Source organism: Lolium perenne, chromosome 6 (assembly GCF_019359855.2).
Source record: "Lolium perenne isolate Kyuss_39 chromosome 6, Kyuss_2.0, whole genome shotgun sequence".
Classification (NCBI taxonomy): domain Eukaryota; kingdom Viridiplantae; phylum Streptophyta; class Magnoliopsida; order Poales; family Poaceae; genus Lolium; species Lolium perenne.
The window spans coordinates 74,957,820-75,029,460 of record NC_067249.2 but is presented as its reverse complement, the minus strand read 5'-3'; the positions used below and the strand labels follow the sequence as shown (position 1 = coordinate 75,029,460).

Below are 71,641 nucleotides of genomic sequence, written 5' to 3'. Positions count from 1 at the left end.
CACCAAGTCATTCACCAGTCATATTCACCTTCAAAATCTTTCAATAGAATGACTCATCATTCCAAGGTTTTCAAAGTCATTTCAAAACACAAGTTCCCATCTAGAGTAGCCACTTTTGATATTGAGCACTAGCAACTAGTCATGAGGGGTGCTAACTAGCTTATAGCCTTCTAGGCTAAGTTTGATACTCTTGTAGTATTCTATCTCTAGACCAAAGTTAACTATAAAAGCAAGTTATAAATAATCAAAAACAAAAGCTTGTAAGAGTAAAACTGGGAAATAGGCTCATAAGCATAAAGTAAAAAGGAGAGGGTGCCTTGCTCTAGTAGAGCTTTGCACTTTGCAAGAATATTAGCTTGCAAGAAGATTAGCTTGCACTGGTAATAACATGCAAGAAAACTAGCTTGCCTTGGTTGTTGAGGTGATCAGAGTGATCTTCTTCTCCTTGAAAGTAGACCCCCTCCTCCTCTTGATACTCCTCGGTACTAGCGTCTAAAATACGAATACGAGGATACAATCACCAAACAATTCATTGGCTATTCCAAACATCACATATATTCACACAAACTATTCTAATCACACCATTAATACAATTTGGTGCATTGGTGTTATTGCTTTGAGGAAGAATAATTTCCTCTTATTTTATATGTAAAAGATAGTTTCCATATAGTTTCTTGAGGAATAATTTCCTCTCATTGAATCTTCTTTAAGATTTAATTTCTCAAACCCTCACACATGAATTTATGTTGACCTAAGTCAACCATTCATCATCATCATTTGAGAAAATGATTTAAATGAGGTAGGGATACCTCATACCATTTAATAAAGCATATTATGATTTAAAATCTCCAAGTATTTCATGTGAGAGTATTTGACCAGAGGTTCAAACTTCATATGAAAGTACTTGGGACAAGATTTAAATGAAGTGAAACACCTCATACAATTTACACAAGTAAACTAGCATCACTCATTACTATTAAGTGGGTAAATGTGTTGTTTTCTTATTTAGGAAAATAATTTCCTCTCATTCTAAATAAGGTGTTACTTTTAATTATTCAGAGAAATAATTTCCTCTCATTACCTTATTAAAATTTAATTTCTCTTATGAACAATATATGACCTAGGTTGACCAAAGTCAACCTCTTCATACTTATCCTTGGAGAAAAAGATTTAAATGAGGTGAACACCTCATACCTTTTAATCCTAACATGGTAAAGATTTAATATCATCAACAATTCATATGAGACCTAAATGACCAGAGTCTCTACCTCATTTTGAATTGTTCATGACAAGAGTTAAATGAGAGAAACACTCCCATAAGATTTAATAATTTGTTGGAACAATTTAAAAAGCTACTATGAGAAGATTTAAATTTTCAAACAAGAACCTATGGGTCATTAATACATGTGTCAATCAACTCTCATTGAATCACTTGGATCAAAGATTTAAATGAGATGCTACTCTCATACTATTTAAATACTATTTTTGAAAAAGTTTAAATGAGCTAGAAATGGCCAGATAGCCATTATTTGAGTTTAGCTCATGATCATATGAAACAACTATAGTATTTTATTACATAATAAATTAGACAACATCAAATGTGATTTTTGAGAGGTGGAACCACCTCAAAATATTTTATGGTTGATTTTTAATAATTGTTTGAAGTTGGAAAAGTTACTGCTTTGTTATTTTTACTATTCAAATTCTACAACATATTTTGATTTGAATCCAATGTGGTTGGATGGGGCCTTTCATGAGCTTTCTAAATATATAAAATTTATCAAAATTGACCGAGCAGATTTGGAAAGATTAAAGATTTGGCAAAGCATGTGAGAGCAAAAACACAGAAAATAATTAAACGAAGTTTGAATTTCAAACGCGGGCGGGAAGGAAGTGGGCCGGCCCAGTTGCTGCCCCGGCCGTGCGTGCATGGCGCATGCACGTAGCCGGCGCGCGGGGCGCACAGGGCGTCGGATCAAGATCCAACGGCCCTGGGCCATCGTCTTCCTCCCGTCGCCAGCAAGCTTCCGACGGCTCTCCTGCTCACCTCCGGGCACGGTTCGCGGCGAGGTTGGGTGCGTTGGACGGGGATTTCTCAGGGCTTCAAAATGGTATAGGGGTTGGAGGCTATGGCGACAAGTTGTTGGGTGGTTTTGAGAGTGGCCGCCGGCGAGCTTCGGGCGTTGGTGAGTGGCGAAGAGAGGAGAGAAGCTGCGCTAGGTGGGAAGGGAGTATGCTGTGGGATGGTGTGGTGAAATCCAGAGGCGCGGGGGGGTTTATATAGCGGCTGGAGGAGCGGGGCGCGACGGGACCGGCATGGTGGCGACGTCACGGTGCACGGCGGGCATGGGCTTCTCCGGCACTGCTGCTGCGTCAGGCGGTGAGCTCAAGGGTAGGTGATGACGCGTGAGGAGTGGCGAGGCTGTTGGCGTCAGGTGCAGGGCGTACCGGGTCAATGCCGACGTCGGCGTCCTCTCGGGGCGTCGCGTCATGGCGTCGTCCAGGGGCGCGCGCGGGCCAATGGCCGTGTCTGGCAGTAGTGCGGGATCAAGGGAGAGCTGGTGGCGCAAGGTGACGCGATGGAACGCAGTGTGCACGCGGGAATGGGGTCGTGTCCATGGGTGGTGATCAGGGGACGTGACACGGGTAGTGGCGGTCGACCTCGTGCTCTCCCCGTCAAATGTTCATGTCTGGTAGGTGTAGGAGGTCTATGTCACGCGTGGTGACACGGTGAGAGAGAGAGAAAGAGAGGAGGCAAGTGGTGGCATGGTGGTGACTAGGGTGGCCGGCATGTGTGTCATTGGGTGTGTGTGATGCATCAAGTCGTCGAGCATCACGTCTGGCACGTTCAGAGGGGTGAGTGGAGGGGCCAGGACATGGTCTTGCATGCTGAAATAGACTAGAGAGGGAGGTGACATGGGTGTGTGTCATGAGGGCCGGCATGGTGGCGTTCTGGGCAAAACTGGTCCAAGGCAAGTGGTGGCTCTGGGTGCTGCAGGGTAGGGAGGGTCTCCAGATGTGCAGGGGTGGCCAGGGTTGGACCAAGTCCAACCAAAAATCAGTATGGGCTTCAAATTTAGCTTGGGCACACAAGGTGTTTGCTTAAATGCCCGCAAGAGAAAAGTTTTCAAATTTTGGAAAATCCTTTGGTGGATCTCAATCATATATTCATAGAGATGGAATGGGGGTGGTGGGGTTCAATTTGGAGAAGTTTTGGTGAGATTTCAAAATGTGGTTCATCTTCTCTTTAATTGAAAGTCTCCACTTGGCAATCTTATTCTGGTCAACCCAGTCAACATGAGGTATGGTGGTCAACATGGAAGTTGTTGACCTTGACATGGTCTTGGATGACATGGTCATAGTTGACCAAGGTTGGTTGAAGAAAAGTCAAAAGCAGGGGTGTAAAGTGAGGAAGAAAATATAAAAGTGACATATGACCATTATCATATGTGAGATAGTTTTGAGATTTCCTTTGATTTGATTCTTGTTTCTTTGATGCAATTGTGTTTGTTTATCAAATATAAGTATTCTACAAGCAAAGGATCAAGCAATGGTGGCCTTGGTTGAAGATTTGCAAATTGGGCTAAGTGTATGTGAGGGAATTTTGGGGATTTTCTCCCAATTTGATTTCTCTCCATTTGAGTTGACCTTTGTTGACTCTAATGTGATTCTTATGGGTTTAGAAACATTTTCCAACCATTGAAACCAATTCAAATGGTCTTGCTCAAGGATTTGCGAAAATGGCCATAACACATAAGAGGTGATGTGTTAAGTTTTATTATTTTTGAAAAGGGTTCACCTTGCTTCACTTGGACATGGGTTAGGGTCAATTTAGGGTTATCATAGGTTGAGAGATGGTTTCCCATCATTTGGTCAAGGTTTAAAGCCAAAGGTCAAAGTTTGGTGAAAAGGCTATGTGTCTCATATGCCTCTATGCATATATGGCATTTGATTTTTGATTTGAGTGTTCTTGGCCCAAAGGGGTTGTTGAGGGTTGAAATGGTATATGGAAGTGATCCATCCATTCACAACAAGTCCTAGGGTCAATCTTCTCAAATTCACAAATTTGCACTTTTCTCACATATGCCTCTATGGCATTTTTAGTTTCTTTTTATTTTCTTTGGAAACCACTTGGAATTGGTTTGGTAGGTACTAGGTAAGGTGTACGAAGGTTTTCCAAACCTCTAAGCAAAGTAGAAATGCTTAGGGTAAAGTTTTATAAAAATAGCCATAGGCACATATACCTTTTTCTTATTTAAATTCTTTTTATTTCATTTTAACTAGTAGTGGTGAAAAGAGGGGTGAGGTCTAGGGTTTAGTGGGGTTCACAAAGGTTCACCACCATTTAGCAAAATTAAAAAAGGTAGGGTTCAAGATTTACCTATTAGGGTTATAAGTTCCCATAGGTCTTTTATTTTATTTTGGGTTTCTCAAAATATATCCAAAAATGAATTTTGGAGAAGATTAGGGTTTAAGGTTTTTCTTATTTGAATTATTTCTCTTGTATTTTATTTGATTGGTGATCTTCACTTGATCACTTTAGGGTTTTAGGGTTTAGCATAAAAGCATAATCACACTCATCATGGCAAAACACAAGTATCAAGCAGGATCACTATGTATCACACTTAGTTTAATAAAAGTTTTTGTTGGTTCCAAAATTTGGAACTAGGGAAAATCATTTTGTTTGTTTTGAAATTTTTGGGTTGTTACAAACCCTTCCCCCTTAAACAAATCTTGTCCCGAGATTTTAAGAAAAGTTAGGTTCCTAAGAGAGATTGAGTATTTTCTTAATAGGAAGACATACTTGGCATGGTCTGGGGTGCTTCCTGAGCTTCAGTGGCGGTCATGTGGTAGAAACGTCCGTTGTTGTTGTTCTGGTTCCTTCTTTCGGCAAAGCGGCGCTGTTGTTGAGCAGGTGCTGCGGTATTGGCGGCAATCCTGGCAAGCTTCTTGGGGCACTCCTTGGAGAAGTGACCCACAACTCCACATTCATAGCAGTTGACGGTGGACTTGTCTTTGGGGTTGACGGGAATAGCGTTACTTCCAGTCCTCGGGGCAGTATTGGGGTTGTTATTGTTTCCATTGTTGTTGCTGTTGTTGTTGCTGTTGTTGGGGTGGTGGTTGTTGTTGTTGTTGTTCTCTCCGGGCTTTGGGGGTCCTCCGTTGTTGTTGGTGTAGTTGGGGCGATAATTCTGGGCAGGGGGCTTGTTGTATCTTGGGGTGAATCCTCCAGAGGAGTTATTGCGGTACTTCTGGTTATGGTGGGGTCCACTCTGGTTCATCATTCTGCGCTTGCGGTTCTCGTTGGCTTGGTGCAGCTTTCCTTCCATCTGTATGGCTGAGTCTACCAGGGCTTCTAAGTCAGCGAACGGAATGTTCACTAACACAGTCTGCATCTCGTCATGCAGTCCGTTCAGAAATCTTTCCTTCCGCTTCTCATTGGTGTCGGTCTCATCCGGGGCGTACCTTGACAGAGTAAGAAACCTGTCGCGGTATTCCACCACGGACATTCTTCCTTGCTTGAGTTCACGGAACTCGTCTCTCTTTTTCTTGATCAGTCCTTGGGGCACATGGTATTTGCTAAACTTTAGCTTGAAGTCTTCCCAGGTCATCATCTGTCCTGCATTCATGGCTCGGGTGCTGGTCCACCAAGCTCTGGCTGGTCCTGCTAAGTAGTGCGTGGCAAACAGCACTTTCTCTGCGGCTTCAACTCCCGCAACTTCGAGGTTGTTCTCCATGGTCTGGAGCCAGTCATCAGCATCGAGGGGCTCTTCAGTCTTGTTGAACACCGGAGGGTTGGTGTGCTGAAAGTTCTTCAGTTTCGATCCAGGGTGATCGTGGTTTCCGTGGCCTTGATTGTTCTGAGCTATCTGTTGCAGTGCGGCAATGTTGGCTTGGCGCTCAGCTCTTTCGACTTCTCGGTCTGCCAGCAGGGTTTGCAGCAGTTGCATCATGGCATCTGGGGTGGTGTTGCGGTTTGGTGGGGCCCTCTGAACATTGAGGTAGATGATAAGATAAGAGGGAAATTTCTATGGTTGGTTTTGTTAAATTTTTAAAAGTTCACAAATTGAAATTTTGAGTAGTGTTGCAGGGGTAACACCGACAACACTTTTTCATTCATACCAAGCATCACATATTACAAATCTAACACACCGTTGGTTTGAAGAACCATTCATTGCTCTACGATACAAGGGGATCCTGATACAACTCACACATACGAAAGTGCTTAAATGATACTACTCTTCAGGGGGGGGATTCTTCTTCACGGGTGAGGTGCTTGGCGAGAGGCGAGGGCGTTGTCCAAATCTCTGCGGGTTTTGTACTGCCTGAAGTCCTGCGGTGCTTCATAGGGGTTCATCTTGGGTTGTGGTGGGGGCATGGTCATCGGTCTTCCCAAGGAGTCATGTCTTGGGTAGTAGATGAAGCGAGTGTTCTTGATTTTGTCCTCATTTTGTCCACACAGACGGGAAATTGCTTCTTGCATAGCTTTGTCTAGTCCTTCCTTCCAAGTGTTTCCCGTTACAGAAAACCATATGGTTTCCCATACCGGGGCATCAAGCTTCCTTCGTAGATCAGTAGAGACGTCCCACAGGGGTGGTTCTCCTAACTGAGCCTTGAGGGTTATTCCGAAGAACTCGGGGTACGGGTGTCCTAGATAGTCCACTAGTTGCTTCAATTCCTTTTCGAACCTTGGGTCGCCTCCGGAACCAAGCTTATAGGACTCCCATTGGTACTTCATCTGTGAGCAAGTAGGATAAGTAAGTTAAAGAAGTAGTCAAGTGTGCAAAATTTTAGATAGTGCTACAAAGAAAAAGTAGAGCATGAATTTCTCATTTTGAAAAAGATTTCAAGGTTAAGAGTGAGAATAAGTTTTTCACAAATATTCACTTCTTTGGTTTTGAAACTAAGTTTTACAGACGTCCATTCTAACTAGGGTCTCCCAACTTGTCAACACCCGGATTTTTAAGTCCAGATGCCTATTATGCCATTCATCGCAATCCCAGGAATATTGTTTTTGCGAGACATAATAGATTAATATCACAACACATCATTTATTACAACGCATAATTGTCTTACAACAAGGGATCACATGATCCAGTCTCATTACAATACTAGTTGATCTATTGATCAATTACAAAACACATAGCGGAAGCGAAGTAGCGTAGTAGTAGTCCATCTATTCCACAGGCAACTGTTGACGTCAGGAGTGATCCTAGTTGTCGTAGACGTCCTGCTGTCCTTCTCCCGGGTTCTGGTACTCCTCTTCATAGTCTGGCCATTTGAATAGCCAGGGACAAAGCCATGAGTACTTTAAAGTACTCGCAAACTAATACTAGGTAAACACTATCAACTATAGTAAGGGGTTCTAAGCTCTAGTTTCATTTGCATAAAGCCAGTTTTATTTCATAAACACTTTAACAATCAAAAACCTTCATTAGCTCGACTAACTCAAGTGGGAACATTAGTGTCATTCCCACAACTCAGTTGTGATTCAAAGTCAAAGTCACCTTTCAATTTAAAATCACAAGTCACCCTTCACATGTCACATTTTTGAAAATGGTCTGATGACGGAACAGTATGGCCTTTCCAACCGTCCATAACCGTGGACGCGGCTATTCGAATAGATCTACACTCTGCAGAGGTCGTACACTTGTGCCACAACATTTGCAATAATCCGTCGTGGTTAATCGGCCCTGATTTACCACACTCCGTGTGCGGACTACCAACCATAACCTTTCACTTACATATCCTAGTATAGGCATCTCTCCCCATGAGCTTGGCCTCCCAGTGAAGACAAACTGTCAGCCTGGGAACTGCACAGGGCTTGGGCCGGACATTCACCTCAATTCACGTCATATCACATCATTTCACTTTTGTAGAGGCAGCCTCCAGCATAACCCCGATGACGCTTGTTTAGAGGGAACCCATACTAAGATACATAAACTTCTAGTTAAGCCTTACCCATTTCAGGTATTGTGGGGGTACTTGTAAAATTGGAAAAGGTATCGCATCCAAACCCAACCATCAGTTTTTGGTAAAATTCACCAAGTCATTCACCAGTCATATTCACCTTCAAAATCTTTCAATAGAATGACTCATCATTCCAAGGTTTTCAAAGTCATTTCAAAACACAAGTTCCCATCTAGAGTAGCCACTTTTGATATTGAGCACTAGCAACTAGTCATGAGGGGTGCTAACTAGCTTATAGCCTTCTAGGCTAAGTTTGATACTCTTGTAGTATTCTATCTCTAGACCAAAGTTAACTATAAAAGCAAGTTATAAATAATCAAAAACAAAAGCTTGTAAGAGTAAAACTGGGAAATAGGCTCATAAGCATAAAGTAAAAAGGAGAGGGTGCCTTGCTCTAGTAGAGCTTTGCACTTTGCAAGAATATTAGCTTGCAAGAAGATTAGCTTGCACTGGTAATAACATGCAAGAAAACTAGCTTGCCTTGGTTGTTGAGGTGATCGTAGTGATCTTCTTCTCCTTGAAAGTAGACCCCTCCTCCTCTTGATACTCCTCGGTACTAGCGTCTAAAATACGAATACGAGGATACAATCACCAAACAATTCATTGGCTATTCCAAACATCACATATATTCACACAAACTATTCTAATCACACCATTAATACAATTTGGTGCATTGGTGTTATTGCTTTGAGGAAGAATAATTTCCTCTTATTTTATATGTAAAAGATAGTTTCCATATAGTTTCTTGAGGAATAATTTCCTCTCATTGAATCTTCTTTAAGATTTAATTTCTCAAACCCTCACACATGAATTTATGTTGACCTAAGTCAACCATTCATCATCATCATTTGAGAAAATGATTTAAATGAGGTAGGGATACCTCATACCATTTAATAAAGCATATTATGATTTAAAATCTCCAAGTATTTCATGTGAGAGTATTTGACCAGAGGTTCAAACTTCATATGAAAGTACTTGGGACAAGATTTAAATGAAGTGAAACACCTCATACAATTTACACAAGTAAACTAGCATCACTCATTACTATTAAGTGGGTAAATGTGTTGTTTTCTTATTTAGGAAAATAATTTCCTCTCATTCTAAATAAGGTGTTACTTTTAATTATTCAGAGAAATAATTTCCTCTCATTACCTTATTAAAATTTAATTTCTCTTATGAACAATATATGACCTAGGTTGACCAAAGTCAACCTCTTCATACTTATCCTTGGAGAAAAAGATTTAAATGAGGTGAACACCTCATACCTTTTAATCCTAACATGGTAAAGATTTAATATCATCAACAATTCATATGAGACCTAAATGACCAGAGTCTCTACCTCATTTTGAATTGTTCATGACAAGAGTTAAATGAGAGAAACACTCCCATAAGATTTAATAATTTGTTGGAACAATTTAAAAAGCTACTATGAGAAGATTTAAATTTTCAAACAAGAACCTATGGGTCATTAATACATGTGTCAATCAACTCTCATTGAATCACTTGGATCAAAGATTTAAATGAGATGCTACTCTCATACTATTTAAATACTATTTTTGAAAAAGTTTAAATGAGCTAGAAATGGCCAGATAGCCATTATTTGAGTTTAGCTCATGATCATATGAAACAACTATAGTATTTTATTACATAATAAATTAGACAACATCAAATGTGATTTTTGAGAGGTGGAACCACCTCAAAATATTTTATGGTTGATTTTTAATAATTGTTTGAAGTTGGAAAAGTTACTGCTTTGTTATTTTTACTATTCAAATTCTACAACATATTTTGATTTGAATCCAATGTGGTTGGATGGGGCCTTTCATGAGCTTTCTAAATATATAAAATTTATCAAAATTGACCGAGCAGATTTGGAAAGATTAAAGATTTGGCAAAGCATGTGAGAGCAAAAACACAGAAAATAATTAAACGAAGTTTGAATTTCAAACGCGGGCGGGAAGGAAGTGGGCCGGCCCAGTTGCTGCCCCGGCCGTGCGTGCATGGCGCATGCACGTAGCCGGCGCGCGGGGCGCACAGGGCGTCGGATCAAGATCCAACGGCCCTGGGCCATCGTCTTCCTCCCGTCGCCAGCAAGCTTCCGACGGCTCTCCTGCTCACCTCCGGGCACGGTTCGCGGCGAGGTTGGGTGCGTTGGACGGGGATTTCTCAGGGCTTCAAAATGGTATAGGGGTTGGAGGCTATGGCGACAAGTTGTTGGGCGGTTTTGAGAGTGGCCGCCGGCGAGCTTCGGGCGTTGGTGAGCGGCGAAGAGAGGAGAGAAGCTGCGCTAGGTGGGAAGGGAGTATGCTGTGGGATGGTGTGGTGAAATCCAGAGGCGCGGGGGGGTTTATATAGCGGCTGGAGGAGCGGGGCGCGACGGGACCGGCATGGTGGCGACGTCACGGTGCACGGCGGGCATGGGCTTCTCCGGCACTGCTGCTGCGTCAGGCGGTGAGCTCAAGGGTAGGTGATGACGCGTGAGGAGTGGCGAGGCTGTTGGCGTCAGGTGCAGGGCGTACCGGGTCAATGCCGACGTCGGCGTCCTCTCGGGGCGTCGCGTCATGGCGTCGTCCAGGGGCGCGCGCGGGCCAATGGCCGTGTCTGGCAGTAGTGCGGGATCAAGGGAGAGCTGGTGGCGCAAGGTGACGCGATGGAACGCAGTGTGCACGCGGGAACGGGGTCGTGTCCATGGGTGGTGATCAGGGGACGTGACACGGGTAGTGGCGGTCGACCTCGTGCTCTCCCCGTCAAATGTTCATGTCTGGTAGGTGTAGGAGGTCTATGTCACGCGTGGTGACACGGTGAGAGAGAGAGAGAAAGAGAGGAGGCAAGTGGTGGCATGGTGGTGACTAGGGTGGCCGGCATGTGTGTCATTGGGTGTGTGTGATGCATCAAGTCGTCGAGCATCACGTCTGGCACGTTCAGAGGGGTGAGTGGAGGGGCCAGGACATGGTCTTGCATGCTGAAATAGACTAGAGAGGGAGGTGACATGGGTGTGTGTCATGAGGGCCGGCATGGTGGCGTTCTGGGCAAAACTGGTCCAAGGCAAGTGGTGGCTCTGGTGCTGCAGGGTAGGGAGGGTCTCCAGATGTGCAGGGGTGGCCAGGGTTGGACCAAGTCCAACCAAAAATCAGTATGGGCTTCAAATTTAGCTTGGGCACACAAGGTGTTTGCTTAAATGCCCGCAAGAGAAAAGTTTTCAAATTTTGGAAAATCCTTTGGTGGATCTCAATCATATATTCATAGAGATGGAATGGGGGTGGTGGGGTTCAATTTGGAGAAGTTTTGGTGAGATTTCAAAATGTGGTTCATCTTCTCTTTAATTGAAAGTCTCCACTTGGCAATCTTATTCTGGTCAACCCAGTCAACATGAGGTATGGTGGTCAACATGGAAGTTGTTGACCTTGACATGGTCTTGGATGACATGGTCATAGTTGACCAAGGTTGGTTGAAGAAAAGTCAAAAGCAGGGGTGTAAAGTGAGGAAGAAAATATAAAAGTGACATATGACCATTATCATATGTGAGATAGTTTTGAGATTTCCTTTGATTTGATTCTTGTTTCTTTGATGCAATTGTGTTTGTTTATCAAATATAAGTATTCTACAAGCAAAGGATCAAGCAATGGTGGCCTTGGTTGAAGATTTGCAAATTGGGCTAAGTGTATGTGAGGGAATTTTGGGGATTTTCTCCCAATTTGATTTCTCTCCATTTGAGTTGACCTTTGTTGACTCTAATGTGATTCTTATGGGTTTAGAAACATTTTCCAACCATTGAAACCAATTCAAATGGTCTTGCTCAAGGATTTGCGAAAATGGCCATAACACATAAGAGGTGATGTGTTAAGTTTTATTATTTTTGAAAAGGGTTCACCTTGCTTCACTTGGACATGGGTTAGGGTCAATTTAGGGTTATCATAGGTTGAGAGATGGTTTCCCATCATTTGGTCAAGGTTTAAAGCCAAAGGTCAAAGTTTGGTGAAAAGGCTATGTGTCTCATATGCCTCTATGCATATATGGCATTTGATTTTTGATTTGAGTGTTCTTGGCCCAAAGGGGTTGTTGAGGGTTGAAATGGTATATGGAAGTGATCCATCCATTCACAACAAGTCCTAGGGTCAATCTTCTCAAATTCACAAATTTGCACTTTTCTCACATATGCCTCTATGGCATTTTTAGTTTCTTTTTATTTTCTTTGGAAACCACTTGGAATTGGTTTGGTAGGTACTAGGTAAGGTGTACGAAGGTTTTCCAAACCTCTAAGCAAAGTAGAAATGCTTAGGGTAAAGTTTTATAAAAATAGCCATAGGCACATATACCTTTTTCTTATTTAAATTCTTTTTATTTCATTTTAACTAGTAGTGGTGAAAAGAGGGGTGAGGTCTAGGGTTTAGTGGGGTTCACAAAGGTTCACCACCATTTAGCAAAATTAAAAAAGGTAGGGTTCAAGATTTACCTATTAGGGTTATAAGTTCCCATAGGTCTTTTATTTTATTTTGGGTTTCTCAAAATATATCCAAAAATGAATTTTGGAGAAGATTAGGGTTTAAGGTTTTTCTTATTTGAATTATTTCTCTTGTATTTTATTTGATTGGTGATCTTCACTTGATCACTTTAGGGTTTTAGGGTTTAGCATAAAAGCATAATCACACTCATCATGGCAAAACACAAGTATCAAGCAGGATCACTATGTATCACACTTAGTTTAATAAAAGTTTTTGTTGGTTCCAAAATTTGGAACTAGGGAAAATCATTTTGTTTGTTTTGAAATTTTTGGGTTGTTACAGCGCGGGCCAAGGCCTGGTCGCGTCGCCTTGTGGGGAGGGGGCCCACAGCCCCCTCTGGCCTCCTCTCCTTCGCGTATTTCTTCGTCCCGAAAACCTAAGCTCCAGGGGGATAGTCGCGAAGAGTCACAGCCGCCTCTGCGGTGCGCAGAACACCAGAGAGAAAAGAGCTCTCCGGCAGGCTGAGATCCGCCGGGGAAATTCCCTCCCGGAGGGGGAAATCGACGCCATCGTCACCGTCATCGAGCTGGACATCATCTCCATCACCATCATCATCATCTCCATCATCATCACCGCCGTCTCCACCGCTGCACATCGTCACCGCTGTAACAATTTGGGTTTGATCTTGATTGTTTGATAGGGGAAACTCTCCCGGTGTTGATTTCTACTTGTTATTGATGCTATTGAGTGAAACCATTGAACCAAGGTTTATGTTCAGATTGTTATTCACCATCATATCACCTCTGATCATGTTCCATATGATGTCTCGTGAGTAGTTCGTTTAGTTCTTGAGGACATGGGTGAAGTCTAAATGTTAGTAGTGAAGTATGAGTAATATTCAATGTTATGATATTTAAGTTGTGGTGTTATTCTTCTAGTGGTGTCGTGTGAACGTCGACTACACGACACTTCACCTTTATGGGCCTAGGGGAATGCATCTTGTACTCGTTTGCCAATTGCGGGGTTGCCGGAGTGACAGAAACCTGAACCCCCGTTGGTATATCGATGCAGGAGGGATAGCAGGATCTCAGAGTTTAAGGCTGTGGTTAGATTTATCTTAATTACTTTTTTGTAGTTGCGGATGCTTGCAAGGGGTATAATCACAAGTATGTATTAGTCCTAGGAAGGGCGGTACATTAGCATAGGTTCACCCACACAACACTTATCAAAACAATGAAGATTAATTAGCCGTATGTAGCGAAAGCACTAGACTAAAATCACGTGTGTCCTCAAGAACGTTTGGTCATTATAAGTAAACAAATCGGCTTGTCCTTTGTGCTAAAAAGGATTTGGCCACTCACTGCAATTGATACTCTCGCACTTTACTTACTCGTACTTTATTCAACTGCTACATCAAAACCCCCTGAATACTTGTCTGTGAGCATTTACAGTGAATCCTTCATCGAAACTGCTTGTCAACACCTTCTGCTCCTCATTGGGATCGACATTCTTACTTATCGAAAATACTACGATACACCCCCTATACTTGTGGGTCATCATGCACTTGCAAATCTAACAATGATACTCAAGGCACACGGTGAGATTACTCAAGTGTTGTCATCTAACACACAAAACTTGGGGTTTAAACTTTGCTCTTACACCTGTGCACTTTGTCCTCACTCGTGCGCACCCGGGAACTACTTCCCGGTCGGTCACCCATCCTCAAATTACTCCGGGCCAAGCACGCTTAACCTCGGAGTTCTTTGCTGATGAGCTTCCGGAAAAGAAGTTGCAACTTGTTGGTATGAGTAACCTATCAATCCTATTAAGCCCTGGGCCAGGATATCACACTTCACCCCCACTCTAAGTAAATTTCCATGTGCGCCAAAAAAAATTAGAATTTATTTTTATTTTGTCTTTGCTCATAGCATGACGAAGGAGAATGTGGGTTGACCATGAACAAGAGGAACAACCACCCTTTAGGTTTAAGAATAACAAGAGAGATCTCTCACTTTAAAATATGCTTATTTGCGGGTCACACTTCTCTCGTGGGAAACACGATTTTGGGCACCCGAGGATTTGGGGATTCGGCTACCATGAACTGGTGATTCACGAAGGTTGGGGAAGTGTTACCTTGTAAAAACTACTTTAAACTGAACGAAAGTCATAAGAAAAGGAAAGAATCCTAGACTATGAAGGGTGGTAAGAACAAGAAAAGCGACATGGTATTCATATATAAGTATCTTTCTCCATCACATCCTTGTTGATCTCCACCGTGAATTGAGAGTAAGAAGTAGCACTAGATGATCATATCTCTATATGTACTCACATTTCTTAAGAATGCATGAGATGCTCTATATGACTGCGCCATTGTTTATGTAACTTAATGGTGGATCCTTATCTTATGAGATGATTTATTCAGATGCAATATTGATTTATTTTTGTCATTGATGTATATATATATATTATCTATATAGATCTGTTTTTCTTTGTTATTTTAGGATTGTCCACCTTGTGGATAAAATTATTGTGTTGCACTTGAACATATGCGAGCTTACTCTTAGAAGCCTACATGCGGAAGGGTAGTAACAATTAAGTAGTAACATACTTATCAATTCTGGGGCTACTATGAATAAATATCGGCCATGTGGATATCAGGATCCCAATGAACACGGGAAATGTGGGCCGCAATAGTCTTCGCTTAAAGAAGAAGAGTGTGGAAACATACAGGATCTACATCTTCAATATGCATGCTCAAAAAAGAGTACCATAAAAGTGTCGGAGAGTTCCCTATCAATGTGTTGGCATGTCCCGTTATGAGAGTATGCACTACCCCGCCAAGACCATTGAACCGGAAAGGAAAGCGTTAGTAGTGACGCACACCCTTTGTCGGGGGGAAGACCCCGGATAGGGCAATGGACGCGGAGCAGCCGGCTGGCCACTGGCCGGCTCGCGGCAAAGGCCGGCTGAGGAGCAGCCGGCTGGCGCCGTGGCCGGCTGGTCTGGAAGCCGGCTGGCTCTAGGTCCTAGTCGGCCTGGCTACGGCCACCAATGCTGTAGTTGGGCCGGCTTCTACAAGCCATATCCGACTGGGGTTTGTACCTCAGACCGACTCGAGGCTGGCGAGTCTTGCACGGGAAGGAACCGGGTAGGTGATCCGGGTTCCCAAAGTCCACGCTGACTCCATCTTCCGTGAAACGCGGGGCACTGTGGAGCAATAGTGCCTCGCGCCGGACAGGCCGTCAGGGCTTACGACGATCCGTACAGGCTACAGTGGCTGACGGCGACAGGGACACCTCCTCCATACCGCTGACCGTGGCAGCCGGATGGGACAGGCCACGATGCCTCAACCACTCCTGACGTCACCGCCTCGGGAAGGAGCGGAAGCCGGAGCCGGCCCAGCCGGCCCGTAAAACTATAGGGTCTTATATGTAAAGTGCCGGTGCCTATATAAACCGCACTGCCCCCTCTCGTGCAGGGGATCGATCATTTATTGCTTTCACCTACCTACAGAGCTGCCCTGTGAGAGAGACCATAGTCTTCCTTAGCCTCTCAGGAGCAGCCGGACACAGCTCTAGGAGCACCATTGTACTGTGTGATCATCATATACACTCATAGCAGGAGTAGAGGTTTTACCTCCATCGGAGGGCCTCGAACCTGGGTACGTCGCCGTGTCGCTCGTGCCCATACCCGCATCCGGATACCGCCGTGAGATCTCTCAGGAACCACTTCGATTAGCCACCCTATGGCATATGCCGTGACGATACCACGACATTTGGCGCCCACCGTGGGGCCTTCAGCATCCTCGGCCGGTGTCTTCATCCGGACGGGCCTCACCACCACCACCGGCGAGCGAGTCGCTTCAGGCTTGATCTGGAGATTCGGCTCCCTCGACTGCGTCAGCGACAACGCTGGCTGCTTCGCTGACCGGCCCTTCCCAGCCGGCGGCAGCGTCATCTCCTTCGGCGGCTTCGACGTCTACGTCGCCACCGTCGCACCGCCGCGCTACCCGCGGCAGGTGCTGCGCTGCGCTAGCCCTCCTCCGCGAGCCGGCAGCAGCGCTCCCGCCAGCCCCGCCGTCGTGCAAGTCATGATGGCTGGCGACGAGCTCCCCACCAAGAACCCACGCATGCGCGGCCCGACTGGAGCGCAACATCGACCCCAACGCCTCCGGCTCGGGCCCAAAAGCGCCACCACCGCCGTCCCGGCTGGATGCAGTCCGGGCAAAGCTGAGCACCCCGCTCACGCCTGGCGGAGACCCCACCGCCGTCGAGGCGGACTTGGAGGCGCACCGTCAGCTCCTCCTCAAGCAAACCGAAGAACTGGCTGCTGCTGCGCGCGGATGGAGATCACCCGCCGCGAGTACAACCGCGCCCACGGCCTCACTCCGGGCGGCGACGAGCCAAGCCGAGCCGGCCACATCCGCCGCAGGGCCGCGACCTCGGCGCCGAGATCGCCCGCGACGGCGCTCCTTCGCCGGCTCCGTCCGCGGAGCTCCCCGTCTACAACACCCCCGACAAGAACATGCGTGCGGCGAAGCCGCCGCAGAAGAGCTGAACCGCCTTCGGGCGAAGAGTTACGCCGCCGGACCGGGCGGGTGATCGAGCTGCTCAACGCAGCCAACGGGCAGATCGCCGACCCCGGGTATGTCGATGCCCCCGGGGCCTCTCACGCTCGTGGAGCTGCGGTGCAACGATAGGGAAGGCGCCGGGGACACGGCCGAGTCCTCCTCCCCGGCACCAAGCCGGCGCCATGACTCCCGGGCCACGCACAGCTCGGGCCGGCCCAGCCACCAGCCGAGCGGCCGCAGCCGCAGCCGGCCCCCTCCGAGCCGGAACCAGGAGCAAGACTCCGGGCCCCGCCGTCATCACCGGCCGGCTCCAGAAGCAAGCGGCGCGCGCCAGCCGGCACATTCCCGGCTGGGCCCGCGCATCGAGCCCGCTGACGCCCGAGACCGCCTCGACCGGCTGGTTCAATCCCGCATCGCGGAAGAAGAGGGGCCAGCCGGCCCAAAGTGCTTCGGGCCGCGGATCCTCAACGAGCCCATGGTCGAGGGTTTCCAGCTCCCCCGCGACACCCCCAAGTACGACGGCACCACCAAGCCGGAGGACTGACTGCTGGACTACTCCACGGCAGTCGGCATCGCCAAGGGCAACAAGCGCTGGGCCGTGCGCTACTCCCCCCTCATGCTACTCGGCTCCGCCCGCACGTGGCTCAACAATCTGCCAGCCCGGCAGCATAAACGGCTGGCTGGACTTCGAGCCGCCTTCATCAGCAACTTCACTGGCACTTATCGCCGGCCGGGTCGCCCTCAACAGCTTGAGATGTGCAAGCAGGGCCCCGACGAGACGGATCGCGCGTACCTGACGCGCTGGTGCGAGATGCGCAACTCTTGCGAGGGCGTGCACGAGATGCAAGCCATCAGCTTCTTCATGGGAGGCTGCCGACCCAACACCATGCTGTGGCACAAGCTACGCCGCAGCGAGCCCAAGACGATGGCCGCCTTGATGGTCATCGCAGACAAGTACGCGCTGGCGGAGGAAGCCGGCAAGGCGCCGGCTGATGTTTCACCGGCCCCAGCAAGACGGGACAACAACAAGCCGGCCGAGGGCGCCTCGCACGGCAGCCGGCGGGACAACTACCGCGGCAAGCGTCACAACGACCAGCCGGACCGCCGGTACGGCTCCGCCCATGTGGCCGCCGGGGCAGACACCGCCGCAGGCGGACGCCGCCGCCAGACGCCAGCCCGGCCGGGGAAGCCGACGAACACCCTCGAGCAGAGGCTCGACTCGCCGTGCAAGTACCACAGCGGCAAGAACCCCTCCACCCACCCCACCCGCGACGGCCACTTCATGAAGCGGCTGACAAGCGGTGAACCTCTACCGCCTCCACCCCCGCCTCCACCAGCCGGCGGGCCGGGTGGCCAAGCCGGCGCAGAGAACGTCAACCTCGAGCACCACGAGGCTAACCAAGTGCACCATGCCGGCCGGTATCTGGCCGAAGACGCCACCTACATCATCTTCACCTCCGAGCCCGAGGACAGGACGAGCCAAGAGCGCCGTTCCCTCGAGGTCAACGCGGTCATACCGCCGGTCCCCCAGTACCTAACCGGTCGAGCAGGCCATCACTTTTGATCGCCGCGACACACCAGCTGTCCTGCCGAAGCCGGGCAGCTACGCCATGGTCCTCGACCCCACCATCGGCACAACCCGGCGCAGCGTGCGTTTCTCGCGCGTCCTCATCGACGGCGGCAGCAGCATCAACATCCTCTACCGCGACACCGCCCGCAAGCTGGGCATCCAGGAGGCCGAGTTGCGCCCCACCCCCACCGTCTTCCATGGCATCGTGCCAGCCATTGCTGCCAGCCGATCGGCCGGATCACGCCGGAGGTGATGTTCGGGAAGCCGGACCACTTCCGCACCGAGAGAATCGAGTTCGAGGTGGTGGACCTCGTGAGTCCCTACCACGCGCTCCTGGGCAGGCCGGCCCGACCAAGTTCATGGCGGTGCCCCACTACGGGTACCCGAAGATGAAGCTGCCTGGCCCCAAGGGGTCATTACCGTAGCCGGCGACTATCGCCGCTCCATGGACTGCGCCATGCAGAGCTCCAAGATGGCCCCGGACGCTGGCCCTCGCCCCCGCGAAGCAGCCCAGCCACGCCGCCGTCGCCCGCGACAAAGCCGCGCCGACAGACATGCCGGCTGCGGGCAACCCGGCTGGGACGACTCACTTCCAGCCGGCCGACAACCCCAAGACGATCCTGCTGGACCCGGCGCAGCCGGTCGAGTTCGTCACCGGCGGTGCCGGCTTGAACAAGAAATAGGAAAGCGAGCTCACCAGCTTCCTCCGTGAGAATCGGGACATCTTCGCATGGACTCCAAGAGACATGCCGGGTGTGCCGAGGGAGTTGGCTGAGCACCACCTCCACGTCCGGCCTGAAGCCAAGCCGGTGAAGCAGCCTCTCAGGCGCTTCGCCGAAGAACGAAGGAAGGCCATCGGTGAAGAAATCGCCGGCTCCTAGCTGCCGGCTTCATCATGGAAGTGCTGCACCCGGACTGGTTGGCGAACCCGGTCCTGGTTTTGAAGAAGAACGGCTCCTGGCGCATGTGTATCGACTACACCAGCCTGAACAAGGCGTGCCCAAAGGATCCCTTCCCCTGCCGCGCATAGATCAAGTCATAGACTCGATTGCGGCCGTGAATCGTTGTCTTTCTTAGACGCCTATTCGAGCTACCACCAGATTCCTTTGAATCCGGCTGATCAAATAAAGACTTCGTTCATTACCCCGTACGGGGCTTATTGCTACACGACTATGCCGTTCGGCTTGAAAAATGCAGGCGCCACCTACCAAAGGTGCATGCAAAAATGCTTGCAGAATCAAATCGGCAGAAACGTTCACGCATATGTGGATGATGTCGTTGTAAAGACCAAGGAGACGACTACCCTCCTTGATGACCTGAGAGAAACCTTCACCAATCTGAGAAGATTCCGGATGAAGCTCAACCCGGCCAAGTGCACATTCGGCGTGCCGTCTGGCCAGCTCCTTGGCTACCTCGTCTCTCAGCGAGGGATCGAAGCCAACCCGGACAAGATCAGCGCCATAGAGAAGATGGAACTGCCGCGGTGCCTCAAGGACGTCCAGAAGTTTGCTGGCTGCCTGGCCTCCTTGAGCCGCTTCGTCAGCCGGCTGGGGGAGAAGGCACTGCCCCTGTATCAACTAATGAGGAAGGCGGACAAGTTCGTCTGGTCACCGCAGGCGGATGAGGCTTTCCGTGACTTAAAGCGCGTGCTCTCAACCGCGCCAATCCTTGCAACGCCGGGTTCAATGGAGCCGATGCTGTTGTACATCGCAGCCACCAATCGAGTGGTTAGCGTTGTCCTGGTGGTGGAGCGCAGAGAAGCCGGCAACAGGGAGCAGCTGGTTCAGCGCCCATCTATTACCTTAGCGAAGTGCTCTCCCGGTCGAAGCAAAATTACCCCCACTACCGAGAAGGTCACCTACGGCGTCTACATGGCGGCCAAGAAGCTCAAGCACTACTTCCAAGAGCACCCCATCAGGGTGGTTGCCACAGCACCCTTGGCGGAAATCATCGGCAGCAAGGACGCCAACGGCCGGGTTGCCAAGTGGGCCCTGGAGCTAGCCGCCCACACCATCCTCTACGAGCCACGCACAGCCATCAAGTCGCAGATCCTCGCGGACTTCTTCGTCGGCCCGGGCTGAGATGCAGTACCTGCCGCCTGTGCCGGATTCCACACACTGGAAGATGCACTTCGACGGCTCGAAGATGCGCAACGGCTTGGGAGCCGGCATCGTCATCACTTCTCCCAAGGGGGACCGGCTGGACTACGTCCTGCAGATCCACTTCGCCGCCTCCAACAATGTGGCGGAGTACGAAGCGCTCATTCATGGGCTGAAGCTGGCCAAGGAGATTGGCGTGCGTCGCATACTCGCTCGGCGACTCCGACTTGGTCATACGACAAGCATCCCGGCGGCCCCGGGACGCGAAGGACGCCAACATGGCCTCGTACCGCTTCCATGTCCAGCAGCTATCCGGCTTCTTCGACGGCTGCGAATTCCACCATGTGCCACGGGCAAATAACGAAGCGGCTGATGCCTTATCCAAGATTGGCTCAACCCGGCAAGCCATTCCGCCGGGTGTCGCCTTGGCGGTTCTCAAGAAGCCGTCCATCATACCGTCACCGGACTCGGATTCAATATTCGTGCCGGCTGACCCGGGGGCTGCTCAGCCGAACCCGGGGCTTCATCGCCCAAGTCGGGGCTAACAAGCCAAACCCGCCGGCTAGCAAGCCGAACCCGGGACTTCTCAGTCCAACCCGGGGCTTCATCGCCAAACTCGGGGGCTAGCAAGCCGAACCCGCCGGCTAGCAAGCCGAACCCGGCGACCATGCAGTCGAATCCGGAAGCTCCCACGCAGGAGGCCCTGTTGGTCAGCGTATTCGAGATAAGATGCGTACCTTCATGGGCACGAGAATTCCTCTCCTACCTCACCAACGGTGTGCTGCCTGATGATAGAGTCCAGGCCAGGCAGATTGAGAGAAGGGCCAAGGCCTATACCATCATCAACCACCAGCTGTACAAACGCAGCGTAAGTGGGGTGTTCCAGCGGTGCGTCGAGCCGGCTGAAGGGATTGAACTCCTACGGGAAATCCATCAAGGAGAGTGCGGACATCACGCCTCATCCAGAGCCATAGTGGCCAAAGCCTTCCGGCACGGTTTTCTTGGCATTGCGCTCGAGAGACGCAGAAGATTTGGTGAAGTAGTGCAACGTCTGTCTGCGCTTCGCAAAGCAAAGACACCAGCCGGCTTCCGCCTTGAAAACCATCCCCATCACATGGCCATTTGCCGTATGGGGCTTGGATATGGTAGGCCCATTCAGAACAGCGCGAGGCGGCATGACACACCTCTTGGTGATGATTGACAAATTCACCAAGTGGATCGAAGCCAAGCCAATCAAGAAACTGGACGGGTCCACAGCCGTCACATTCCTCAAGGAAATCATTGTGAGATTCGGCCACCCCCACACCATCATCACCGACAACGGCACCAACTTCTCCCAAGGCATCTTCTCTCGCTATTGCGGGGAAATGGGGATCCGGATGGCCCTATCTTCTGTGGCACACCCAGAGTCCAATGGACAAGTGGAAAAGGCTAACGGCTTAGTCCTAGCCAGCATCCGGCCCCGGCTGGTGGAGCCGCTCGAGCGAGCAGCCGGCTGCTGGATTGAAGAGCTGCCCAATGTGCTGTGGAGCCTGCGCACAACGACAAACCGCTCAGTCGGCTTCACACCTTTTTTCCTCGTATACGGGGCCGAAGCCGTCTTGCCAAGCGATATCGAGCATGACGCGCCAAGGATCAAGCTCTACACATAAGCCGAAGCCAAAGAAGCTCGCGAAGATGGAGTTGACCTGGTCGAAGAGGCCCGGCTGCTGGCTGAGTCTAGATCTACTATCTACCAGCAAAGCCTCCGACGCTATCACAGCCAGAGGGTCCAGCCCTTAGCATTCCGAGAGGGAGACCTAGTGCTCCGGCTGATCCAGAGGACAGCGGACAGCATAAACTATCATCCCCATGGGAGGGTCCCTTCATCGTGAGCAAGGCGATAGGCAATGATTCCTACTATCTCATAGATGCCCAAGAGGCTAAGAAAAACAAGCCGGACAAGGCTGACGAGGAGACTAAACGTCCCTGGAATGTCAGGTTACTCCGCCCATTTTACACATGAGAGCAGGAATGTATGTATCCCTTGTATCCCTTTTGTGAGTTATGAAAAAGCTTGCGCCAAGAGCGCTGTTTCCGACAAGTTTTTTGTGTACTTTACCTTGTTTCGCCAATTGGCTTGAACCCTCTCACGCGGTCGGCTCGATGCGTGATCCGGTTTCCGACAGCCGGCTTCCGACCCAGCTACGGACCGCAATCCGGCTGTCCGTGGCGGGAGTAAGGCCTAGGGAGCCGGCACGCGAAAAACGACTAAGGGAAAGAGTAAAAGCGAGTTGACTTGCAACTTTTCATAAAAGTGCCGAAGTGCCGAATTCAGCTCGTTCGACTGAAATACTGTCGGCCCCACCCAGCGGCCCGCTCTTGACCCGGCGACGGATCGCAAGTCGGACGTACGACCGGCAAGGGCACAGCCAAAGAGTGGGGCGGATGGGAAAAAGCGAACGAGTCGAAAGAAAGCAACTCGGCACACAGATGATTAACAAACACACTAAAGCGTGCCTTAATAAAAGGATAATAACATTGTCTTACATATGCACCCGGCATCCCGGGGATTTAACGAATTGTCTCGGCAAAAACATAAGGAAACAGGTAAAAGCTAAGCGCCGGCTGCTTCAGCAGAGCCGGCCGCCGGGTCATCCCCGGGCACATCGTCCGCCTCCTCGTCCTCAGCCGCCTCCTCCTCGTCGTCAGACGGCGGATTCGGGTCCTCGATGAAGAGGGACTTGTCGACGAAGTCGGCAATGGCGCAGGCACGGGCAAGCCGAGCAGTCTTGTTCTCCGCCGGGAGCTTGTCCTCCACGCCGGCGCGCCGGAACTCCAACTGGTCGAGGCTAACCTCGTTATACCAGGAGAGCACAAAAGATAGCGCCATATCAGCTCCGGCGCGCGTGGCTGACTCCTTCCGGTCAAGAAGCGGTCGGGAGCCCTGTCCAGCCAAGCGATGAGATTGGAGAGATCTTCTCGGCAGCGTCTCCGTCGGCCACGGCGATCGCATCAGCTCCTCCGCCGCCTTCCGCAGCTCCCAGCCGAGCTTGGTGACCGGCTCCACGCGGGCGGCGATGGACGCCAGATAGTCGTCCATGGTGAAGCAGTCGGAGCTCTGCTCCCCAGTGGCCTGCCGGCGATCCTCCCGCACCCTGCCAACAGCCGCTAACGCCTCCTCCTGCGCCTCAGGGAAGGCCGCTGCAAAGAAGAGAGCAGGTCAGAAGCCATCAAAGCCGAAATAAGCTGAAAAATGCAAATTTTCGAAGTCCTAAAGTAAGCCTGGCGGCAGCCGCAAGATCCGATCGCCCCACCAAGATGGAGATCCCAAAGCTTTAAAGAAAACCTGGCGGTAGCCGGCAAGAACCAACTGCCCCCAGCCCGAAGATGGAGATATCGAAAAAATCAAGGTTCTGCCGCCGGCTGCCAACCTAAGCCGGCAGCCGACGGCCGAAAGCCGGCAAAGGGGAAGGCATAAGACAAAAGACTCACCAGCCAAGCCGCGGTCGAGCGCGCTAAGTTCCCCCAACCACCGCTTGGCGGTGGCCGACAGCTCGTTGGACTTGGTGGTCACCTCCTGCTGGAGCGAAAGCCGCTGCCGTTCCACCTCCTCCAACCGCTTGCTCAGACCCTCCAGCTTTTCCTCCTGTTCCTTCTTGAGGGCGGCAAGTTCCTTGAGATGGTTAGCCTCAAGAAGGCGCAGCCGTTTCAGCTCCCCGTCAGCCACCTTCAGCTTGGCGGCAGCAGCTTGGTTCGCCTCCTCACTTGTGGCGCATTGAGCGCGGGCAACCCGGAGGTCCGACTCAAGCTGCGGGACCCGGGCGGCCTCAGCTGCAAGCCGGCAAAAACAAGCCGTCGATAAAACGAAGCATAAAAGAGTAAAGGCAAAGAGAGAAAGCCTCACCCTTGACAGCCTCCGGCTCGCGAGCCAAGCCGGCTCGCTCGATCTTGGCCTTGTGGTAGCTGGTCACCACCTTGTTGTACAAGACGGTGCGTCGCTCCGTAACCGTCTCGAAAGAATCGGTTGCTTAGACGAAACCCGGACCGGCTCCAAGCAGCCGGACCATGCCTCGGAGGGCTACCGGGATAATAACAAAATTGCAAACACTGAAAGATACCTACCTTGTCAGCATCCTCCAGCGTTGCTAGCTGGGCCAGGGCCTCGGCGGCCTTGTTCTTAAGGGCGGCCCGGTAGCCGGAGAAGACCATCTTCATGGGCGCCGTGCCAGGCTGCCCCTCCCGGTTGAACACCTCGCAGGAATCTGCCGAGTGCCACGCAGCCTCCATGGTGCCAGCCGAGCCAAGGCTGGAGTCGAGAGGCGACGGCACCTGCAGCAGCCGGGCCCCCTTGGCCACGTGGAGGCCCTCGGTTGGGCCCGACGGGCCCTCGTCCTCACCGAGCCGGGAATCGGCGTCCTTTGAGCGCGATGGCTGCCCCCTCGCCGGCTCCTTCCCGGTCGGCTCCCTCCTCGTCGGCTCCGAAGGCCGGAGGCGGCGCGGTCGAAGCAGTCGGCCCGGTGGGAGCCGTCGCATCAGGCGCCCGAGGCGCTCCCTTCGGAGAACTCCCCGGCACCACGACGTTGGGCGCGGGCCCGCCGACTCCGGCCGAAGACGGCGCAGCCCCACCAGCTCCAGCTCCTGCCGCAGGCGGCATGCCCCTGCCGGCTCCGGCTGCCCGCGCCACGAACGGGGCGCGGCGCGGTACCATGTCGTCTAAGGTCGGCGGGCGCGCCGATCGACCCTGGTCTCCGCCGCGGCGCCGCAGAAGAAGACGCCCCCGCAGAAGGTGGCGTGGCCACAGGCGGCGCGTTAGCAGCCGGCGGCGTGCGCACGCGTGCTGAAGGTTGCGGGGTTGGCTCCCTCCTTTGCCGCTGAAGCGGCGACGTGACGGGAGGAGCCTGCCGAGAGCCGCCTCCCTGGGTAAACTTAATCGCGGCCCTAGTCGAACAAGCAGGAAAAGATAAGTACAGAGGGAGGAAAGAAAAGGAATCAAACAACAGAGGAAAAAGAACTCACCCGGCTTTTTCCGGGACCTTCTTGGGCGCCCGGCGCGCTGCTTCTTGGCCCTCGCCTCCGAAGCGGCCGTGGACCCGACGCCGGCCCGCTTCCTCCCCTTCGGCGCAGAAGTCGCCGTGCTAGAAGGCGGCACCGCGCGCAGAGGCACCGCCGGGATGGCCCCGGTGGCGGATAGGGACGGGTCCGCCTGAACCTGCTCCTGCTCCTGCACCTGCGCATGCTCACGCGAACGCGGCGGGTGATGCTCCCCCTGGCCGCCCGATCCTGCGCCACCAGCAGATCGTCGTCGCCAGCTTGGTCGCCGGCTAAGTCAGCCGGGTCAACGAGATCCGGCGTCCAGACCTTCGTCGCCAAGTCGCCATCCTCAATGCCTTGGCGGACGAAAAGCTGAAAACAAGACAAGACAAGATAAATATCGAGTCGGCCACGCTGCCGCAAGTCGGAAGACGGAAAAACATCAACTTACCAATTCAGGCGGCTGCTCCCGATCGTAGGGCGCCAGCCCCCAGTCCCAGTTGTCCGGCATGTTGGCCTTGGTGATGTTGTTCACCCGGTGAGCCACCTGGGCCTTGGAGAGCTCCAACTTCGACGTCCGTGTCGGGTCGAGCAAGCCGGACATGTGGCCGATCTTGTGGACGCGCCACTGGAGCGGTACGACCCGGCGCGAGATGTAGGTGCGGAGGAGGTCCTCGGCACTCAGCCGGCCCTCCGAGACGCACTGGCCCAGGAAGTCCCACAGGAGGTTCACCTCCGCGTCCGGGTTCGAGGACTTGGCGTTGAAGCCCCAGTTGATCCGGCCGACTGGCGGGGCCGGGTTGAATTCCGGTAGATTGAGCCGGTCGAAGGCCGGGTTCTCGTTCCGCACGTAAAAGAAAGACATCTGCCAATTCTTTACAGAATCGACAGTCGGAATCCGCGGGAAGGACGTACCCGTACGGGGATAGATGGAGGCGGCGCCGCAGGTCCTCAGGCGGCCTTCGGTCGTCTGCGCCTTGATGTAGAAGAGCCGGCTCCAAAACTCCACGTCCGGCCACAAGCCGGCGTAGCCTTCCATGAAGGCCACGTAGCAGCTGAGGAGGATCATGGCGTTGGCCGGCAGGTGGTGCGGCTGCAGGCCGAAGTGATCGAGGAACCGGCGGAAGAAGGTGGAAGCCGGCAGACCCAGCCCGCGGTCGAGATGCGCGCCGAAGACCACGCGTTCGCCGGGCTCCGGCCGAGGCTCCTGCTCCTCGCCCGGCGCCCTGGTAATCACCCCCGCCGGGATGCGGCGGAGGCGCACGAACCGGGCAATGTCGTCGTCTTGCATGTAGGAGCCCTTCCAGGAGCCGCTCGGCTGGGCCATCGAGGACGAAGAAGAGGAGGTCCAAGAGAGGCGGAAGGGCGAAGAAGAGCCGCTCCTCGCCGGAGGAGATCGCGGTGGAGAAGATCGCGCCGTCGATGCGCGCGGCCCCGTGGCGCCGGATTGGCGGGCTTGCGGCGGTAGCTCGGCGGAGGCTCGTCGGGGCGACCGCTCGCTGAGATTCGCCAGAAGAGCGGAAGAAGAACGGCGTCGGAGCAGCGAAGCGCTCGAGCGAAGCGAAGGAGCAAGGCAGGGGCGCGAGGAAGAAGAAAGGGGCAAGTGCCGCCTCGGTACCGCCCCCGCGGCATTTATAGCCGACCGCGGCGGTTGGCCTCCAAGTGGCCGACGTGGGCCACGTCTCCGGATTTCTTGCGCCATAACTCCTCCCACGACCGCTACCGTTACCGAAAACGGCCACACCACGTCGCCCACTACCGCACCGGATCCGGAAGGACATTGATGTGACCAGGACGAACCGGCGGCAGAGCCCTAGCGTCGGGCCGGTCAAGTCGGGCGCGAGAACCCGAGGCGGCGGGGACTCCGGCGCGCAGCGAGCCGGAGCCGGACAAGAAGTTCCACTCGAGCCAAAATTCATCGGCAAGGCGGAGGCGCCATCAGATCTGGCGAGAAAGCAAAAGCGCACAAGTATAAAAAGCGGCCGGCTAGAAGCAGCCGGCGAGAACGAGCCGGATGAGGGCGCAGCCGGCTGAATGGAAATCCTCGGTCGGCCCCTCCAAGTGCCGTCTAATATATTCGAGAAGCCGGGAAAACCTGCCTAGGTCCTTCTAAACGCAGGACCTTGCCGGCCCGGGGGCTAATGTCGGGGAAGACCCCGGATAGGGCAATGGACGCGGAGCAGCCGGCTGGCCACCGGCCGGCTCGCGGCAAAGGCCGGCTGAGGAGCAGCCGAGGCGGCGCCGTGGCCGGCTGGTCTGGAAGCCGGCTGGCTCTAGGTCCTAGTCGGCCTGGCTACGGCCACCAATGCTGTAGTTGGGCCGGCTTCTACAAGCCATATCCGACTGGGGTTTGTACCTCAGACCGACTCGAGGCTGGCGAGTCTTGCACGGGAAGGAACCGGGTAGGTGATCCGGGTTCCCAAAGTCCACGCTGACTCCATCTTCCGTGAAACGCGGGGCACTGTGGAGCAATAGTGCCTCGCGCCGGACAGGCCGTCAGGGCTTACGACGATCCGTACAGGCTACAGTGGCTGACGGCGACAGGGACACCTCCTCCATACCGCTGACCGTGGCAGCCGGATGGGACAGGCCACGATGCCTCAACCACTCCTGACGTCACCGCCTCGGGAAGGAGCGGAAGCCGGAGCCGGCCCAGCCGGCCCGTAAAACTATAGGGTCTTATATGTAAAGTGCCGGTGCCTATATAAACCGCACTGCCCCCTCTCGTGCAGGGGATCGATCATTTATTGCTTTCACCTACCTACAGAGCTGCCCTGTGAGAGAGACCATAGTCTTCCTTAGCCTCTCAGGAGCAGCCGGACACAGCTCTAGGAGCACCATTGTACTGTGTGATCATCATATACACTCATAGCAGGAGTAGAGGTTTTACCTCCATCGGAGGGCCTCGAACCTGGGTACGTCGCCGTGTCGCTCGTGCCCATACCCGCATCCGGATACCGCCGTGAGATCTCTCAGGAACCACTTCGATTAGCCACCCTATGGCATATGCCGTGACGATACCACGACACCCTTGGACACAGGAAGGTAAGTGTCAACAGTAATTTTGCCACGCCCTACGTGAGCATGTAGTGAAAATACATAATAGTATAAAGCAATATCCATGTGTTCAGGAAAATCATCGTGCATCTCCATCATGTGTGGATGACTTCTATAGTGGTCAGATACGGTGGACGGGACTTTTCCCTTGCCCCGTAACTACCAGACACTATACCCATGATGTGGAGCAGTGGCAGAGGTACCCCCGACAAGACTGGAGTGACGTTACCCGGGAAAAATGGGACGTCCCGCCCATACTGCCAAAGTCAACATGGGTGGTAGTTCACTGTTGAAAGTGCATGGACCCCATGTGTGGTTTTGATAATTGATGGCAGTCCCTATCGACTAGTGTTTGCATTGAGTTCCACTTATAGGTTTAGTCCATACGCAATGCTTGAACCATATGTTGTCTTCAATGTTACAAGAAGAAGCAAATAAATAAGATCAAGTGAAAAGTATGTCTTGAAAAAGACGATGGAGTGGGATATCATTTGCATCTTCAAGACATCAAAAATATGAAGAAATAAGTAATGATGTGCATTGAGGAAGATGTATGAATAAGGAGCTTGCCATCCCAAATGGTGATCAAGGATACATGAAGATATGTTGAAGAAGTTCTCACATGATTTATTATGGGGGATAAATCTGCAAACTTTATCAAGCAAGTACAATCAAGAAAGGCGTTCCATCTTGAAGCAATCAATACATTCATCATCTAGTTCAACTGGAATACGCAAGGTTAAGGTTTGTTCTTTATAGGGTTTCTTTCTTACCATTCTCGTGGTATAGTTAGGAGACCGATTTGTTGGTCGTACTATCAAGAGGGCTCTCAAATGAGCAACTTGATCGTGTTGTTCGTTGAGATCTCAAAACCTTGCATAACTTGCATCACCTTCCTTGGTTGTTCTCATTTTTATCCATGTGATGTTTTAGATATTTTTCATTTTCATGACAAGATCTAACTCATCGAAAACAGATTTCACATGAAAACTTATTGCATTTTCGATGTTGGACGTACCTTTCATCATTTGGTTTTATCTTCCCTTAATGGACTATGATGGTTCCATGCATGATATTGTATAGCTTGTTTCGAGCTTTGGAACGAGCCCAAGAACATCAAAATCGGAGTATGTATGCTTAAGTTATGGTCATTCTTCGGGTAAGGGCGGATAGTATAGCTCTTAGAGGTGTGTTTTTACCCCCCGAGTGCCCCCATCCCCCCCCCCCCCCCCCCCCCCCCGCGTGAAGCCTACAACATTCAGATTTTCGTGGGGACCGATAAAAGTCCCACTTCTTCCCCATGGGTTGTAACTCTTTGTGGGGACCCCCGGAGGTCGTAGGCTAGACAAACCCAGATCACCATCTGGCATAAGCCTAACCTAGATCTCTAGGGCCTACAGGGTGAGAATCGGTAACACAACAGTGACTCTACGACTCAAAGAGTAATACAAGCACATAACTGAGCGAAAAACCCAAAGTATTACAAGCAGAGGTCACTGACCTGACAATTCATCAATCAACGGAAGCGAAGTTATGCTATACTAAATAGCAAGATAGCAAAAGGCCTAAGAGGCCAGGAGCATAACGGCGACGTCCCAGCCCATAGATTCCAGGCTGCCACCTGGGAATCCCAAGCTACTCGTCGATGTTGACCTAGAAACCTTCATTTGTTGGAGCGAGTTCGTCTGAAACAAAGCATGCAAAGCTGAGTACAGGGACTCAGCAAGACTTAGTACAACCTGTTAGCAAAGCGGGTATGCGAGGCTTTATGTGGAGCTTATTTTGCGAAAAGCCAGTTTTCCTTTATAAAACAAGAGGGAGCAGAAGCTCGTCTACTCAGATCATTTTAAAAGGGGATAAGAGAGCGACATTTCTAGCTCTACTGATCATCATATTGAATCCACCGAATCTTCATCATCAGCTGAACCTATCAACTAGGAGCACCCCCTCGATACCCTGAGGAGGGATCCTTATCACACATTGATTCCAAGTTTTACGATTAGGTTCAAGTTATCTATGATCAACACGTAGTTCCCCAAGTCGTCCGTAACCGTGGACACGGCTTTTCGAAAAGATTTACCCTGCAGGGGTGTACAACTTTACCCACACGCGCCGACCGACTCTTAACGCCAGTACATTAGCACACTTCCTTGGTGTGCCGGCAGAGGGTGGTCGACCAAAACCTTTCCCTTGCTTCGCCTATTCCATGAGTCAATCTAACTGGGGAGCTCCGTCATCATAGGTAGCCATTCTCCGAGGCGGTCCCGGTCATTGTGTGCAGGGGATCCAGTTCAATGCCTCCAGCATCCTTCACCCTAGCCACATCCCTGTATGATGCACCTTTGAAAACCTTTTCCGCGCCTTCGCCATGCAGAATGCCAAATGGAACTCGCAAACTAATTGACTCATGGGTAAGCTAGGCAAATTCGGGCCAAGGGGTTCCCATGGGCCCTGATACGTCTCCGACGTATCGATAATTTCTTATGTTCCATGCCACATTATTGATGTTATCTACATGTTTTATGCACACTTTATGTCATATTCGTGCATTTTCTGGAACTAACCTATTAACAAGATGCCGAAGTGCCAGTTCCTGTTTTCTGCTGTTTTTGGTTTCAGAAATCCTAGTAACGAAATATTCTCGGAATCGGACGAAATCAACGCCAAAGATCTTAGAATCCCCGGAAGCATCCAGAACACACGAGAGGGACCAGAGGGGGCACAGCCCACCACACCATACCCGGCGCGGCCTAGGGGGCCCGCGCCCCCTATGGTTTGGCCAGCCCTTCGACCCTCTGGCGCCGCCTCTTCGCCTATATAACGCCCCGGCAACGAAAACCCTGATAAGTTCGACGAAAACCACAGAAACCTTCCAGAGCCGCCGCCATCGCGACGCCAAGATCTGGGGGACAGGAGTCTCTGTTCCGGCACGCTGCCGGAACGGGGAAGTGCCCCCGGAAGGCTTCTCCATCGACACCGCTGCCATCTCCACCGCCATCTTCATCACCGCTGCTGCTCCCATGAGGAGGGAGTAGTTCTCCATCGAGGCTCGGGGCTGTACCGGTAGCTATGTGGTTCATCTCTCTTCCATGTACCTCAATACAATAATCTCATGAGCTGCTTTACATGATTGAGATTCATATGAGTTTTGTATCACTATTCATCTATGTGCTACTCTAGCAATGTTATTAAAGTAGTCCTATTCCTCCTGCACGTGTGTAAAGGTGACAGTGTGTGCACCGTGTTAGTACTTGGTTTATGCTATGATCATGATCTCTTGTAGATTGCGAAGTTAACTATTGCTATGATAATATTGATGTGATCTATTCCTCCTACATATGCATGAAGGTGACAGTGTGCATGCTATGTTAGTACTTGGTTTAATCTGTTGATCTATCTTACACTATAAGGTTACTTAAATATGAACAAATTGTGGAGCTTGTTAACTCCGGCATTGAGGGTTCGTGTAATCCTACGCAATGCGTTCATCATCCAACAAAAGTGTAGAGTATGCATTTATCTATTCTGTTATGTGATCAATGTTGAGAGTGTCCACTAGTGAAAGTGTAATCCCTAGGCCTTGTTCCTAAATACTGCTGTGTGTTACTACGCTTGTTTCTTGTTTCAACGTGTTACTATCTTGCAATACTACCACCATCAACTACACGCCAGCAAGCTATTTTTACGGCACCGTTGCTACTGCTCATATATATTCATACCACCTGTATTTCACTATCTCTTCGCCGAACTAGTGCACCTATTTGGTGTGTTGGGGACACAAGAGACTTCTTGCTTTGTGGTTGCAGGGTTGCATGAGAGGGATATCTTTGACCTCTTCCTCCCTGAGTTCGATAAACCTTGGGTGATCCACTTAAGGGAAAACTTGCTGCTGTTCTACAAACCTCTGCTCTTGGAGGCCCAACACTGTCTACAGGAAAGGAGGGGGAACGTAGACATCAAGCACTTTTCTGGCGCCGTTGCCGGGGAGGAAAGGTAAAAAGGCACTCATACTTCGGTTCCAGGTAAAGTACTTTTTTGGCGCCATTGTGTTTGTGCTCGAAGCTATTTCCTTTAGATCCTGCAATTGCAACTTTTTGTTTCTTGTTTACACTAGTTAGGCATAATGGAAAACATCTGTGAGCTCTTTGTGCTATTTCCTGAGTCAAGACATGAATGGTTTAATGCGAAAATTAAAAAACCCATGGAACATGTTAGCATGAATACTTTGAACACCATTGTTGCTAATGATATGGAAAATTCTAAGCTTGGGGAAGCTGGTTTTGATGAGCATGATCTTTTTAGTCCACCAAGCATTGAGGAGAAAATTTTCTTTGATGATACTTTGCCTCCTATTTATGATGATTATAATGATAGTGGTCTTTTGTTACCACCTGTTATGGAGGATGAATTTGATTATGATTACAATATGCCTCCTATATTTGATGATGAGAATAATAATGATAGCTACTTTGTTGAATTTGCTCCCACTATTACTAATAAAATTGACTATGCTTATGTGGAGAGTAATAATTTTATGCATGAGACTCATGATAAGAATGCTTTATGTGATAGTTATATTGTTGAGTTTGCTCATGTTGCTACTGAAAGTTATTATGAGAGAGGAAAATATGGTTGTAGAAATTTTCATGTTACTAAAACACCTCTCTATGTGCTGAAATTTTTGAAGCTACACTTGTTTTATCTTCCTATGCTTGTTACTTTGCTCTTCATGAACTTGTTTATTTACAAGATTCCTCTTCATAGGAAGCATGTTAGACTTAAATTTGTTTTGAATTTGCCTCTTGATGCTCTCTTTTGCTTCCAATACTATTTCTTGCGAGTGCATCATTAAAACTGCTGAGCCCATCTTAATGGCTATAAAGAAAAGAACTTCTTGGGAGATAACCCATGTGTTATTTTGCTACAGTACTTTGTTTTATATTTGTGTCTTGGAAGTTGTTTACTACTGTAGCAACCTCTCCTTATCTTAGTTTTGTGTTTTGTTGTGCCAAGTAAAGCCGTTGATAGAAAAGTAAGTACTAGATTTGGATTACTGTGCAGTTCCAGATTTCTTTGCTGTCACGAATCTGGGTCTACCTCCCTGTAGGTAGCTCAGAAAATTAAGCCAATTTACGTGCATGATCCTCAGATATGTACGCAACTTTCATTCAATTTGAGAATTTTCATTTGAGCAAGTCTGGTGCCATTTTAAAATTCGTCAACACGAACTGTTCTGTTTTGACAGATTCTGCCTTTTATTTCGCATTGCCTCTTTCGCTATGTTGGATGAATTTCTTTGATCCACTAATATCCAGTAGCATTATGCAATGTCCAGAAGTGTTAAGAATGATTGTGTCACCTCTGAACATGTGAGTTTTTGATTATGCACTAACCCTCTAATGAGTTGTTTCGAGTTTGGTGTGGAGGAAGTTTTCAAGGGTCAAGAGAGGAGGATGATATACCATGATCAAGGAGAGTGAAAGCTCTAAGCTTGGGGATGCCCCGGTGGTTCACCCCTGCATATATCAAGAAGACTCAAGCGTCTAAGCTTGGGGATGCCCAAGGCATCCCCTTCTTCATCGACAACATTATCAGGTTCCTCCCCTGAAACTATATTTTTATTCCATCACATCGTATGTGGTTTTTCTTGGAGCGTCGGTTTGTTTTTGTTTTTTGTTTTGTTTGAATAAAATGGATCCTAGCATTCACTCTATGGGAGAGAGACACGCTCCGCTGTAGCATATGGACAAGTATGTCCTTGGTTTCTACTCATAGTATTCATGGCGAAGTTTCTCCTTCGTTAAATTGTTATATGATTGGAATTGGAAAATGATACATGTAGTAATTGCTATAAATGTCTTGGGTAATGTGATACTTGGCAATTGTTGTGCTCATGATTAAGCTCTTGCATCATATGCTTTGCACCCATTAATGAAGAAATACATAGAGCATGCTAAAATTTGGTTTGCATATTTGGTCTCTCTAAGGTCTAGATAATTTCTAGTATTGAGTTTGAACAACAAGGAAGACGGTGTAGAGTCTTATAATGTTTTCAATATGTCTTTTATGTGAGTTTTGCTGCACCGGTTCATCCTTGTGTTTGCTTCAAACAACCTTGCTAGCCTAAACCTTGTATCGAGAGGGAATACTTCTCATGCATCCAAATCCTTGAGCCAAACAACACTATGCCATTTGTGTCCACCATACCTACCTACTACATGGTATTTTCCGCCATTCCAAAGTAAATTGCTTGAGTGCTACCTTTAAAATTCCATCATTCACCTTTGCAATATATAGCTCATGGGACAAATAGCTTAAAAACTATTGTGGTATTGAATATGTAATTATGCACTTTATCTCTTATTAAGTTGCTTGTTGTGCGATAACCATGTTCACTGGGGACGCCATCAACTATTCATTGTTGAATTTCATGTGAGTTGCTATGCATGTCCGTCTTGTCTGAAGTAAGAGAGATCTACCACCCTATGGTTAAGCATGCATATTGTTAGAGAAGAACATTGGGCCGCTAACTAAAGCCATGATCCATGGTGGAAGTTTCAGTTTTGGACATATATCCTCAATCTCATATGAGAAAATTATTAATTGTTGTTACATGCTTATGCATAAAAGAGGAGTCCATTATCTGTTGTCTATGTTGTCCCGGTATGGATGTCTAAGTTGAGAATAATCAATAGCGAGAAATCCAATGCGAGCTTTCTCCTTAGACCTTTGTACAGGCGGCATAGAGGTACCCCTTTGTGACACTTGGTTAAAACATGTGCATTGTGATGATCCGGTAGTCCAAGCTAATTAGGACAAGGTGCGGGCACTATTAGTATACTATGCATGAGGCTTGCAACTTGTAAGATATAATTTACATGATACATATGCTTTATTACTACCGTTGACAAAATTGTTTCATGTTTTCAAAATAAAAGCTCTAGCACAAATATAGCAATCGATGCTTTCCTCTTTGAAGGACCATTCTTTTACTTTCATTGTTGAGTCAGTTCACCTATTTCTCTCCACCTCAAGAAGCAAACACTTGTGTGAACTGTGCATTGATTCCTACATATTTGCATATTGCACTTGTTATATTACTCTATGTTGACAATATCCATGAGATATACATGTTATAAGTTGAAAGCAACCGCTGAAACGTAATCTTCCTTTGTGTTGCTTCAATGCCTTTACTTTGAATTATTGCTTTATGAGTTAACTTTTATGCAAGACTTATTGATGCGTGTCTCGAAGTACTATTCATGAAAAGTCTTTGCTTTATGATTCAGTTGTTTACTCATGTCATTACCATTGTTTTGATCATTGCATTCATTACATATGCTTTACAAATAGTTTGATCAAGGTTATGATGGCATGTCACTCCAGAAATTATCTGTGTTATCGTTTTACCTGCTCGGGACGAGCAGAACTAAGCTTGGGGATGCTGATACGTCTCCGACGTATCGATAATTTCTTATGTTCCATGCCACATTATTGATGTTATCTACATGTTTTATGCACACTTTATGTCATATTCGTGCATTTTCTGGAACTAACCTATTAACAAGATGCCGAAGTGCCAGTTCCTGTTTTCTGCTGTTTTTGGTTTCAGAAATCCTAGCAACGAAATATTCTCGGAATCGGACGAAATCAACGCCAAAGATCTTAGAATCCCCGGAAGCATCCAGAACACACGAGAGGGACCAGAGGGGGGGCACAGGCCCACCACACCATACCCTGGCGCGGCCTAGGGGGGGCCCGCGCCCCCCTATGGTTTGGCCAGCCCTTCGACCCTCTGGCGCCGCCTCTTCGCCTATATAAAGCCCCTGGATCGAAAACCCTGATAAGTTCGACGAAAACCACAGAAACCTTCCAGAGCCGCCGCCATCGCGACGCCAAGATGCGGGGACAGAGTCTCTGTTCCGGCACGCTGCCGGAACGGGGAAGTGCCCCGGAAGGCTTCTCCATCGACACCGCTGCCATCTCCACCGCCATCTTCATCACCGCTGCTGCTCCCATGAGGAGGGAGTAGTTCTCCATCGAGGCTCGGGGCTGTACCGGTAGCTATGTGGTTCATCTCTCTTCCATGTACCTCAATACAATAATCTCATGAGCTGATTTACATGATTGAGATTCATATGAGTTTTGTATCACTATTCATCTATGTGCTACTCTAGCAATGTTATTAAAGTAGTCCTATTCCTCCTGCACGTGTGTAAAGGTGACAGTGTGTGCACCGTGTTAGTACTTGGTTTATGCTATGATCATGATCTCTTGTAGATTGCGAAGTTAACTATTGCTATGATAATATTGATGTGATCTATTCCTCCTACATATGCATGAAGGTGACAGTGTGCATGCTATGTTAGTACTTGGTTTAATCTGTTGATCTATCTTACACTATAAGGTTACTTAAATATGAACAAATTGTGGAGCTTGTTAACTCCGGCATTGAGGGTTCGTGTAATCCTACGCAATGCGTTCATCATCCAACAAAAGTGTAGAGTATGCATTTATCTATTCTGTTATGTGATCAATGTTGAGTGTCCACTAGTGAAAGTGTAATCCCTAGGCCTTGTTCCTAAATACTGCTGCGTTACTACTGCTTGTTTACTGTTTCACTGTGTTACTACTGCTGCAATACTACCACCATCAACTACACGCCAGCAAGCTATTTTCTGGCACCGTTGCTACTGCTCATATATATTCATACCACCTGTATTTCACTATCTCTTCGCCGAACTAGTGCACCTATTTGGTGTGTTGGGGACACAAGAGACTTCTTGCTTTGTGGTTGCAGGGTTGCATGAGAGGGATATCTTTGACCTCTTCCTCCCTGAGTTCGATAAACCTTGGGTGATCCACTTAAGGGAAAACTTGCTGCTGTTCTACAAACCTCTGCTCTTGGAGGCCCAACACTGTCTACAGGAAAGGAGGGGGAACGTAGACATCAGGCCCCGTGTGGTTGTACGCTCAGTCTTGGTTCCGAAGGCGAGAACCTCAGGTCCTAGTATCGGCGAGAACGAGTCAAATCACCACATCCCCATGTGGCGGCTCATCCAAGCCTTTAAACATGTTTATTAACATTACTGATCTTACCACGTCATCCTGCCATACTAGGTTCATTCGCAGCTCTGATTCATCAACCGGATGAACCAGAATTCGTCAACTAAGCATGGCTAAGCATAATCGATATAACGGCTCTAGCGATGCACACGAGCTCAAACCTAGTCTTGCTAGGAGCAGTGGATCAGAGTATTTAGGCTACAAGGATGGTAAATGCAACACACATAGGATAACTATACCTGCCGATAAAACATATTGGAAAGCGTATGCAATATGTAGGAACCAGAAGTAAAAGCATTTCGAAATCATAATATGAACCAGGCTAGGGCTTGCCTTTGTCCCTAACAAACCGAATATGGATCTTCGGAGATCCCATGCTTGACTTGTTCGCCGGTGGACAAGTATTGACCTCTGTCGTTGTCGATCTTCATCGTCTCGGCACTTGCTCTATCGATCGCGAAGAAGCAAACACCGAAAAGGTAGAACAACAATCAACACATGGCATCGATGCAATGTGCATACAAGGATGATGATATGACATATTAAAGGTATTGAAATAAGACCTAGGATATGATCATCAATTTAACTGGGTTTCGGTGAACTAGGGTTAGTAGTTCCGGAACCTTAGAGGGGTTGATTTAGTTATTCTAAAACAACTAGGGTTCAAAGTTGTTTAACAATGCATGATTTTGCTACCAAATTGTAGATCTCATTTTTCTGAAAATTTTGATATATTATACATATTTTTCTGATTTAAAATGAATAAGTTATGAATTTTACAAGTTTTATTCATTTTAAATCATTTCTGGAAAATCCTGGAAATTAATAAAAGTCTGACAGACTGGACCCACTGTCAGGGTTTTATTCTTTTATTAAACATTTTCGAAATTAATAAATATCTGACAAGGGGCCCCACATGTCATATAATTTCCAATTCTGAGAAAATAGAAAATAAAAAGGAAAAAGGGCGGGTCCCACCGGGGTCAACGCCGGTGGTCAACTCCGGCGGACCGCGCCGGTGACCATAGCGCGCGGCGGCGCTGTGGTGCGCGCCGATCACGCGGAAGGGCGCTTTGGATGCGCACGGGAAGGGCGCATCGGCCCGGTGGTGGCGCCGCTTCGGATCGGCCAGCGAGCATCGCCGGCGGCGATGCACGAGCGGCGGCCGGGCAGCGTGCGACGCGGCGGCGAACCAGAGGCGGAGGGAGAGGGTGGAGGGGCTGGGGAGGATGAAGAGCTCACCCTGGAGCCGTAGAGCTCATCGGTGAGGGCCGAGGAGGCCTGTAGCGCCGGCGTCGAGCCAATTTCTGGCCGCCAGACGCGAGGAAGAAGGGAGCGGCGGGGCCGATTCGGGGCACCCCGCGTCGATTCCTTCGACGGGGAGGGTCGTGGCGACGAGGCGGAGAGGATGGCGTCGGCGGCTAGGCTTGGGGAGGCATGTAGCGGCGGGGGCGAGCGATGGCCGGCGAGCTAGGGTTGGGGCGCTCGCAGAGAAGAAGGGGAAGAGAAGCAACGCGCGCGGGAGAGGATAGGGACGAGGCTCAGCGGACGCAGGAGCTCTGCAGGACGTCTCCTCGTCCACAGAGGCAAGCAGGAGGTGGCCTCGCGAGGCACCAGGTGCTGCCAGGCAGGCTGCCTGTCCAACGAAGAAGACAAGAAGATTTTGCAAAAAGGCCTGCTAGCTTTTGGGTATTTTCTGAATATTTTACAACAGAACTAAAATTGCAAGATTTGATGATTCAAACTTCTTTGGAAGATTACCAAAAAAATATCCAGGGACCTTTCTAAGATATATTTGAAGGTTCAAATACTCCTGTTTGGAAGTTTTGAAACATTTTGAAGTATTTGAAATAGGGTAAGAGTTAAACCAACATTTGAGTTTTCAAATTATTTCATGCATTTTTCTTAGGAAAACATCATGATGCAAATGATGCACAATCAAACCATAATCTAGGTTTTGCAAAAACAGGGGTGTTACAGATCTATCCCCCTTAAAAGAATCTCGTCCCGAGATTCCAAGGTAGGAATAGAGAAAGTAACAAGGACTACACCGGTCTTCAACGATATTGTCGATACCACGACAATCTTCCTTCTTGAAGAGGTTGATTCACGACATCATGAAGAAATTGATCCTCAACATCATGAAGAGCTCTTCATTTTGCTTTCTTCACTCTAAAGGAAAGAGGGAGTAACTCTGGAATGATGGATCTTCACGAAGATCGAGTATCTCATGGTCAACTCATGGAAGGAGTGGTTAGAAACAACTCTTGAGCTGACAAACATGAAACACGTCAAGGTAACGGAGGAGACGAAAGAAGTTTTAAATTTTGGTAGGCAATTGCTCCACGCTTGACAAGAATACGAAGGGACAAAGCAGTGAGGAGTTAAACTGCCTTTGATACCATGACGAAGCACTCTTAGAGAGGGTGACTCGTAGAAGCACGAATAGTTATCCAACGAGAGCAACTTCGGATTTCAAAATCATAGTCACTCTTCGGGTAGGATACATGAAACTATTGTTGTCTACCCAAAAGGCTGGGGCCTAGATGACTGACGAATTCACACAACGTGTGAATTGATTAGAACTTTAGGTACAAACCAAAGGAAGGGAAAGAGCATTGGCTACTGAACTGCCAAGGTTCATGATATAACTTAATGTTACTTGAACGAATAGACAACGGAGATTTGGAATCCTAAGAAAAGATACTTCTCCCAGGATTTGAACTTTGAATGTGAAAAGAGGATTGCCATTCGGTTGAAGCTTGATCAAAAGTACTGGGTCACATATGGCTGACTGATTCACACAACGTGTGAATTTAAGAGATCTTCAAGTAAAATCCAAAGGAAGGGGAAAAGCATTGTCGAACGACGTAACAAGGATCACCGGGCAGTGAATTTTCTCCTGGTGGAGTTGTTGTCATGGGAGAAATTGCTTCTGAAGGATTGACCGAAAGATATTTAGCAACTCTGCTTCTAATGTTCTCCTTGATGTTCTAGACACCAATTTTAGGCTATTGAAAAGCCTTCAATAGGTCATCAAGTGAAGGTCAGACTTCGGAATTGAAAGACATCATAAGGGCAACTCCTAGAATAAGTCGCACAAGATCCTTATGGAGAGTGGTTATCCTTGTTGCTTCAAGAGATTATGACACTAGATCTTCTGGCAATCTGAGTTAACCACGACATCAATCTTGCCAGATTTACAAAGAGACCTAGGTCATGAATCCTTGAGAAACACTAACCATCATTGCCGCTTGAGATTCAGCTTAGGTTATGTGTAAAGATATTTCAGACTTAACAAGTCCAAATAGAAATTTGCATTATTTACCACCAAGGTAAAATTGTTAGATTCTCAAGTTATGGACTACAACGTCAAGCTCCAAAAGATTGAGCTAGATTGCGTAATCCAGGTGGTTGCGATTGCCAGAAGGCAATTGCGCGCACATGAGCTTGCAATGTAACACAATTGAGTCCTAGCGAGGACATCAAGAAGATAATGAAGTTATTAAGCTTCCTTAAATTCTTGAACAAACCAGTCAGTGATTTAGTGTGCATATATGAACTTTTCAAGAAAATGGAGGTAACAACCTGCCATCTCAAGAATATTCCGCACATGCATAACTGACTTGCGATGATTCCCGGGGAAAGGAAAGGGAACTCTACTCGGATCCACGACGACATCTTTCAGCAAATGCACATGGACCAGAGAAGGTCACTTCCAGTATCCAGAACACATACTTCGTGGTAACACAAAGATGGTTCTTAAAAGTTTCCAACATTAGCGCCAAATGTTCAATATGAACCTCTTTAGGCATGGAGAACGTAAGAATGTCATGGATGGGCTCAACAACAAACTTATCGAAATACTCCAATGAGAGACTCGTATGTTGCATGAACAAGGCAAAAGTATTGGTCAGGCCAAAGGACATGAAGATGTACTCAAGCGAAACACCATGAGTATAAACATCGTCAAGATAGTCCTTGGAACTGGGTTTGATTTGATGATAGCCCAAACTCAAATCAAATATAGGGAAGATAGCATATCCATAAAGGAGATACTTCCTGACTTCAACACAAACAAAACTAGACATCCCTTTAACAAGGATCAAGTCTGATAGAGCTCTTGTCTTTAAACTCTCCAAGTTGTTGTTTAAGCTCAACCAACCAGTCCAGGATATCCAGTATGATTTCTTGGAGAAGGAGTGATTCAGAGAACCAGCTAACTCACGAACTTGACGACACGGTCATGTGACAACATGGCGATACTTCTAGAAAGACATCCAGAATATCACGTACCACCGATATATCTCTGAGTTCGAGAGGGAAGCTTGCTTTACAAAGCATCTGATGTGGTCTGAGAGCTTTGGCACGAACCTAACTCTTTGACCAAAGAAGGTGCACATGAACAATGGACTTAGGAGCACAGTCAAACTTTGCTTAGTTATCGGTTACCCAATCATGTTAAGAATGATACGAATGTCCTTGGATTTCAAAGCAATAAGAATTACTAAGAATCTCGGATGGACACATCAATACATACACCCCAACATTCCCAAGCACGGATAGCTCGGAGGAAGGGCGAGTAAAGATATGTAAGAGCATCACTTCATCGATAAGGCCATGAGACTTAGCACGACCTATAGATATAAAAGAGTGTGATACTCTAAGGTAGAACAGAACAGAAAGTGCATAAACCTCACAATCTGCGGATTACAACACTTTGACCGAGTCCTAGAAATGGACGAGGTACTGGAGTTTGTTTCTCCTAACATCTCGAGGTGAAATGTCTTGGAAGACCACAAGAGTAACATGCATTAGAAGATTCCAATGCACAATTACCACTTGGCTGCTAACTAGCAGACAAAGGTCGAAAAGTAACTAAAAGGAGGAACATAATCAGAATTAAAAACTCTGAGATGTAGATGCACAAGATAACACTCTTGCGGAACTCATGCTAACAAGGGAGGTGTGTAAGAGTCACAAACAAAGATGTGAGACTCACAAAGAGCACTCTTGTCGTGATCCATTTGGTTCTAGGGAAGAACCTCTGCCAAAAGCAAATGGTAGGAAAGATTATTTGTTGCCGCAATTCAATCACGACAAAGGACCACAAGCTTGAAGGATAACTTTGAAGTTGGACATCCTAATGTAAGGTTCAACCATCAACAACAGGAATCAACGGAATGGATCTTGGGTTAAAGGTCAGCATCAGGTACTGAGGTTCAAAAGAACCCAGCACAATCCGGGACCTTCGGTTCAAGTCCAAGGTTTAAAACATAGAGAAAGGAGTAACTACTAACTAAGTGACACAAAGGGCACTACGAGGTAGTAATCATGGTGTAGCTTCAAGAAGCCATAGCTTCAGAAGTGCCCAATCAAATAGAAAGGAGACATCCGAGGTGAAAGGAAACCTCGAAGCCTAGAACAGAATAATGTGGAACCCACAAAATAGAGAGATCATGATGGAAGGAGATCTCACTGTTGAAACGAAACAAAGAGATAACAAAGAACACACAAGACTTTAGAGAACTCAACACTAGGTCAACTGATTAAGAAACGACCTGCTACTGAAGCACCTAAGTTTTGAAAGACCAGACGAGATTATAAAACTTTTTCAAATCAACACAAGGTAAGGTGTGACTTTGAATTAGAGCGATACCAGATAAGGAGAAAAAAGAATCCTAATCAGATTTTCGCAAATACTTTTTACCTTTCAAACAGTTTTTTTTCAAACACTAGACTCAACATCGACCAGTAGAAAGGGTTTCCTACAGGCAGTCCTGCTCTGATACCAAAACCTGTGGGGACCCCCGGAGGTCGTAGGCTAGACAAACCCAGATCACCATCTGGCATAAGCCTAACCTAGATCTCTAGGGCCTACAGGGTGAGAATCGGTAACACAACAGTGACTCTACGACTCAAAGAGTAATACAAGCACATAACTGAGCGAAAAACCCAAAGTATTACAAGCAGAGGTCACTGACCTGACAATTCATCAATCAACGGAAGCGAAGTTATGCTATACTAAATAGCAAGATAGCAAAAGGCCTAAGAGGCCAGGAGCATAACGGCGACGTCCCAGCCCATAGATTCCAGGCTGCCACCTGGGAATCCCAAGCTACTCGTCGATGTTGACCTAGAAACCTTCATTTGTTGGAGCGAGTTCGTCTGAAACAAAGCATGCAAAGCTGAGTACAGGGACTCAGCAAGACTTAGTACAACCTGTTAGCAAAGCGGGTATGCGAGGCTTTATGTGGAGCTTATTTTGCGAAAAGCCAGTTTTCCTTTATAAAACAAGAGGGAGCAGAAGCTCGTCTACTCAGATCATTTTAAAAGGGGATAAGAGAGCGACATTTCTAGCTCTACTGATCATCATATTGAATCCACCGAATCTTCATCATCAGCTGAACCTATCAACTAGGAGCACCCCCTCGATACCCTGAGGAGGGATCCTTATCACACATTGATTCCAAGTTTTACGATTAGGTTCAAGTTATCTATGATCAACACGTAGTTCCCCAAGTCGTCCGTAACCGTGGACACGGCTTTTCGAAAAGATTTACCCTGCAGGGGTGTACAACTTTACCCACACGCGCCGACCGACTCTTAACGCCAGTACATTAGCACACTTCCTTGGTGTGCCGGCAGAGGGTGGTCGACCAAAACCTTTCCCTTGCTTCGCCTATTCCATGAGTCAATCTAACTGGGGAGCTCCGTCATCGTAGGTAGCCATTCTCCGAGGCGGTCCCGGTCATTGGGTGCAGGGGATCCAGTTCAATGCCTCCAGCATCCTTCACCCTAGCCACATCCCTGTATGATGCACCTTTGAAAACCTTTTTCGCGCCTTCGCCATGCAGAATGCCAAATGGAACTCGCAAACTAATTGACTCATGGGTAAGCTAGGCAAATTCGGGCCAAGGGGTTCCCATGGGCCCCGTGTGGTTGTACGCTCAGTCTTGGTTCCGAAGGCGAGAACCTCAGGTCCTAGTATCGGCGAGAACGAGTCAAATCACCACATCCCCATGTGGCGGCTCATCCAAGCCTTTAAACATGTTTATTAACATTACTGATCTTACCACGTCATCCTGCCATACTAGGTTCATTCGCAGCTCTGATTCATCAACCGGATGAACCAGAATTCGTCAACTAAGCATGGCTAAGCATAATCGATATAACGGCTCTAGCGATGCACACGAGCTTAAACCTAGTCTTGCTAGGAGCAGTGGATCAGAGTATTTAGGCTACAAGGATGGTAAATGCAACACACATAGGATAACTATACCTGCCGATAAAACATATTGGAAAGCGTATGCAATATGTAGGAACCAGAAGTAAAAGCATTTCGAAATCATAATATGAACCAGGCTAGGGCTTGCCTTTGTCCCTGACAAACCGAATATGGATCTTCGGAGATCCCATGCTTGACTTGTTCGCCGGTGGACAAGTATTGACCTCCGTCGTTGTCGATCTTCATCGTCTCGGCACTTGCTCTATCGATCGCGAAGAAGCAAACACCGAAAAGGTAGAACAACAATCAACACATGGCATCGATGCAATGTGCATACAAGGATGATGATATGACATATTAAAGGTATTGAAATAAGACCTAGGATATGATCATCAATTTAACTGGGTTTCGGTGAACTAGGGTTAGTAGTTCCGGAACCTTAGAGGGGTTGATTTAGTTATTCTAAAACAACTAGGGTTCAAAGTTGTTTAACAATGCATGATTTTGCTACCAAATTGTAGATCTCATTTTTCTGAAAATTTTGATATATTATACATATTTTTCTGATTTAAAATGAATAAGTTATGAATTTTACAAGTTTTATTCATTTTAAATCATTTCTGGAAAATCCTGGAAATTAATAAAAGTCTGACAGACTGGACCCACTGTCAGGGTTTTATTCTTTTATTAAACATTTTCGAAATTAATAAATATCTGACAAGGGGCCCCACATGTCATATAATTTCCAATTTACAGAAAATAGAAAATAAAAAGGAAAAAGGGGGCGGGTCCCACCGGGGTCAACGCCGGTGGTCAACTCCGGCGGACCGCGCCGGTGACCATAGCGCGGCGGCGCTGTGGTGCGCGCCCGGTCACGCGGAAGGGCGCTTTGGATGCGCACGGGAAGGGCGCATCGACTGGTGGTGGCGCCGCTTCCGGGGACTGGCCGGAGCATCGCCGGCGGCGATGCCGAGCGGCGGCCGGGGCAGGCGTGCGACGCGGCGGCGAACCAGAGGCGGAGGGAGAGGGTGGAGGGGCTGGGGAGGATGAAGAGCTCACCCTGGAGCCGTAGAGCTCATCGGTGAGGGCCGAGGAGGCCTGTAGCGCCGGCGTCGAGCCAATTTCTGGCCGCCGGACGCGAGGAAGAAGGGAGCGGCGGGGCCGATTCGGGGCACCCCGCGTCGATTCCTTCGACGGGGAGGGTCGTGGCGACGAGGCGGAGAGGATGGCGTCGGCGGCTAGGCTTGGGGAGGCCTGTAGCGGCGGGGGCGAGCGATGGCCGGCGAGCTAGGGTTGGGGCGCTCGCAGAGAAGAAGGGGAAGAGAAGCAACGCGCGCGGGAGAGGATAGGGACGAGGCTCAGCGGACGCAGGAGCTCTGCAGGACGTCTCCTCGTCCACAGAGGCAAGCAGGAGGTGGCCTCGCGAGGCACCAGGTGCTGCCAGGCAGCTGCCTGCCTGTCCAACGAAGAAGACAAGAAGATTTTGCAAAAAGGCCTGCTAGCTTTTGGGTATTTTCTGAATATTTTACAACAGAACTAAAATTGCAAGATTTGATGATTCAAACTTCTTTGGAAGATTACCAAAAAAATATCCAGGGACCTTTCTAAGATATATTTGAAGGTTCAAATACTCCTGTTTGGAAGTTTTGAAACATTTTGAAGTATTTGAAATAGGGTAAGAGTTAAACCAACATTTGAGTTTTCAAATTATTTCATGCATTTTTCTTAGGAAAACATCATGATGCAAATGATGCACAATCAAACCATAATCTAGGTTTTGCAAAAATAGGGGTGTTACACTCTTCCCATTCTCGCTCCTACATATTGTTGACCTAAAAGAGCTTGCCCTATCTCTTGATTCCTCCCATAATTTTTGAATCTTTTTTATGGAAAAGAGATATGAGATCTAGATCTAGATCTACTAATCCACCAATAAAAATCTTCTCTTAGTGAGGGAAGCATACTCGATCAAGATCTTGGAGTCTTTTGTGGATTTCATCCCGTGTTCTTCATTTCTTTTTCCCCATAAGCTTTTTTAGCTTTGGTGGAATTTGGGAGTGAAAGATTAAGGTTTTTTCTTGACAACGTTTCTTTCTTATTGGTCATGTTGTATACTTGGGAGACTGGTTTATAGGATTGTTGGTCGTACTATTAGGGAGGTTGCTGAATGAGTAACTTTTGATCGTATCATTTGCTGAGAGCTCAAACTATTGCATACTTTGCATCATCTTTCTTGGTTGTTCTTGGTTCTATACATGTGATGTTTTAGAGCTTGTGTTCATTAATTCTCATGACAAGATCTAGATCATCAAAAACGTATTTTACATGAAAACTTGTTGTGTTTTTATGTTGGAGGTTTTACCGTTAGTCTTTTATAGAGAGGTCAAACCTTCCATCATTTGGTTTTACAACGGTCAGTTTTTTGTGGGGACCTATAAAAGGACCCCCTTCTTCCCCCATTGTTGACCTTAAAAAGCTTGCCCTATCTCTTGATTCCTCTCATAATTTTGAATCTTTTTGAGGGAAAAGAGAGATGAGAACTAGATCTACTACTCCATCAATCAAAATCTTAGTGAGGGGAACATACTAGATCTAGATCTTGGAGTATTTTGTCTATTTGCTCCCTTTTTCTTCCTCCTTTATTCGCCGATAAGCTTTTGTAGCTTTGGTGGAATTTGAGAGTGAAGAATTTGAGCACTTGTGTTCTTACCATTGCATAAGGTGCATCGGTTTGAGTTCTCTACGGATATTCAATAAAGTGAGAGTTTGTGGGTGATTTCTCTCGGGTGCTTGTACCCGGAGCTTGTACTTCTTGGGTTCTTGAAACCCTAGACGGCTTGTTGTCCTTTGTGGCTGTGTGGCTTTCGGCCTTTTGCGGTTTTGTGGTCTTAGTGAAAATTATTTGGGAGCCTCCAATTGTTGTGGATCTCGCCCCAAGCTTGTACAGTTTCGGTGACCACCCTCAAGGTTCCATAGTGGATAGAGGACTTCCCTTTTGGTGGGAAGAATCGAGGAAAATACGGTGAGGCCTTCGTGGCGTTTGGAGTGCTTTTGTGTCCTGCTCCGACGGAGAGTAGCACTCACAAGAGTGTGAACTTTGGGATACATCGTCGTCTTCGCGTCACCTCGGTTATTCCTATACCCGAGATATTTACTTGTACACTTTACTTTGTGATAGCTTTCATGCTTGAAGTTCTATATCTTTCTATCACATTTTTGCTTGCCTTGCTTAGCATATGTTGTTAGTGCACATAGGTAAACCCTAGTTTGTGTGTGTTATGCCTGCCAAGTTAAATGTTAGTTTATTCTGCACGTGTTTAAGCCCCACCGTAAAAAGTATCAATCACCTATTCGCCCCCACTCTAGGCAGCATCCTTGGTCTTTCAACTATACATGAGTTGTGTCATGTATGGTGTAGCGATTGTGGTAACTCCCACGGTATAAAAGGATGTGACAAATGAAAATTACCCATCGCAGAACAAATTTCAAGTACATGTGGAACATAAATTTAGGGCCCAAACACCATGGAACAAAACTTTAATTCTTAGGATAAGGTGGAACAAAAACATTACCGACAACATAACAAATTACGAGTACATGTGAAACTCCCGTGGAACTAAAATTTAGCGTCCGAGGATGAAAATACATCTATGAAAATAACCAAACTATAAACTAGGTTGAACGAAAAAACCCACAACTACAAATGTGACAAGAATTGTATTGCCCTGAAGGAATAAATCACATCTAGCCGTGGAACAAGAACTTTCAATTAATTGAAGTAAATCACAACTATATGCGCAATAAATCACAATAGTTAATTGAACAAAAAATTAAGCCTAGATGGACAAAAATAAAACTTAACTTAGATGAAACAAAAAAATGCAGCCTATGATAGATACCAAACAGTAGACCTAGAAATAATAAAGTATGACTGGTGAGTAACCTCAGTCGACAAACACGTTAAACATGCGTGAAAATCCTTAAGGTCTTTTACTTCTAAAGTATTTACGAAAATTAGAGAGGATTATCCCCAATCCCAAAATATCCTTAATAGTCCGTTTATTTCTTTGAATTTGGATGGGATAATATTTAGATATGTCAGCAAATCTTCATCACACTGGTGTATTTTTTGGAAATAGTATTTGAGAGAGAAGTAAGGGCCTGATTGGTTGTTCGCATTGTTTTTCGCATTTCGCCACATCGCATGCAATTTGGCCCGGTAGCTACCGTATGAGTAGAAACATGACTTGGACTAGATTTAGTATTACGTTTGAATCCTAGCAATTTTATTTGGGCTTGGTTGGAGAAATGAAAGACAGTTCAATTGGTAGGATGCACGTTGAGGAGGGTTGTGGTTAATTAAATTAGTTCAATCATAATCATCTCTAATCTGCCTAACCATTCATCGATTCAAGATAAGGTCTACATGAAAAAGATGCGCCTCAAAGTTTTGATTCCATTCTCTTGATCGGTTCATCGAGTGTTTCAAACTCCATTTCGTGTTCCTTTTTTAGCCCTTTGTGAACAAGTTTTGATAAATTTTCGCACATGGTCAACTATTTCAAAATTTCTTCGGAAAATAGCTTCACCTCACCATTTTGCACTACTTTCGTGTTTAAAGTTTTCGGCTTCGACATTTGTAAAGAAGTAGATCTACAACTACGTATAGTGTACTAGCTAGGAAGTCGTAGATGTACTCGTATACGAATGTCAAAATGAAAAACTATGAACAGAAAAGTCTGCGGGACAGTGAGATGAAGCTACTCCTTAAAGAAATTTTGAACCACCGAATGGTTGCGAATTTTTTTACCAAATTTGGCTTAAAAAGCTTCCAAGGGAATAGGAAATTGCCATTCAAATACTCCACGAAACCAAAAACCGTTCATGGGATTGATTCGTAACATCAATATGCATCATTTTCGTGTTCATCATATTTTAAACTGGCCTACCGTTGTACCCCCAGCCTACCAGAGTTCAAATCCCAGATTTGATATCTGTGTGTCTCATTAAGGCGGAATATTCATTCAGTGGGAGGCGACGTTCCCGTCGACAGCGAGGCGCCAGTGATGACTTCGTCAATTTCAAGATCCCCGCCGGCTCAGTCTTTCGGAGGTACTCATAGGGGTAGGGTGTGCGTGTGTGCGTTCATGGGGGTGAGTGTATGCGCGTGTATGTGAGCGTCTGCGTTGTACTGTGTTTCTTAAAAAAAATAAACTGACCTACCGTTTTATAGATCGGGGAGGATTAAAATGATGTAGATTAATAATAAGGTTAAGTAGACACATGAAGGGGCCCACATTCCTGCTCGCTAGAGTGGCTGATCTGAGTGTTTCTCTTTGGCTAACTCTTCCCTGCATCTGGACTGCTTCGAGAACCGTCTATGAAGAAAATATTTTCATTGCGGGCTACTGAACTTCTGGCTTTTTGCCTAGTGAAAACGAAAAAAAGCCATTGTTCTCAACCAAACTTGGCCTAAAAAAGCCTAAAAGAAACAATGGTATATTGGTATGTAAATGCATCTCCGACGCATTTCCACAGTAGAATTGATATTTTGGAGATATTTTTTTGGTTATTGCATGAACTCCTTCCCAAATTGCTTCCACGGCTGCCAATGCGAAGTATCTCGAACGAGTGTTTGATCATGCCATGCAAGGTATAAATCGTTGTCCTCACATTTCTAAGTAGAATCAATATTTTGAAATTAGTGCAACAAGTTCAAATAAATTAAACATACAAACTGTGAGAACATACAAATTTTTAAACTAGCTACTTCTTGTTTAAAGGTCCCGCCTCGTCATCCTCACGGACGCGCTTCCTTCTCGTCATCTCCTCCGAAGAGGTACTTGCGGTCGACGCGTCCGACGAGCTTGAGTTTCCCTCCGACGAGTGGTCATTGGGGTCTTCCTCGTCGTCGGTGAACGGATGACGAGCCTGCGCTCTCGCCCGGGCCCTTGCGTCCTTCCATGCCGCCGCCGCCTCCTCCGTATTTAGCTGTGTCCATCTTGCATCTGAATCCTCTTCCTTTTCCTCCTCCTTATCCTGGCCGTCGTGGCCAACGGCGTCCCCCTCCTCATCCTGGTCGTCGTTGAAGACGGCCTCCCCCTCCTCCTCTCCCTCCATCGGAGGGAGCTAGAGTTTCTCGGCGTGGCAACTCTATCCCACCAATGTCGCCATCCCGGTGGCTTCCCCTTGATGTCGGTGTCCGATGGCAACGATAGGTTGCTCATGGCTTCACGCAGGTGGCATGCCGGTGTTGGAGATTAAGATGAATGGCAGGCCGATTGGAGATGAATTAGATAGGCGCATAGGTCTTATTGAGCGGGGATTCATGGAGTCGCGTATAAGGAAGAGGGCTATGGTTGCTCTTCCACGGTGGTTCGGCGCTCCATTCCGGCGGTTCGCGCATCGATCGGCGCGGTTGCCACTCTGCCCTCCCGGTAGTTGTTGTGCTTTAATTCGCTATCAGGCGGCCCGTGTGAGAAATGAGCGGACGCTCGGCCGACCGCGCAGCGTCCACGGAGATGTAAATGTGCCGCATTTTTACGCCACATTTGCATCGCCGTGAATGACCTGGATACTATGCGTCGCCGCTGGAGCAGGGTGTAGACGTATTTCCGGTCCGTGTGGACGGAAACGATTGTGCAGCGTCCGTTTTTTTTCGTCACGTTGGAATGCGCCACCGATTTTTTTTCCAACGTGCATGCCCAAAACCAGAATCGCGCCCGAGAAAGCTTGAGGCCTTGTTTGAACTGGCCGTCAGATCAGCGTCGTCGCGGCCTGCAGAGCCGGGCCGGATAGGTTCCTCCAGCCGGGCCCGCCAGATCTCGCGCCGAATCCCCGATCGACTCGGAAGCATACTTATAATCTAAAAAAAAAGACTCGGAAGCGTACTCTGCACACTAGTAGTACCCCGCGCGGCGGCGCGATCACATCGTCGGCGGTGGCACGCGATGGCGCAGCGGCAGCACGAGGCGAAGGTGATTCCCGTGCGCGCGCTGGACGGCCGCACTACTACCGTCCGCATCGCCGCAGCCTGCTCCGTCGACGACCTCAAGGCCACGCTCCGCGCCTCCTCTTTCCCTCCCGGCGGCGCCGCCACGTTCCATCTCTACCTCAAGGGCGCCAAGCTCCTCCCGCACGCGAAGGTCGGAAACCTTCCCATCTACCCAGGCGACTTCATCTCCCTCATCCCCTTCGCCGCCAAGGCCAAGCCCGCCGCTCCCGCTCCGTTCCGCCGCGCTACTACCTTGCCGTGGTCCGCCGGCAAACGGAGGAAGCTTTCGAGTTCTTGGTATGGCAGCGGCAATGGCGACCACGATCTGTACGCGCCCAGGGAGCCGCCGTCTTCCTCCTCCAGCCATTGCAATGGCACGGAGCCGCTGGACCCAGCGCAGATGGTGGAGCACCTCCGGCAAGGGCTCGGCAAGCACGGACAGATCGCGCACGTCGAGGTGATCCCAGGAAGGGAGGCCTCCTTCTCCGACGACGACCTCCACCTCTCCGACGCCATGAAGACCACCCTCCGGAGCATCGGCGTGACGAGGCTTTACGCCCACCAGGCGCAGGCCGTGCGCGCCACCATCGCCGGCCGACACGTTGTCGTCTCGACGTCCACGTCCAGTGGCAAGTCCATCTGCTACAACGTACCCGTGCTCGAGTCCATCGTCTCCTCGCCGGTGGCGTGCGCGCTTTACGTGTTCCCGACCAAGGCACTCGCGCAGGACCAGCTCAAGGCTCTGCTGCAGATGAAGGCCGCGCTCCTCCTCGCCGGAGCTGACGACTTTGCCGTCGAGATCTACGACGGCGACACGCGGATGCAGGATCGCGCGAGGATCAGGGAGCGGGCCAGGGTGCTCATCACCAACCCGGACATGCTGCACGCCTCCATCCTCCCCTGCCACGCCCAGTTCCGGCGGATCCTCTCCGGCCTCGCCCACGTCGTCGTCGACGAGGCGCACACCTACCGCGGCGCCTTCGGCTGCCACACCGCGCTCGTGCTTCGCCGCCTCCGACGCCTGTGCGCCGACGTCTACGGCCGCCTCCCCGCTTTTGTGTTCTGTACCGCCACACTGGCGAACCCGCGCGAGCATGTCAGAGAGCTCGCGGGGATCGACGAGGTGGAGCTAGTAGACGAGGACGCCAGCCCGTGCGGCGCCAAGCACTTCGTGCTCTGGAACTCGTCTGGGAAGAAGACAACGAGCTCGCCGATGGCCGACGTGGCACGGCTGCTCGCCGAGATGGTGCAGCATGGGCTGCGCTGCATAGCCTTCTGCAAGACGAGGAAGCTGTGCGAGCAGGTGCTGGCCCACGCGCGCGAGGTGCTCGAGGAGACTACGACGGCGCCGGAGATGGTAGGCTCCATCTGCGTGTATCGTGGCGGGTACGTGGCGAGCGAGCGGCGGCAGATCGAGGCCGACCTCTTTGGTGGGAGGCTCCGCGGCGTGGCGGCGACGAACGCGCTGGAGCTGGGCATCGACGTCGGCCACGTCGACGCCACACTCCACCTTGGATTCCCTGGCAGCATCGCCAGCCTATGGCAGCAGGCCGGGAGGTCCGGCAGGCGGTCGAAGGACTCCATCGCTGTCTACGTCGCCTTCGACGGCGCCCTGGACCAGTACTTCATGAACTACCCTGCCAAGCTCTTCGGCAAGCCCATCGAACGCTGCCACGTCGACGCGCAGAACCGTAAGGTTCTCCGACAGCACCTCGCCTGCGCCGCCGCTGAGAACCCGCTCTGCCCGGAACGCGACCAGCTCTACTTCGGCGGCGAAGCCATGAACGATGCCATGTCGATCTTGAAAGACAAGGGAGTTCTCACTCCCAAGAGCAATGCGGCCGAGAACAACATATGGAAGTACAGCGGTCCCGGCAGGCGGCCGTCGCAGTCTGTCAGCATCCGCGCGATCGAGCACGACAAGTTCACGGTGAAGGACGCGACGAGCGGGAGAGTGATGGAGGAGATAGAGGAGAGCAAGGCCTTCTTCCAGGTGCACGAGGGCGCGGTGTACATGCACCAGGGCGTGAGCTACTTGGTCGAGAGGCTGGACCTCTCGTCCAAGACGGCCTACTGCCGGATGGCCGAGCTGAGCTACCACACCAAGACCGAAGACTTCACTGACATCGCCGTTGCCCTCGGAGGCGCCGCCGCTGCCGCTGCTGTTCATGCAAACGAGTACACGGTGACGACCAGGTGGGCCGGCTATCGCCGGATATACAAGCCGACGAACCATGTCTCCGACGTCATCCCCCTCCACCTGCCCTCCTACTCCTTCGACACGCAGGCCGTCTGGGCGACGGTTCCCGCGACGGTGAGGGTGACCGTGGAGCAGAGCAACCTGTGCTTCCGGGGCGGGGTGCACGCGGCCTCGCACGCCATCCTCAGCATACTGCCGCTGCACATGATGTGCAGCTCATGCGATCTCGGGGCGGAGTGCGCGGATCCCGAGGAGACACAGCGCGAGGACGGCGACCAGGTGATCCCCGACCGGATCCTGCTCTACGACAAGCACCCCGGCGGCATCGGGCTGGCGGCGCAGGCAAGGCTGCTCTTCCCGGACCTCCTCGCCGCCGCCCTCGAGCTCGTCTCGGCCTGCGGCTGCGGCAGCTTGGACGGGTGCCCCAACTGCGTGCAGTCCTTCGTTTGCCGCGAGAACAACAAGAATTTGGACAAGGAGGCTGCTGTGCTGGTGCTCAAGGGTCTAATTCAGGGATATTATGCGTGAAGCCTAAAATTCAAACCTGCAATTGTCTAATTTAGGCACCGATTGCTGATGTTCTGCTTCAGGCAGTTCCTATTAACTTTAGTTTTTGTTATAAGTTCTGTTAACAGTTGAAGAAAGGATAGATCAGTTGGATCAGAGGTTTAAGTCATCCCAATTCAGTGGCTCCTGAATGTCGTGGGGTTGCAAAAATAAACTACTGGTACAACTGATGTTCTGCTTTAGTCAGTTCATTATACGGTCGGTGTGTTTGTATGTCCTAGAGTAACAGCAGCAGAATGTTTTGTGGGGAAATAACATTATTTCATTGAAATTCAGTGATGTACCCAGTAGTGAGAGTGCCCGCACTGTGCGGGGTCTGGGGAAGGTGTTAGTGGCAAGCCTTACCCTCACGAAGTGCAATATGAGGAGACCGCGACTCGAACCTGGGACCTCTCGGTCACAGGCAGGTGAGGCTCTACCGCTGCACCAGGCCCGTCCTTCTTCATTGAAATTCAGTGCAGAAAAAAAATCTGTTAGATAAAAACGAAAATCTACACTGTGTATGTCTTTAACAGAGATCCTCCTGTTTCCGTAAAAAAAAATGTTTTTAACAGAGAGAAAGGCGAAGAAGATGCAGCTGTGGGGATAGAACAAGACTGAAACCGCGACGAATGCATTCCTGCAATTCAAATGACTGTGCCAATCCGACATGTTTCCTTCAATTTTCATATTTCTAGGAGCTAAAAAACTCAAAAGACAAACTTTAACGAATTCGGACAAATCTTAGAAGAGTCCCACATATGTCTCTTGCGGTTGGAAGCATTTTATCAGAGGAGTTCAAAACAAGCTGCTTCATTTTTATTATTTAGAACTTCAGGTGCGAAGAAATGTTAGAGGAGTTCAGGTTTCTAAAATCCAAAATACTCGTACAAGTTTTAACACGATTTGGAGTAGTTTGTTCCTCTTCTCCTCTTCTCATCTCAAGGAAAAAGAGGAACACACCATTTCTACTAAGTCTCGGTGAAACTGGGAATTTGCCCTCTTGACAAAATATAGGAAATCCAATCCAGACTACCTGGGATGCCATTCTGCATCGCAGATTTACTTTTCCGAGCCTGGGTCGCACAGGCACGTCACACATACAACAACAAGTGAACAACAACACACATCGAGATGAGACGAGGTCACCAGCCAAGCGCCGGCAACGGCTGGGCTCGAGGACGACCTGGCGCGACCATGTTCCCGGCGGGGTCGTAGTTGATGACACCGGAGAAGTCCGGGAGCTGGCACTTGCCCCCCATGAGGATCCCTTTCTGCCACACGCACGGAGGCGGCGACGCGTCGCCGCCGAAGCCGACGCCTGGCTGCACCTGGTGAATGCTGACGATGACCGGGTCCGTCCTCCGTCGGCTCACGCTCGCCAGAGCGCGCCGCAGCCGCTCCTTCGCCGCCTCTCCTGCGCCAGAGTGCGACGCGCACATCGCTAGCGCCAGCGCGCACACGGCCAGGAACGCGGCCACCGCCGGCACTGCAGCCGCGATCACGCCGCCGTGGTCGTGCAGGGAGGCGAGGTGGCGCGAGGCCGCGGGCATGGCGGCAGCGATCGCGCGGTGCAGGCCGAGGTGGCGCGGCATTGCGTGCTCCGCTCGCTAGTGTTTCTTGCCTGGGGTGGTGAGGGTCAAGAACTGCCTGCCTGAGCTGGTGACTTCTTCTTGGAGCCTGCAAGTTCGGTTCTCGTATATATAGGTGAGCTAAAGCAGGTTGTTTTCTCGAGTTTTATTGGTGGAGTCGTTTACGTGATTATATCCAACGGCTGCAATAGCATGGAGTTGGTGCGGTTTGCAGAGTGGTTTGCTAGCTCTGCAAGTCACAACTATACTAACTGAACCATCTCAGCTCCAGGCCTTGCAGATTCAGTGGACTGCCAAGGTTGGCAACTTCTTTTTGGCCGTAGCATGTAATGTAAAATGAAAAGCTGGAAACTTCTTATATGCAGTTGGAAGTGTGCTTTGTTGAAGTAACTGACATTCTTTTTGTGTTTTATTTCTTTTCAGAAAGCCATTTTTATTAAGACAGTCAAAAGTTACAAAAAAATTAGAACAATCCAGGTGACATGCCTGTTTATTCTTAATAGATAGGCAGAGCTCCTCTTTGTTGAATTAACTCACATTATTAGTGTTTCTATTTCTATTTAGAAAGTCATTTTTTATTAAGACACTCAAAAGTTCTTTTTTTTACTGTAGAACAATCCAGGGGACATGCATGTTTATTCTTAATAAATAGGCGGAGCTCCTGCCCAATCATGATAACAGCCCACATAATTTTTATTCCATCACCAATCAACAGGTTCTATAACTCGAGGTTGTATTGCGGTGCTCCGAGGTAACAATTGACGGTAGCAGCTAATACAAGTCATAAATGATAAACCAATGCGGGCACAAACGAAAATTCTAAGCTAAGTAGTATAATAATCTTACATTTTTATAACTCTCAGTATATCTTACGGTCTCTGCGGCTCAACCTTATGCACAGGCAGAACTTTCTCCTTCAGGATCCTGAGGGCTTCACCAATCCCATCCTGGGACGATATCAATCAATGAGAAAAAACTGTTAAAACTTTGAGGCTTTCTAAATGAAAAATAAATGGTCAGTACTGCGGAAACAACAACTGTAGAGTGCCACTGAGCAAACACACCTCAGAAGCAAGTCGGTTAGCAATTCTGGTTGCCTGAGCCTTAATCTCAGGTGATAATGCTGATCTGATAGCTCCAAGAAGCATGTCTGCAGCCTTGTTAATGCTCGCAGCGTCATCTGTATCTGGGATTAGATGTTGCCTCTTTAGGGGCTCAGGCGCCACCCCTAACCAGTGCAGCCTCTCTGCCCAGTAAAACTGGTCCAGTAGGAAAGGACATGGTACCTGCAAGATAACCCTGTTTAGTACAATCTATAACATCCAAAAGCAACTGCTAGCATAATTTTACAACAATCAAAAAATAAGAATTCTAAAAGACAAACACATTGTTTGAACAAACATAAACCTTTAACCTTACGGAAATATTGCATGCATGTTATTTCTTGCTGGAAACAAGAGATGGGTGTTATATGCAATGAAACCTTCAGATTTTTTTTTTGGAAAATATCATATACATGATGCTTCTTGCTGACACAGGATGGATGTTACTTCAATTCAGGGTTACAAAAGGAATAGATGCAAAAAATAATAATGTCAGTTTTTTTAGAGTTTACAAGTACACAAATTCATTTGCTCAAAAAGAAGGTATTGAAATTCCTTAGTTCATATGTGCTCCGGGTGAATTATCCTTTTGGCTCGAGGGTGAAATTGTATTGGTATCTTGGCAAACTGTCACACAAACCAAGTGCTATTACGATGAGCTAAGAAAGGTCAATCAAATTGTTGTTCCTTTTTTTTATAAGAAGAATAGCTCCGGCCTTCTGGTTAACAAATGGTTGTTCTAAATAAATAGTGTAAGTTGTGACTCTCAACTGGAACAATGGCATCATCTCTATTGAGTATGCGCGAATCCAGCTAGAGTATGAACAGAATCAATACTGATATGAAAGATACTTACAGCATATTAACATTCACAACATGACATTGCCAGATCAACAGAACAACACAAATACTTTCTTATCTAATTATAGCAGCTCTTGTAATTACCTGGGGGATTCCAGCAAATAGTGCAGCAGCTGTAGATCCGCTGTGAGGCAGAAAACAAGTTAAGTTCTATTGAGGAAGCAGCAGTAAAATGGAACTTTACCATTCACAACTTGGTCACCAAAAAATTAAGAACTTATTACCTGCCAGCATGGTGAATAGCAGCTGCACATTTGGGGAAAAGCCAGCTGTATGGTATTGATCTGAAAAAGTCCTGATATGCTCATACAATTGAGTAAAATATCTAACTATTCCTGAGCAGGATGAACGTGTGCCATCACGGAGTACTCACCCAGAGAAGCAGAACAGTCGACTGTTGAAAAGGAGAGTGCTGTCACCACTAAGGGCAGGTGAGTGATGTGCGTCTAACTCACTTGATTCTGCTACTAAAGAATCAGCAGATCTGATTGCTGAATCCAATGGCTGGTAACCAGCTGTGAAAAGGATAAATCTGTAACCTGTTGCCTCTATGACAGCTTTAATCACCATTAGAAATGCTTTAGGATTTCTAAGAAAACCCATGCTGCAGCAGATTTATATCATTAATGACTATGCTGAGAAATCATTTACACATGAGAGAAATCATTTAAATTAAGTACAACAACATTATTATATGAAAACATAAGCATATCAAGGAGAAATGGCCTTGCACAAAATACAAAAGAGTCTTTAGGATAAGAAACTCACCTACCAATGGAACTTAATCCGATGAATATAGGTAAAGACGAATAAGAATTTCCCGTGAGGAAGTGTTCTAGGCCAGCATGATTTGCACACAGAATATCCTCACACGGAGAAGTGACATTTCCACACAATAAATCACTGCATTTATCACAAGAAAACTGCCAAGCCATAGGAAGAAACCAAAAGCCACAAACATGAGCACTGGAGGGCCAATATCCTGCCATTGTACAGAAACTAGTATAAGAATGTGCATCCTACGAATTATAGAGCATAAATATCTGAAAGGATTTTAGACGGATCCAGGTCTCAACAGAATTTACCTGGGCGCTCCACAATTTCCTTGCTGAAACCATACCTGCTCAAGAAGCAACCAAATTGTTAGAAATTCATTTATTCAAGTATAAGTACAATTAAAATAATTTTTGATACTTCCATTTTCAGATCACTAATTTAAACTAGTTCAACTAATGATTACCATCACTTCTCCCCAAAGTTTACAAGTAACCCGTTGAATATATAATTTTTTCGTTTTAATAAGACCATCATTCCACCTTATTGAAAGCCAAAGTTCCAGAACACATGATCTCTACTACTATAATGTAGCAGTTTTGAATTTGAATTCACCACCTCTTCCCAGTTTCCACCATAACACCTCTGAAGTTATTGTAGCCATTGATTTGTTATGCAAAACTACTATCTGCTGTTCATCAGGTGTTGCCAGAAATGATCCAATGGCTGCCCTGTGTTGGATTCGTCTCTTCCTGCGCGCGCACAATCAGTCCGTCGTGCGAACCTCCTGGAAGCTGGCCGAGTTCTCTAGAGAACTACGATCGCTGCACACTTGCAACCTGGGTGCCGTGTGAGTTCTTTTTTTTCCTTGACCGGAACTATGATTCGACGTGCACATGGAACCTGCACCGTTCGTGGACAGCAACGCATCTTGTTGCTGAACGATCAGCACGTGACCATGAGATACCCGGTGAGGTGGTCTATTCGCTCAGGGTCACTTGCGGACAGTTCACATCTCTCAGACATAAAAAGTTACTGGAAATTATGCTCGCTGAACGTGACCGCATTAGTGTTCTTGAGAGAGACGCAAAATCAAAGTTGCTAGGGTGTATTCTGTTTGGGCCCCGACAATTTTTTTTCCTTTTTTCCAGAAAAAGCCTGGCCATAAAGATTTAAATAGGCTGTCCAGATTGCGTCGCGCCGGGGGTTAGAATTGGAACGCTCTGTGATTAAGGTTTTTTGAGACAATCAAATCCATATTTTTGTGGACCAGAACTTACAGACAAATAGGTGGTCAACCAATAAGAAATATACAATAAAAAACAACTTAATAAACTAATTAGCTTCATTGATATGGTTACATTCAAAATGTTAGGTAAGTCTTAATCTTCGGATTTTATATAGCGCGCCTGTAAGATTTTAGCCTCATTGCGCGACACGATCTCATCCCACGATTTCGGAAACGACGGTTGGACGAAAACTTCTGTGGGGAGTTGCGCGCAGGCTTCCAAAAGAAAAGCATAAGTTACCGGGCCAATAACTAGGTTTTATCCTCGCAACTTCCATGGGGAGTTGTGCACAGGCTTCCACCCGGACGTGTGCGCCAAATTAGGGTCCTTAATCTTTCTACTTATCTGAATTATTTGGCTGACAGTTATCTCTTATCAAGAACTCGCTTGAAGTAAGAAATAAAATTCAATAAAAACAATTAGTACACACAAAACAGAATATTTTTTTCAAGATCTAATCATAAACATACCTTGAGCTTTCCATAAAAATAATAGTGTCACTTTGTAAAAGATTACACTTATATTTCAAATCTAAGGTTCACAGTTTGTTATTTTTAGAGCACCATATGTCCTTACTCGCTACTTTTTTTAAATTGTACTCTACTACTTATATACCGCAACGTGTGAAGCACGTGCTACTTACTAGTAATGACTAATGCCTAGCAGGCTAGGAGGAACTAATCATCAATTTTAATTAAGGCAGAGTTGAGGTTTCAACCCCACCATCAGTTGAAGGTGTCATATGAAGGTGCCATCTCCTTATCAGTTGAAGGGTATAATATTAATCAAAGGGTAATATATTACAGATCTTACAGCAACAATGGCGACTCTGCACGCACATGCCACAACGGAAGATCTGTTACTGGATCCTGAAGTTACAAGGAAAGCTGACCTGAGTAATGTCCTGCAGTAGCTGAACAGGTTTGCATAGATACAGATAGACAAAGCAACATCACTGAATAAATTCACTCACTGTATAAGGGATAGGACTAAGATGTAGACAATCATTTCTCCACAGTCCCCAAGTTTCCATGAAGAGAGCCCACATCCAATGGGAAATGTCAGTCCAGCAGACCTGCCATTGTTTTACATCATCAAAATAACGATTACCAACACGAAGCAGGTGATATATCAAGGAGTCAGCAAAGCGAAGACAGAATTACTCTATATCAAAGCAATAGAGAATCCACAATGTCTGCTGGAGAAGCAATATGATAAAGCATAAATGCCATGGGTCCATAATGATTGGACACCTCATGGCTAGTATAATAGTAAGAACCTAATCAACATACTGATTAACTACAGGAACTACTGACAGGTGTTTGCTCTACTATTTATTCTTCCAAAACAACAGGTAGTGCAAACATACGGCGCTGAATTACAGGCTTTGGCCAATGATAAAGTATTCATCGAATTATCTTCCTTGGTGGAGAAGAAAATTTTCCCAATTAGAGGTTAAATTCCAGGGAAGCTCCTGGCCAGGCAGGACAGCCAGAGCACCAACCAAACGGGCTCATAGAGTTGCAAAATTAAAATTATTTGTGAACCGGGATACTGACCAAATCCAAGCCAAAGAAATAATAATTAAAGAAGAATAACATGCTAATATAGCATCATAACTACAAGAACGAATTTGTACCGTGTTGCTGGGAGCTTCTTGAAAGTAATTGTACAGAAGAGGAAAACTTTGTTTAAATTGGCTTTCAAATGATGTAGGAGCACTGCACAAACAAATGCAAAAAGGTAAATAAACCAGAGTTCGGAAGAAGATGCCAAAATGAGTGTGCAATCCCCTCATGAAATCATTATAAGATAACATCTTGTATGTGGAATTGAAGGCCAAATTACCTATAAGGAACAAAATAGGGAGCAGCAATGATGCACTTAACTTGAAACAATTCTGCAAGATGCCAACCTTCCTAAATCATGAGATAAATTCAAATTATGACCGCACGATGCATTTTATGGCTGGATTAATTCCTACACAGAAGTGAATAACTGATATTGTCCTGGATCTGTTATACTAACTGCTGCCCTGCTGGAACTATAATTTCCTATAGGCCCAATATGAACTATGCAGCAGGGTTTCCATACTATTCCAGTGCAGACCAGAGCATTAAGCTGCACAAGTTATAACCGTAATTTGGAACATAAAACCTGCTGGAGTACATAAATTTACAAAATACGATGCTTATGTTGTTAGTGAGGTACTCACCAGGGCGAAGAAATTGATCATGATAAAGTCACTATGAATGCTTGGATCATTTCCAAACACTTCTTCCACAGAAGCTAAGCACTCTTCCCTGTGCTCCATCTGAATGGTCTCTTTCCGCCGTGAAAATGACTCATGCTCAGCGGTTGATCCAACAGAATTATCTAAGAAAGAAAGCTGAATCAAAAATCACACTGCGAAAACAAATATGATTCCAAAACTGTATTTAATACACGATTAGTTAAACTGATAGCACTTACATGAGATATTCTCAAGTTGTTCGGCGGCAAGGACAGGCGGGCTCGACACATGCATGCACCTAACGTTACTGGCTGCTAGATGTCCTAACAAACTCTGTGTCAAGTAAACTATATGAGGCCACCCGTGGACAAGCTTTAGCATGGTTCAACTGTTCTAATTTCACAAAGATTCAGACCTGGTGTGCTGAATGAGTGATGAAAACCACAGTATACTGTTGTTGGTCATTAGCGAACGCCGCGGCAAGCGCCTAGGAACAAGAAATGGACTCGTCAAATCCATAGTGATCCAAGATGGGTAAAAAATTGCCATATAGAGGTTATCTTTATAAGTTTATATTACTCCACATCTAGCATTTCCAAAGCGATAGCGGTTTCCATCCAAATACAAAGATTAATATCAATTTGGTGGCTTAGTCCGGAGCCCTCAACTGCTCAGTGATAGGTGGAGCGACTGACAGCAACAACCATGTGCTAGATGCTCTAGAAATCAGGTGGAATTTCATCGTTCCCCTCTTTCACCTATGCCAGCGGCAAGAGGGTTATGTTATACGCCTGAGTAGCACACGCGCCGCAGCACACACAGAGAGAGGAGGGACGTACTGCTATGGGGAAGACGTCGCCGTAGGTGCCGAAGGCCATGAAGACGGCGCAAGGCCGGCGGCCATCCTCGCCGCAGCCGTCCATCGTCCTCGCCGAAGTTTCGAGGGCTTTCTGCGTGCGTCCTCGTCGGGCTGTCAAGACTCGTCGGCCGGTAGGCCGAAAGATGTGACGGGCCTGTTTATTTGAGCCTCTCAAGCCCAAACACGTAATTTGTCAACGTCTCTAAAAAAACACTACTCAAATATGGTTGCAAAAAAAAATCTCATCCAAACTGTTCTATCTAGTCAACCTGAGGTTGGGTGCTTAGGAGGATGGTTATATACCCAGCCCACCAGACTTCAAATCCCAGGTTTAACATATGTGTGTCTTATAAAAGACGGAATATTCATTCAGTGGAAGGCGACGTTCCCGTCGACAGTGAGGCGCATGTGGTGACTTCGTCAATTTTTCAAGATCCAATCCGCCGGCTCAGTCTTCCGGAGATGCTCATAGGGGTAGGATGTGCGTGTGTGCGTTCATAGGGATGAGTGTATGCGCGTGTATGTAAGCGTCTGCGTTTGTACTGTGTTTCTCAAAAAAAAAATTCCTATTTATATGTTGTCCTTTTTCAGATTTCCTGAGTGGGCTCTAGATCTAATACTCAAATAGCTAATTACATGTGGAATGATGTAGATGGTAATAGGAAAATACACTTGGCCAATTGGGCTTCTATATGTATGAAGAAAGAATATGGAGGACTTGGTATACCAAATCTCCAAGATTTAAATATATGTCTAGTTGGGTCGTGGATTAAGAGATATATTCAGGGTGAGGATAGCTTGTGGAAGAAAATAGTTGATGCTAAATAAAATACTAGAAACCCTAATATATATATATATTGCTGCCAGGACTTGAACCCTTCTGTCTTTTGGGAAGGTTTGATGTGGGCATCTAGAGCTGTTAAATTTAGGCATAAATAGAAGATGTAATGGTAGATTTGTTAGATTCTGGGAGGATACATGGCTTGGAAATGCACCTCTATCTACCCAGTACTAGGATATATATTTTGTAGTTAATCAACAAATGAAAATTGTTGTTGACCTTTGGGATGGACAACAGTTGAGGTGCGATTTCAGGAAAACTTTTACACCACATAAAGTTTGACTTAGTAGAGATTGCCAAAACTATTACTTTTTCTGATGAGAAAGATCAGCCTATTTGAAAATATGAATCAAAGGGTGTGTACTCTTCCAAATCTTTATATGATGTTATCAACTTTAGAGGTATACAACCTGTGTTTTTACCAACAGTTTGGGACCTAAAAATCTCACCGAGAGTTCAAATTTTCTTCTGGCTTTTGTCACAAAATAAAATTATGACTAGAGACAAACTTAGACATAGAGGTATACAGAAACCTCTTGTTTGTGAGCTTTGCAGCGAGTTAGAGTCTGTTAAACATATGTTCTTTGATTGCTTAGTCTCTAAAATGCTTTGGGCTGATGTGCAAGAGATTTCTCGAGTAGAAATTAATTATTACCTTTCTCTTGCCTCTAAATGGCTCTATAATAAGAGGTTTGAGAAATTTAATGTAGTTTCATTTGCTGTTATTTGGGGCATATGGAACAATAGAAACCATTTGGCGTTTAACAGAAAAACTTGGCTGTCTATGAAACAGGTATGGGGCTAATTCTATCGTATCTAAGGACTAGGCAGATCCCATTCAAAAACATGACGTGGGATCTGGTGGAAAGATTCAAATCTACCCTACTGAGAAATCTGCGGAGGTTGTCGTCGCTGATGCCAGACTGAAATGCACTTCTTTCGACTGGATATCAACCTGGAAATCTTCTGCAACGTCTATAGGCACGCCTCGGAAGCCTACCTGCCGAAGCACCCGCAGAAATCGGACAACATTCATGTGGTGACCTGACGAGGATGGGCTTTCTAAAGCGAGAAGTGTTGCGTTTAGGTGCGGTGATCTAGGTAGCTTCGGAGAATAGTTTCACTAGATAGTTTTTGTGTTGTTTCTATTTGACTGTAAGGTGCTATGTTGCTGCCCCGTTTTAGAGTTGGTGGCTAAGACCCCCAAGTAGTTGGTGGGCTGAATCTATTCTTTTTCTCGTTCCAAAAATGTTGTTGTGTTTCATTTTCAATGAAAAGGGAGCTGTGGGGAGCGCTTCTTGTACGTCTAAAAAAAACAGTACTCCCCGAAACTTTTTATGGGAATAGTACTATTTACATGTTTTTTTGCGGGAAAGGTGCGATCTATCCATAAATTCACAAGAATTACAAAGCACTAAACATAATAAAAATTATATCAAGATTATTGGACCATGATACGTCTCCAACGTATCGATAATTTCTTATGTTCCATGCTTCTTTTATGACAATACCTACATGTTTTATACATACTTTATGTCATATTTATGCATTTTCCGGCACTAACCTATTAACGAGATGCCGAAGAGTCAGTTGTTGTTTTCTGCTGTTTTTGGTTTCAGAAATCCTAGTAAGGAAATATTCTTGGAATTGGACGAAATCAACGCCCAGGATCTTATTTTTCCACGAATCTTCCAGAAGTCCGAAAGGGAAACGAAGTGGGGCGACGAGGCGACGACACGCTAGGGCGGCGCGGCCCAGGCCTTGGCCGCGCGGCCCTACTGTGTGGGTGCCTCGTGGCGCCCCCTGACCTACCCTTCCGCCTACTTAAGCCTTCGTCGATAATAACTCCAGTACCGAGAGCCACGATACGAAAAACCTTCCAGAGATGCCGCCGCCGCCAATCCCATCTCGGGGGATTCAGGAGATCGCTTCCGGCACCCTGCCGAAGAGGGGAATCATCTCCCGGAGGACTCTTCATCGCCATGATCGCCTCCGGATTGATGTGTGAGTAGTTCGCCCCTGCACTATGGGTCCATAGCAGTAGCTAGATGGTCGTCTTCTCCTAATTGTGCTATCATTGTTGGATCTTGTGAGCTGCCTAACATGATCAAGATCATCTATTTGTAATGCTACATGTTACGTTTGTTGGGATCCGATGAATATTGAATGCTATGTTATGTTGATTATCAATCTATCATCTATGTGTTGTTTATGATCTTGCATGCTCTCCGTTATTAGTAGAGGCTCTGGCCAAGTCGTTACTTTTAACTCCAAGAGGGAGTATTTATGCTCGATAGTGGGTTCATGCCTCCATTAAATTTGGGACAAAGGATGTAAAGTTCTAAGGTTGTGGATGTGTTGTTGCCACTAGGGATAAAACATCAATGCTATGTCTAAGGATGTATTTGTTGATTACATTACGCACCATACTTAATGCAATTGTTTGTTGTTTGCAACTTAATACTGGAAGGGGTTCGGATGATAACCTGAAGGTGGACTTTTTAGGCATAGATGCATGCTGGATAGCGGTCTATGTACTTTGTCGTAATGCCCAATTGAATTTCACACTACTCATCATAACATGTATGTGCATTGTCATGCCATCTTTATTTGTCAATTGCCCAACTGTAATTTGTTCACCCAACATGCTATTTATCTTACGGAGAGACACCACTAGTGAACTGTGGACCCCGGTCCATTCTTTTACATCGAATACACCCATCGCAAATACTGCTCTACTGTTTTCTGCAAACATCATCATCCACAATATACATCTAATCCTTTGTTACAGCAAGCCGGTGAGATTGACAACCTCACTGTCACGTTGGGGCAAAGTAATTTGGTTGTGTTGTGCAGGTTCCACGTTGGCGCCGGAATCCCTGGTGTTGCGCCGCACTACACTCCGCCGCCATCAACCTTCAACGTGCTTCTTGACTCCTACTGGTTCGATAAACCTTGGTTTCTTACTGAGGGAAACTTACTGCTGTATGCTTCACACCTTCCACTTGGGGTTCCCAACGGTCGCGTGTTGTACGCGTGTCAAGCTAAATTTCTGGCGCCGTTGCCGGGGAGATCAAGACACGCTGCAAGGGGAGTCTCCACTTCCAATCTCTTTACTTTGTTTTTGACTTGCTTTATTTTATTTACTTCTTTGTTTGCTGCATTATATCATAATACAAAAAAATTAGTTGCTAGCTTTGCTTTATTTACTATCTTGTTTGCGTTCTCCATATTAAAAACACAAAAAAATTAGTTACTCGCATTTACTTTATCTAGTTTGCTTTATTTACTATTGCTAAAATGGGTACTCCTGAAAATACTAAGTTGTGTGACTTCACAAACACAAATAATAATGATTTCTTATGCACACCTATTGCTCCACCTGCTATTACAGCAGAATTCTTTGAAATTAAACCTGCTTTACTGAATCTTGTTATGAGAGAGCAATTTTCTGGTGTTAGTTCTGATGATGCTGCTGTCTATCTTAATAATTTTATTGAACTATGTGAAATGCAAAAGTATAAGGATGTAGATGGTGAGATTATAAAATTAAAACTGTTTCCTTTCTCATTAAGAGGAAGAGCTAAAGATTGGTTGCTATCTTTGCCTAAGAATAGTATTGATTCATGGACTAAATGTAAGGATGCTTTCATTGGTAGATATTATCCTCCTGCTAAAATTATATCTTTGAGAAGTAGCATAATGAATTTTAAGCAATTGGATAATGAGCATGTTGCCCAAGCATGGGAAAGAATGAAATCTTTGGTTAAAAATTGCCCTACCCATGGACTGACTACTTGGATGATCATCCAAACCTTTTATGCAGGATTAAATTTTTCTTCGCGGAACCTATTGGATTCAGCTGCTGGAGGTACTTTTATGTCCATCACTCTAGGCGCCGCAACAAAGCTCCTTGATGATATGATGATTAATTACTCTGAATGGCACACGGAAAGAGCTCCACAAGGTAAGAAGGAAAATTCTGTCGAAGAAACCTCCTCCTTGAATGATAAGATTGATGCTAGTATGTCTATGCTTGTGAATGGTAGGACAAATGTTGATCCTAATAATGTTCCGTTAGCTTCATTGATTGCCCAAGAAGAACATGTTGATGTGAACTACATTAAAAATAATAATTTCAACAACAATGCTTATAGGAACAATTCTAGTAACAACTATAGGCCATATCCTTATAATAATGGTAACGGGTATGGTAATTCTTACAACAATATTAGGAATACACCCCCTGGACTTGAAGCCATGCTTAAATAATTTATTAGTACACAAACTTCTTTTAACAAATCTGTTGAAGAAAAGCTTGGGAAAATTGATATACTTGCTTCTAAAGTCGATAGTCTTGCTGCTGATGTTGATCTTTTGAAATCGAAAGTTATGCCTAATGAAAATAAAGATATTAAGTCATTTTCTACAGCAAACGCCATCCAAGTTAGAATTAATGGGAATAAAATTGATGGCCGAATTGCGTGCTAGGTGGGATAGAGAAGAAAATGCTAAAGAGAATAATATAGCTAAAGTTTGGACTATTACCACCACTAGCAATGCTAATGCTTCACATGTTGCTACACCTCCTACTATTAATGGTAAAATAATTGGTGTTGGCAATGTTTCCACTTCTAATGCAAAGCCTGCAAAACTGCTAAATCGCTAAATCGCTGAAACTGCACTCGTGATAAAGTCATGAAATTTTTTCTAGTGTTGGGGACAATGATCTCATTGCTTTAGAGCATAATGGTTTAGATTTTGATGATTGTCACATCTCTGAAGTTATAAAGTTCTTACAAAAACTTGCTAAAAGTCCTAATGCTAGTGCTATAAATTTGGCATTTACGAAACATATTACAAATGCTCTCATAAAAGCTAGAGAAGAGAAACTAAATCGTGAAACTTCTATTCCTAGGAAGTTAGAGGATGGTTGGGAGCCTATCATTAAGATGAAGGTTAATGGTTTTGATTGCAATTCTTTATGTGATCTTGGTGCAAGTATTTCCGTTATGCCTAGGAAAATCTATAATATGCTTGACTTGCCACCATTGAAAAATTGTTATTTGGATGTTAATCTTGCTGATAATTCTACAAAGAAACCTTTGGGGAGGATTGATAATGTTCGCATTACGGTTAACAATAACCTTGTCCCCGTTGATTTTGTTGTCTTGGATATTGAATGCAATGCATCTTGTCCCATTATATTGGGAAAACCTTTTCTTCGAACTGTTGGTGCTATTATTGATATGAAGGAAGGTAATATTAAATATCAATTTCCTCTCAAGAAAGGTATGGAACATTTCCCTAGAAAGAGAATGAAGTTACCTTTTGATTCTATCATTAGAACAAATTATGATGTTGATGCTTCGTCTCTTGATGTTACTTGCTTCACACTTTCTGCGCCTAGCTGAAAGGCGTTAAAGAAAAGCGCTTATGGGAGACAACCCATGATTTTACTTCTGCACTTTTGTTTTATATTTGAGTCTTGGAAGTTATTACTACTGTAGCAACCTCTCCTTATCTTAATTTTGTTGCATTGTTGTGCCAAGTAAAGTCTTTGATAGTAAGGTTCATACTAGATTTGGATTACTGCGCAGAAACAGATTTCTTTCTGTCACGAATTTGAGCATTAGTCTTTGTAGGTAACTCAGAAAAATCTGCCAATTTACGTGAGTAATCCTCAGATATGTACGCAACTTTCATTCAATTTGAGCATTTTCATTTGAGCAAGTCTGGTGCACCTAAAAAATTCGTCTTTACGGACTGTTCTGTTTTGATAGATTCTGCCTTTTATTTCGCATTGCCTGTTTTGCTATGTTTGATGGATTTCTTTATTCCATTAACTTTCAGTAGCTTTGTGCAATGTCCAGAAGTATTAAGAATGATTATGTCACCTCTGAACATGTGAATTTTGATTATGCACTAACCCTCTAATGAGTTGTTTTGAGTTTGGTGTGGAGGAAGTTTTCAAGGATCAAGAGAGGAGGATGATACAATATGATCAAGGAGAGTGAAAGCTCTAAGCTTGGGGATGCCCCCGGTGGTTCATCCCTGCATATTTCAAGAAGACTCAAGCATCTAAGCTTGGGGATGCCCAAGGCATCCCCTTCTTCATCGACAACATTATCAGGTTCCTCTAGTGAAACTATATTTTTATTCCATCACATCTTATGTGCTTTACTTGGAGCGTCTGTATGTTTTTGTTTTGTTTTGTTTGAATAAAATTGGATCCTAGCATTCATTGTGTGGGAGATAGACACGCTCTGCTGTTGCATATGGACAAATATGTCCTTAGGCTTTACTCATAATGTTCATGGCGAAGGTTGAAACTGCTTCGTTAATTGTTATATGGTTGGAAACGGGAAATGCTACATGTGGTAATTGGTAGAATGTCTTGAATAATTTGATACTTGGCAATTGTTGTGTTCATAAGGATCATGTTTAAGCTCTTGCATCATATACTTTGCACCTATTAGTGAAGAAATACATAGAGCTTGCTAAAATTTGGTTTGCATGATTGGTCTCTCTAAGGTCTAGATATTTTCTAGTAAGGGTTTGAACAACAAGGAAGACAGTGTAGAGTCTTATAATGCTTGCAATATGTTTTTATGTGAGTTTTTCTGTACCGGTTCATACTTGTGTTTGCTTCAAATAACCTTGCTAGCCTAAGCCTTGTATTGAGAGGGATTACTTCTCGTGCATCCAAATCCTTGAGCCAAAAAATATGCCACTTGTGTCCACCATACCTACCAACTACATGGTATTTCTCTGTCATTCCAAGTAAATTGCTTGAGTGCTACCTTTAAACAATTCAAAATTTATCATCCCTTATTTGTGTCAATGTTTTATAGCTCATGAGGAAGTATGTGGTGTTTATCTTTCAATCTTGTTGGGCAACTTTCACCAATGGACTAGTGGCTTCATCCGCTTATCCAATAATTTTGCAAAAAGAGCTGGCAATGGGGTTCCCAGTCCCAAATTAATTAACTCTCATAATTTTACAAAAAAAATAGACACTCCTCCATGGTATGTGATTGTTGGACGGCACCCGAGGATTCGGTTAGCCATGGCTTGAGAAAGCAAAGGTGGGGAGGAGTGTCATCTAAATAAAACTAAAATAAAAAGGCACTCCTTCATGGTATGAGATTGTTGGCAGGCACTCGAGGATTCGGTTAGCCATGGTTTGTGAAAGCAAAGGTTGGAAGGAGTGCCACCCAAAAATAAAAATCTTTCATGGGAGCCGCTCTTTGTAAGTCTGTCTGGCAAGGGGGTTAGAGTGCCCACTACCATTCGTTGACAACAACAAACATCTCTCAAAACTTTACTTTTA

At 47.1% G+C, this 71,641-nt stretch overlaps 3 protein-coding genes across 6 annotated transcripts; 1 reads left to right on the top strand and 2 right to left on the bottom strand.

Annotated features, from left to right (window-relative positions):
* The first annotated feature begins 51,966 nt into the window (after positions 1-51,966).
* LOC127309594 (uncharacterized) lies at positions 51,967-54,738 on the top strand. The gene has a single exon (XM_071822191.1). The coding sequence runs from the start codon at positions 51,967-51,969 to the stop codon at positions 54,736-54,738; it is 2,772 nt and encodes a 923-aa protein (XP_071678292.1).
* An 811-nt stretch (positions 54,739-55,549) lies between these two features.
* LOC127307704 (uncharacterized) lies at positions 55,550-57,294 on the bottom strand. The gene is made up of 2 exons (XM_051338459.1): positions 57,195-57,294; positions 55,550-56,436 (listed from the first exon to the last, which is right to left on the bottom strand). The coding sequence occupies exon 2, from the start codon at positions 56,349-56,351 to the stop codon at positions 55,902-55,904; it is 450 nt and encodes a 149-aa protein (XP_051194419.1). The 5' UTR covers positions 56,352-56,436; positions 57,195-57,294; the 3' UTR covers positions 55,550-55,901.
* Positions 56,983-63,608, bottom strand: LOC127307703 (uncharacterized). Of its 4 annotated transcripts, none has more exons than XM_051338456.2 (15): positions 63,448-63,608; positions 63,024-63,095; positions 62,848-62,941; positions 62,591-62,751; positions 62,224-62,294; positions 62,015-62,096; positions 61,349-61,450; positions 61,189-61,244; positions 59,398-59,432; positions 59,085-59,294; positions 58,686-58,827; positions 58,537-58,596; positions 58,397-58,436; positions 57,413-57,634; positions 56,983-57,295 (listed from the first exon to the last, which is right to left on the bottom strand). In XM_051338456.2, the coding sequence occupies exons 1-15, from the start codon at positions 63,529-63,531 to the stop codon at positions 57,218-57,220; spliced, it is 1,509 nt and encodes a 502-aa protein (XP_051194416.1). In that variant the 5' UTR covers positions 63,532-63,608; the 3' UTR covers positions 56,983-57,217. The 4 variants fall into 4 exon arrangements, with proteins under 4 accessions (XP_051194416.1, XP_051194415.1, XP_071677973.1 ...); XM_051338455.2 differs by having other exon boundaries at positions 58,686-58,916; positions 59,081-59,294; positions 63,448-63,607; XM_071821872.1 differs by lacking the exon at positions 63,448-63,608 and adding an exon at positions 63,277-63,362 and having other exon boundaries at positions 58,686-58,916; positions 59,081-59,294.
* Positions 63,609-71,641: the final 8,033 nt, after the last annotated feature.

Excerpts from the sequence above, each read along its gene's own strand:
- LOC127309594 (XM_071822191.1), top strand. The coding sequence starts at position 51,967 with ATGGCGCAGCGGCAGCACGAGGCGAAGGTGATTCCCGTGCGCGCGCTG.
- LOC127307704 (XM_051338459.1), bottom strand. The coding sequence starts at position 56,351 with ATGCCGCGCCACCTCGGCCTGCACCGCGCGATCGCTGCCGCCATGCCC.
- LOC127307703 (XM_051338455.2), bottom strand. The coding sequence starts at position 63,531 with ATGGACGGCTGCGGCGAGGATGGCCGCCGGCCTTGCGCCGTCTTCATG. Across the intron at positions 62,942-63,023 it reads TCACTCATTCAGCACACCAG|AGTTTGTTAGGACATCTAGC; the intron begins GTCTGAATCTTT and ends TACTTGACACAG. Across the intron at positions 58,437-58,536 it reads GCTATTCACCATGCTGGCAG|CGGATCTACAGCTGCTGCAC; the intron begins GTAATAAGTTCT and ends TCTGCCTCACAG.